Source organism: Mustela lutreola, chromosome 17 (genome assembly GCF_030435805.1).
Source record: "Mustela lutreola isolate mMusLut2 chromosome 17, mMusLut2.pri, whole genome shotgun sequence".
In the NCBI taxonomy this organism is placed as follows: Eukaryota; Metazoa; Chordata; class Mammalia; order Carnivora; family Mustelidae; genus Mustela; species Mustela lutreola.
Window position 1 is genome coordinate 26,913,184 of NC_081306.1, and position 69,829 is coordinate 26,983,012.

Below are 69,829 nucleotides of genomic sequence, written 5' to 3' on the forward strand. Positions count from 1 at the left end.
GTCCCTTAAGGCTCTTTCCACAGGCGCCACCGCGCTTCTCTCACAGGCAGAGGGGATGCCCAGGCCAAGAGGATTTCGCTCCATGCGGGTTTATCACACCGTGCTGTGGAGACTAGCTCCGGCAAGCAGCAGGCGGCCTCCCACAGACCCGACTCTGATTTCCTAAAGAATGCTGTGCTTTCCCAGAGGGGATGACTCGGTAAAGAGGCTTTCGCTCTATGCGGGTTTCTCCCATCGTGCTGGGAATACTAGGCTAAGGCAAGCAACAAAAGCAGACCACAGAACCGACTCTGTTTTCCCAGCGACTCCTATGCTCTCGCAGAGGTTTTCAGCTTGGCGCAAACCGCACTTCGCTGCTGCTTCCCCAGCAAGGCTTTGGTCATTGGCTCTGTAGCGGCACGGAAGAAGAGCTGGGGGAGGGCTGGTGCCTCTTAGGCCTTGCTTTCCCGGGCTCCAAGTCCGCGACCGGGTTCACCTTGCTAAGCCGAACTAAGAAGACACAGTCACAACCCTGCAGCAGCGTGCGTGGCCTAGCATGGCACTCTATGCCTATTACCATCGCCTGGCCTAGGTAAGGCTTTGTCTTTTGCTCAGGCGCTCAGGCAGATTCGAGGTCTAGGCCGGTGCCTTCACTACAGGAGAGAGGAGGCGCAGGATCTGTGCACACGGCCCGTGCACTGGGATGAGGAACTGTGGGGGACTGTCTCCACTCCTTCCCCGGCACACCCCTGCCACCCACAACGCTGCCGCATCTTGGTGGAAGACGTCATCTGACTGCCCGTTTCTCCATAGGGTTGTTTCTGCGAGTTCCAGGTATGGCACATGGGGGAAACCAGTCTGCCCTTGGGACAGGTGTCCAAGGTGATGCTCACTCCTTGGGACCAGAGGCACAGGACAGGCCGGCCTTCTGCCCAAACTCCTTCCTCAGAGTGGAGCACGCACGCCTGCCCTAGTCGTCCCCTCATGTCTCCTTAGCAGACAGGCTTCCATCTCTCCGCACAGGGAGCCGGTGACACTTGTCTTGCCACTGGCCTGCTGTTCGTGTACAGCAGTCTATCCTGCTTCCCGAGGTTTCCCGACCCCAAGGCCAAGGGCTCCTTCTCTTCCCCGGGGGCGGTGTGCCTCGCCTTCCCCACATTTGCTCCTGGGGAGCTTTGTGACAGACTAGTGCTACCACTCTTCTCGCCCAGGCAGAAGGGATGCTAGGACAAAGAGCATTTCGCTCCATGCGGGTATCTTCCACCGTGCTGCGGAGACTAGCTCAGGCAAGCAGCAGCAGCATCCCCAAAACCAACTCTGATTTCCCAAGGAAAGCTGTGCTTTCCCAGGGGAGATGCCCAGGCAAAGAGGCTTTCCCTGTATGCGGGTTTCTCCCACCGCGAGACTGGGCTCAGGCAAGCAGCAGCAGCCGCCAGAACACTTCTCAGCGAATGCTGTGCTTTCGCAGAGGCTTTGGCTTGGAGCGAACAGCACTTCGCCGCTGCTTCCTCGCACGGCTTCAGTCGCGTCAGGGAAGAAGAGCTGCGGGAGAGCTGGTGCCTCTTGGGCCTCACTTTCACGGGCTCCATGTTCGCGTCCTGAGTTCACCCTGCCGGTACGAACTAAGCAGACAAGCCACAACCGTGCAGTAGCGTGCGTAGCCTAGGATGGCACTCTATGCACACTACCATCGCCCGTGTAGGCATCGCTTGGCCTTTTATTCTGGCGCTCAGTAGGACTCGCAGACTAGGCCAGTGCTTTTCCCACAGGAAAGGAATGTGACAGGATCCCTGCACACTGCTCTTTGCACTGAATAGGGAGCTTTGGGTTACTATCCCCACTCTTTCACGTTAAACCCCGTGCCGCCAGCAAGCTTCGACATCCTGGTAGGAGACGGCATCTGATGGCCAGTTCTTTCTGGGAGTTGTTTCTCGAGTTCAGGGTAGGGCGTGGTGGCAAGCCCATGTCCCCACCACGGACAGGTGGACAAGGAGCTGCTGCTGTCTCCTTGAGCCCAAAGGCTTTTTGCCCAGACTCCTTCCTCAGAGTGGATCCCTTTCCCCTGCCCTAATTTTCCCGTCGTGTCTCCTTAGCAGCCAGGCTTCCGTCGCTCTGCAATGACAGACGTGTCCCTTAAGGCTCTTTCCACAGGCGCCACCGCGCTTCTCTCTCAGGCAGAGGGGATGCCCAGGCCAAGAGGATTTCGCTCCATGTGGGTTTATCACACCGTGCTGTGGATACTAGCTCCCGCAAGCAGCAGGCAGCATCCCACAGACCTGACTCTGATCCCAAAGAATGCTGTGCTTTCCCAGAGGGGATGCCCTGGCAAAGAGGCTATCGCTCTATGCGGGTTTCTCCCATCGTGCTGGGAATACTAGGCTAAGGCAAGCAACAATAGCAGCCCACAAAACCGACTCTGTTTTCCCAGCGACTCCTATGCTCTCGCAGAGGTTTTCAGCTTGGCGCAAACAGCACTTCGTTGCTGCTTCCTCAGCAAGGCTTTGGTCATTGGCTCTGTCTCGGCAGGGAAGAAAAGCCGCGAGAGAGCTGGTGCGTCTTGGGCCTTGCTTTCCCGGGCTTCAAGTTCGCGCCCGGGGTTCACCTTGCTAAGCCGAACTAAGCAGACACAGTCACAACCCTGCAGCAGCGTGCGCGGCCTAGCATGGCACTCTATGCCTATTACCTTCTCCTGGCCTAGGTAAGGCTTTGTCTTTTGCTCAGGCGCTCAGGCAGACTCGGCGTCTAAGCCAGTGACTTCAATACGGGAGGGAGGAGGCGACAGGATCTGTGCACAGGGCCCATGCACTGCGATCGGGAAATGTGGGGGAATGTCTCCACTCCTTCCCCGGCACACCCCCTGCCACCCACATAGCTGCCACATCTTGGTGGAAGACAGCATCTGACTGCCCGTTTCTCCATGGGGTTTTTTCTGCGAGTTCCGGGTATGGCACCTGGGGGCAAGCCCGTCGGCCTTTGGGACAGGTGGCCAAGGAGATGCTGTCTCCTTGGGACCAGAGGCACAGGACAGGCCTGCCTTCTGCCCAGACTCCTTCCTCAGAGTGGAGCACGCGCCTCTGCCCTAGTCGTCCCCTCATGTCTCCTTAGCAGACAGGCTTCCATCTCTCCGCACAGAGAGCAGGTGACACTTGTCTTGCCACTGGCCTGCTGTTCGTGCACAGCAGGCCATTCGGCTTCCCGAGCGTTTCCCGACCCCAAGACCAAGGGCTCCTTCTATTCCCTGGGGGTGGCGTGCTGTTCGTTCCCCACACTTGCTCCTGAGGAGCGCTGTGACAGACGACTGCTACCACTCTTCTCTCTCAGGCAGAAGGGATGCTAGGGCAAAGAGTATTTCGCTCCATGCGGGTATCTTCCACCGTGCTGCGGAGACTAGCTCAGGCAAGCAGCAGCAGCATCCCCAAACCCAACTGTGATTTCCCAATGAATGCTGTGCTTTCCCAGGGGAGATGCCGAGTCATAGAGGCTTTCGCTGTATGCGCGTTTCTCCCACGGCGAGACTGGGCTCAGGCAAGCAGCAGCAGCCCGCAAAACACTTCTCAGCAAATGCTGTGCTTTCGCAGAGGCTTTGGCTTGGCGCGAACAGCACTTCGCCGCTGCTTCCTCAGCAAGGCTTCAGTCGCGTCAGGGAAGAAGAGCTGCGGGAGAGCTGGTGCCTCTTGGGCCTTGCTTTCCCGGGCTCCATGTTCGCGTCCTGGGTTCACCCTGCCAGGCCGAACTAAGCAGACACAGCCACCACCGTGCAGTAGCGTGCGTAGCCTAGATTGGCACTCTATGCACACTACCATCTCTCGGTGTCGGCATCGCTTGGCCTTTTACTCAGGCGCTCAGGAGGACTCGCGGACTAGGCCAGCGCTTTCCCCACTGGAAAGGAAGGTGACAGGATCCCTGCACACTGCCCTGTGCACTGAACAGGGAGCTTTGCGGGACTGTCCCCTCTCCTTCCCGTTAAACACCGTGCCTCCTCCAAGCTTCCACATCCTGGTGAAAGACGGCATCTGATGGCCAGTACTTTCTGGGAGTTGTTTCTCGAGTTCAGGGTAGGCGCGTGGTGGCTAGCCCATGTCTCCATCACGGACAGGTGGCCAAGGAGCTGCTGTCTCCTTGAGCCCAAAGGCTTTCTGCTCAGACTCATTCCTCAGAGTGGAGCCCTTTCCCCTGCCCTAATTTTCCCGTCGTGTCTCCTTAGCAGCCAGGCCACCGTCGCTCTGCAGTGACAGACGTGTCCCTTAAGGCTCTTTCCACAGGCGCCACCGCGCTTCACTCTCAGGCAGAGGGGATGCCCAGGCCAAGATTTCGCTCCATGCGGGTTTATCACACCGTGCTGTGGATACTAGCTCCCGCAAGCAGCAGGCAACATCCCACAGACCTGACTCTGATCCCAAAGAATGCTGTGCTTTCCCAGAGGGGATGCCCTGGCAAAGAGGCTATCGCTCTATGCGGGTTTCTCCCATCTTGCTGGGAATACTAGGCTAAGGCAAGCAACAATAGCAGCCCACAAAACCGACTCTGTTTTCCCAGCGAGTCCTACGCTCTCGCAGAGGTATTCAGACTGGCGCAAACAGCACTTCGCTGCTGCTTCCTCAGCAAGGCTTTGGTCATTGGCTCTGTCGCGGCAGGGAAGAAGAGCCGCGAGAGAGCTGGTGCCTCTTGGCCCTTGCTTTCCCGGGCTTCAAGTTCGCGCCCGGGGTTCACCTTGCTAAGCCGAACTAAGCAGACACAGTCACAACCCTGCAGTAGCGTGCGCGGCCTAGCATGGCACTCTATGCCTATTACCTTCTCCTGGCCTAGGTAAGGCTTTGCCTTTTGCTCAGGCGCTCAGGCAGACTCGGCGTCTAAGCCAGTGACTTCACTACGGGAGGGAGGAGGCGACATGATCTGTGCACAGGGCCCATGCACTGCGATCGGGAAATGTGGGGGAATGTCTCCACTCCTTCCCCGGCACACCCCCTGCCACCCACATAGCTGCCACATCTTGGTGGAAGACAGCATCTGACTGCCCGTTTCTCCATGGGGTTTTTTCTGCGAGTTCCGAGTATGGCACCTGGGGGCAAGCCCGTCGGCCCTTGGGACAGGTGGCCAAGGAGATGCTGTCTCCTTGGGACCAGAGGCACAGGACAGGCCTGCCTTCTGCCCAGACTCCTTCCTCAGAGTGGAGCACGCGCCTCTGCCCTAGTCGTCCCCTCATGTCTCCTTAGCAGACAGGCTTCCATCTCTCCGCACAGAGAGCAGGTGACACTTGTCTTGCCACTGGCCTGCTGTTCGTGCACAGCAGGCCATTCGGCTTCCCGAGCGTTTCCCGACCCCAAGACCAAGGGCTCCTTCTATTCCCTGGGGGTGGCGTGCTGTTCGTTCCCCACACTTGCTCCTGAGGAGCGCTGTGACAGACGAGTGCTACCACTCTTCTCTCTCAGGCAGAAGGGATGCTAGGGCAAAGAGTATTTCGCTCCATGCGGGTATCTTCCACCGTGCTGCGGAGACTAGCTCAGGAAAGCAGCAGCAGCATCCCCAAACCCAACTCTGATTTCCCAAGGAAAGCTGTGCTTTCCCAGGGGAGATGCCGAGTCAAAGAGGCTTTCGCTGTATGCGCGTTTCTCCCACGGCGAGACTGGGCTCAGGCAAGCAGCAGCAGCCCGCAAAACACTTCTCAGCAAATGCTGTGCTTTCGCAGAGGCTTTGGCTTGGCGCGAACAGCACTTCGCCGCTGCTTCCTCAGCAAGGCTTCAGTCGCGTCAGGGAAGAAGAGCTGCGGGAGAGCTGGTGCCTCTTGGGCCTTGCTTTCCCGGGCTCCATGTTCGCGTCCTGGGTTCACCCTGCCAGGCCGAACTAAGCAGACACAGCCACCACCGTGCAGTAGCGTGCGTAGCCTAGATTGGCACTCTATGCACACTACCATCTCTCGGTGTAGGCATCGCTTGGCCTTTTACTCAGGCGCTCAGGAGGACTCGCGGACTAGGCCAGCGCTTTCCCCACTGGAAAGGAAGGTGACAGGATCCCTGCACACTGCTCTTTGCACTGAATAGGGAGCTTTGGGTTACTATCCCCACTCTTTCACGTTAAACCCCGTGCCGCCAGCAAGCTTCGACATCCTGGTAGGAGACGGCATCTGATGGCCAGTTCTTTCTGGGAGTTGTTTCTCGAGTTCAGGGTAGGTTCCTGGTGGCCGGCCCATGTCTCCACCACGGACAGGTGGCCAAGGAGCTGCTGTCTCCTTGAGCCCAAAGGCTTTCTGCCCAGACTCCTTCCTCAGAGTGGATCCCTTTCCCCTGCCCTAATTTTCCCATCGTGTCTCCTTAGCAGCCAGGCTTCCGTCGCTCTGCAGTGACAGACGTGTCCCTTTAGGCTCTTTCCACAGGCGCCACCGCGCTTCTCTCTCAGGCAGAGGGGATGCCCAGGCCAAGAGGATTTCGCTCCATGTGGGTTTATCACACCGTGCTGTGGATACTAGCTCCCTCAAGCAGCAGGCAGCATCCCACAGACCTGACTCTGATCCCAAAGAATGCTGTGCTTTCCCAGAGGGGATGCCCTGGCAAAGAGGCTATCGCTCTATGCGGGTTTCTCCCATCGTGCTGGGAATACTAGGCTAAGGCAAGCAACAAAAGCAGACCACAGAACCGACTCTGTTTTCCCAGCGACTCCTATGCTCTCGCAGAGGTTTTCAGCTTGGCGCAAACAGCACTTCGTTGCTGCTTCCTCAGCAAGGCTTTGGTCATTGGCTCTGTAGCGGCACGGAAGAAGAGCCGCGGGAGGGCTGGTGCCTCTTAGGCCTTGCTTTCCCGGGCTACAAGTCCGCGACCGGGTTCACCTTGCTAAGCCGAACTAAGAAGACACAGTCACAACCCTGCAGCAGCGTGCGTGGCCTAGCATGGCACTGTATGCCTATTACCATCTCCTGGCCTAGGTAAGGCTTTGTCTTTTGCTCAGGCGCTCAGGCAGATTCGGGGTCTAGGCCGGTGCCTTCACTACAGGAGAGAGGAGGCACAGGATCTGTGCACACGGCCCGTGCACTGGGATGGGGAACTGTGGGGGACTGTCTCCACTCCTTCCCCGGCACACCCCTGCCACCCACAACGCTGCCACATCTTGGTTGAAGACGTCATCTGACTGCCCGTTTCTCCATGGGGTTTTTTCTGCGAGTTCCGGGTATGGCACCTGGGGGCAAGCCCGTCGGCCCTTGGGACAGGTGGCCAAGGAGATGCTGTCTCCTTGGGACCAGAGGCACAGGACAGGCCTGCCTTCTGCCCAGACTCCTTCCTCAGAGTGGAGCACGCGCCCCTGCCCTAGTCATCCACTCATGTCTCCTTAGCAGACAGGCTTCCATCTCTCCGCACAGGGAGCCGGTGACACTTGTCTTGCCACTGGCCTGCTGTTCGTGTACAGCAGTCTATCCTGCTTCCCGAGGTTTCCCGACCCCAAGGCCAAGGGCTCCTTCTCTTCCCCGGGGGCGGCGTGCTGCGCCTTCCCCACTTTTGCTCCTGGGGAGCTTTGTGACAGACTAGTGCTACCACTCTTCTCGCCCAGGCAGAAGGAATGCTAGGACAAAGAGCATTTCGCTCCATGCGGGTATCTTCCACCGTGCTGCGGAGACTAGCTCAGGCAAGCAGCAGCAGCATCCCCAAACCCAACTCTGATTTCCCAAGGAAAGCTGTGCTTTCCCAGGGGAGATGCCCAGGCAAAGAGGCTTTCGCTGTATGCGGGTTTCTCCCACCGCGAGACTGGGCTCAGGCAAGCAGCAGCAGCCGCCAGAACACTTCTCAGCGAATGCTGTGCTTTCGCAGAGGCTTTGGCTTGGAGCGAACAGCACTTCGCCGCTGCTTCCTCGCACGGCTTCAGTCGCGTCAGGGAAGAAGAGCTGCGGGAGAGCTGGTGCCACTTGGGCCTCACTTTCTCGGGCTCCATGTTCGCGTCCTGAGTTCACCCTGCCGGTACGAACTAAGCAGACAAGCCACAACCGTGCAGTAGCGTGCGTAGCCTAGGATGGCACTCTATGCACACTACCATCGCCCGTGTAGGCATCGCGTGGCCTTTTATTCTGGCGCTCAGTAGGACTCGCAGACTAGGCCAGTGCTTTTCCCACAGGAAAGGAATGTGACAGGATCCCTGCACACTGCTCTTTGCACTGAATAGGGAGCTTTGGGTTACTATCCCCACTCTTTCATGATAAACCCCGTGCCGCCAGCAAGCTTCGACATCCTGGTAGGAGACGGCATCTGATGGCCAGTTCTTTCTGGGAGTTGTTTCTCGAGTTCAGGGTAGGGCGTGGAGGCAAGCCCATGTCCCCACCACGGACAGGTGGACAAGGAGCTGCTGCTGTCTCCTTGAGCCCAAAGTCTTTTTGCCCAGACTCCTTCCTCAGAGTGGATCCCTTTCCCCTGCCCTAATTTTCCCGTCGTGTCTCCTTAGCAGCCAGGCTTCCGTCGCTCTGCAGTGACAGACGTGTCCCTTAAGGCTCTTTCCACAGGCGCCATCGCGCTTCTCTCTCAGGCAGAGGGGATGCCCAGGCCAAGAGGATTTCGCTCCATGTGGGTTTATCACACCGTGCTGTGGATACTAGCTCCCGCAAGCAGCAGGCAGCATCCCACAGACCTGACTCTGATCCCAAAGAATGCTGTGCTTTCCCAGAGGGGATGCCCTGGCAAAGAGGCTATCGCTCTATGCGGGTTTCTCCCATCGTGCTGGGAATACTAGGCTAAGGCAAGCAACAATAGCAGCCCACAAAACCGACTCTGTTTTCCCAGCGACTCCTATGCTCTCGCAGAGGTTTTCAGCTTGGCGCAAACAGCACTTCGTTGCTGCTTCCTCAGCAAGGCTTTGGTCATTGGCTCTGTCTCGGCAGGGAAGAAGAGCCGCGAGAGAGCTGGTGCCTCTTGGGCCTTGCTTTCCCGGGCTTCAAGTTCGCGCCCGGGGTTCACCTTGCTAAGCCGAACTAAGCAGACACAGTCACAACCCTGCAGCAGCGTGCGCGGCCTAGCATGGCACTCTATGCCTATTACCTTCTCCTGGCCTAGGTAAGGCTTTGTCTTTTGCTCAGGCGCTCAGGCAGACTCGGCGTCTAAGCCAGTGACTTCAATCCGGGAGGGAGGAGGCGACAGGATCTGTGCACAGGGCCCATGCACTGCGATCGGGAAATGTGGGGGAATGTCTCCACTCCTTCCCCGGCACACCCCCTGCCACCCACATAGCTGCCACATCTTGGTGGAAGACAGCATCTGACTGCCCGTTTCTCCATGGGGTTTTTTCTGCGAGTTCCAAGTATGGCACCTGGGGGCAAGCCCGTCGGCCCTTGGGACAGGTGGCCAAGGAGATGCTGTCTCCTTGGGACCAGAGGCACAGGACAGGCCTGCCTTCTGCCCAGACTCCTTCCTCAGAGTGGAGCACGCGCCTCTGCCCTAGTCGTCCCCTCATGTCTCCTTAGCAGACAGGCTTCCATCTCTCCGCACAGAGAGCAGGTGACACTTGTCTTGCCACTGGCCTGCTGTTCGTGCACAGCAGGCCATTCGGCTTCCCGAGCGTTTCCCGACCCCAAGACCAAGGGCTCCTTCTATTCCCTGGGGGTGGCGTGCTGTTCGTTCCCCACACTTGCTCCTGAGGAGCGCTGTGACAGACGAGTGCTACCACTCTTCTCTCTCAGGCAGAAGGGATGCTAGGGCAAAGAGTATTTCGCTCCATGCGGGTATCTTCCACCGTGCTGCGGAGACTAGCTCAGGCAAGCAGCAGCAGCATCCCCAAACCCAACTGTGATTTCCCAACGAATGCTGTGCTTTCCCAGGGGAGATGCCGAGTCAAAGAGGCTTTCGCTGTATGCGCGTTTCTCCCACGGCGAGACTGGGCTCAGGCAAGCAGCAGCAGCCCGCAAAACACTTCTCAGCAAATGCTGTGCTTTCGCAGAGGCTTTGGCTTGGCGCGAACAGCACTTCGCCGCTGCTTCCTCAGCAAGGCTTCAGTCGCGTCACGGAAGAAGAGCTGCGGGAGAGCTGGTGCCTCTTGGGCCTTGTTTTCCCGGGCTCCATGTTCGCGTCCTGGGTTCACCCTGCCAGGCCGAACTAAGCAGTCACAGCCACCACCGTGCAGTAGCGTGCGTAGCCTAGATTGGCACTCTATGCACACTACCATCTCTCGGTGTAGGCATCGCTTGGCCTTTTACTCAGGCGCTCAGGAGGACTCGCGGACTAGGCCAGCGCTTTCCCCACTGGAAAGGAAGGTGACAGGATCCCTGCACACTGCCCTGTGCACTGAACAGGGAGCTTTGCGGGACTGTCCCCTCTCCTTCCCCTTAAACCCCGTGCCTCCGCCAAGCTTCCACATCCTGGTGAAAGACGGCATCTGATGGCCAGTTCTTTCTGGGAGTTGTTTCTCGAGTTCAGGGTAGGTTCCTGGTGGCCGGCGCATGTCTCCACCACGGACAGGTGGCCAAGGAGCTGCTGTCACCTTGAGCCCAAAGGCTTTCTGTTCAGACTCATTCATCAGAGTGGAGCCCATTCCCCTGCCCTAATCTTCCCCTCGTGTCTCCTTAGCAGCCAGGCTTCCGACGCTCTGCAGTGAGAGACGTGTCCCTTAAGGCTCTTTCCACAGGCGCCACCGCGCTTCTCTCTCAGGCAGAGGGGATGCCCAGGCCAAGAGGATTTCGCTCCATGCGGGTTTATCACACCGTGCTGTGGAGACTAGCTCCGGCAAGCAGCAGGCGGCCTCCCACAGACCCGACTCTGATTTCCTAAAGAATGGTGTGCTTTCCCAGAGGGGATGACTCGGTAAAGAGGCTTTCGCTCTATGCGGGTTTCTCCCATCGTGCTGGGAATACTAGGCTAAGGCAAGCAACAAAAGCAGACCACAGAACCGACTCTGTTTTCCCAGCGACTCCTATGCTCTCGCAGAGGTTTTCAGCTTGGCGCAAACCGCACTTCGCTGCTGCTTCCCCAGCAAGGCTTTGGTCATTGGCTCTGTAGCGGCACGGAAGAAGAGCTGGGGGAGGGCTGTTGCCTCTTAGGCCTTGCTTTCCCGGGCTCCAAGTCCGCGACCGGGTTCACCTTGCTAAGCCGAACTAAGAAGACACAGTCACAACCCTGCAGCAGCGTGCGTGGCCTAGCATGGCACTCTATGCCTATTACCATCGCCTGGCCTAGGTAAGGCTTTGTCTTTTGCTCAGGCGCTCAGGCAGATTCGAGGTCTAGGCCGGTGCCTTCACTACAGGAGAGAAGAGGCGCAGGATCTGTGCACACGGCCCGTGCACTGGGATGAGGAACTGTGGGGGACTGTCTCCACTCCTTCCCCGGCACACCCCTGCCACCCACAACGCTGCCGCATCTTGGTGGAAGACGTCATCTGACTGCCCGTTTCTCCATAGGGTTGTTTCTGCGAGTTCCAGGTGTGGCACATGGGGGAAACAAGTCTGCCCTTGGGACAGGTGTCCAAGGTGATGCTCACTCCTTGGGACCAGAGGCACAGGACAGGCCGGCCTTCTGCCCAAACTCCTTCCTCAGAGTGGAGCACGCACGCCTGCCCTAGTCGTCCCCTCATGTCTCCTTAGCAGACAGGCTTCCATCTCTCCGCACAGGGAGCCGGTGACACTTGTCTTGCCACTGGCCTGCTGTTCGTGTACAGCAGTCTATCCTGCTTCCCGAGGTTTCCCGACCCCAAGGCCAAGGGCTCCTTCTCTTCCCCGGGGGCGGTGTGCCTCGCCTTCCCCACATTTGCTCCTGGGGAGCTTTGTGACAGACTAGTGCTACCACTCTTCTCGCCCAGGCAGAAGGGATGCTAGGACAAAGAGCATTTCGCTCCATGCGGGTATCTTCCACCGTGCTGCGGAGACTAGCTCAGGCAAGCAGCAGCAGCATCCCCAAAACCAACTCTGATTTCCCAAGGAAAGCTGTGCTTTCCCAGGGGAGATGCCCAGGCAAAGAGGCTTTCCCTGTATGCGGGTTTCTCCCACCGCGAGACTGGGCTCAGGCAAGCAGCAGCAGCCGCCAGAACACTTCTCAGCGAATGCTGTGCTTTCGCAGAGGCTTTGGCTTGGAGCGAACAGCACTTCGCCGCTGCTTCCTCGCACGGCTTCAGTCGCGTCAGGGAAGAAGAGCTGCGGGAGAGCTGGTGCCTCTTGGGCCTCACTTTCACAGGCTCCATGTTCGCGTCCTGAGTTCACCCTGCCGGTACGAACTAAGCAGACAAGCCACAACCGTGCAGTAGCGTGCGTAGCCTAGGATGGCACTCTATGCACACTACCATCGCCCGTGTAGGCATCGCTTGGCCTTTTATTCTGGCGCTCAGTAGGACTCGCAGACTAGGCCAGTGCTTTTCCCACAGGAAAGGAATGTGACAGGATCCCTGCACACTGCTCTTTGCACTGAATAGGGAGCTTTGGGTTACTATCCCCACTCTTTCACGTTAAACCCCGTGCCGCCAGCAAGCTTCGACATCCTGGTAGGAGACGGCATCTGATGGCCAGTTCTTTCTGGGAGTTGTTTCTCGAGTTCAGGGTAGGGCGTGGTGGCAAGCCCATGTCCCCACCACGGACAGGTGGACAAGGAGCTGCTGCTGTCTCCTTGAGCCCAAAGGCTTTTTGCCCAGACTCCTTCCTCAGAGTGGATCCCTTTCCCCTGCCCTAATTTTCCCGTCGTGTCTCCTTAGCAGCCAGGCTTCCGTCGCTCTGAAATGAAAGACGTGTCCCTTAAGGCTCTTTCCACAGGCGCCACCGCGCTTCTCTCTCAGGCAGAGGGGATGCCCAGGCCAAGAGGATTTCGCTCCATGTGGGTTTATCACACCGTGCTGTGGATACTAGCTCCCGCAAGCAGCAGGCAGCATCCCACAGACCTGACTCTGATCCCAAAGAATGCTGTGCTTTCCCAGAGGGGATGCCCTGGCAAAGAGGCTATCGCTCTATGCGGGTTTCTCCCATCGTGCTGGGAATACTAGGCTAAGGCAAGCAACAATAGCAGCCCACAAAACCGACTCTGTTTTCCCAGCGACTCCTATGCTCTCGCAGAGGTTTTCAGCTTGGCGCAAACAGCACTTCGTTGCTGCTTCCTCAGCAAGGCTTTGGTCATTGGCTCTGTCTCGGCAGGGAAGAAGAGCCGCGAGAGAGCTGGTGCCTCTTGGGCCTTGCTTTCCCGGGCTTCAAGTTCGCGCCCGGGGTTCACCTTGCTAAGCCGAACTAAGCAGACACAGTCACAACCCTGCAGCAGCATGCGCGGCCTAGCATGGCACTCTATGCCTATTACCTTCTCCTGGCCTAGGTAAGGCTTTGTCTTTTGCTCAGGCGCTCAGGCAGACTCGGCGTCTAAGCCAGTGACTTCAATACGGGAGGGAGGAGGCGACAGGATCTGTGCCCAGGGCCCATGCACTGCGATCGGGAAATGTGGGGGAATGTCTCCACTCCTTCCCCGGCACACCCCCTGCCACCCACATAGCTGCCACATCTTGGTGGAAGACAGCATCTGACTGCCCGTTTCTCCATGGGGTTTTTTCTGCGAGTTCCGGGTATGGCACCTGGGGGCAAGCCCGTCGGCCCTTGGGACAGGTGGCCAAGGAGATGCTGTCTCCTTGGGACCAGAGGCACAGGACAGGCCTGCCTTCTGCCCAGACTCCTTCCTCAGAGTGGAGCACGCGCCTCTGCCCTAGTCGTCCCCTCATGTCTCCTTAGCAGACAGGCTTCCATCTCTCCGCACAGAGAGCAGGTGACACTTGTCTTGCCACTGGCCTGCTGTTCGTGCACAGCAGGCCATTCGGCTTCCCGAGCGTTTCCCGACCCCAAGACCAAGGGCTCCTTCTATTCCCTAGGGGTGGCGTGCTGTTCGTTCCCCACACTTGCTCCTGAGGAGCGCTGTGACAGACGAGTGCTACCACTCTTCTCTCTCAGGCAGAAGGGATGCTAGGGCAAAGAGTATTTCGCTCCATGCGGGTATCTTCCACCGTGCTGCGGAGACTAGCTCAGGCAAGCAGCAGCAGCATCCCCAAACCCAACTGTGATTTCACAACGAATGCTGTGCTTTCCCAGGGGAGATGCCGAGTCAAAGAGGCTTTCGCTGTATGCGCGTTTCTCCCACGGCGAGACTGGGCTCAGGCAAGCAGCAGCAGCCCGCAAAACACTTCTCAGCAAATGCTGTGCTTTCGCAGAGGCTTTGGCTTGGCGCGAACAGCACTTCGCCGCTGCTTCCTCAGCAAGGCTTCAGTCGCGTCAGGGAAGAAGAGCTGCCGGAGAGCTGGTGCCTCTTGGGCCTTGCTTTCCCGGGCTCCATGTTCGCGTCCTGGGTTCACCCTGCCAGGCCGAACTAAACAGACACAGCCACCACCGTGCAGTAGCGTGCGTAGCCTAGATTGGCACTCTATGCACACTACCATCTCTCGGTGTAGGCATCGCTTGGCCTTTTACTCAGGCGCTCAGGAGGACTCGCGGACTAGGCCAGTGCTTTTCCCACAGGAAAGGAATGTGACAGGATCCCTGCACACTGCTCTTTGCACTGAATAGGGAGCTTTGGGTTACTATCCCCACTCTTTCACGTTAAACCCCGTGCCGCCAGCAAGCTTCGACATCCTGGTAGGAGACGGCATCTGATGGCCAGTTCTTTCTGGGAGTTGTTTCTCGAGTTCAGGGTAGGGCGTGGTGGCAAGACCATGTCTCCACCACGGACAGGTGGCCAAGGAGCTGCTGTCACCTTGAGCCCAAAGGCTTTCTGTTCAGACTCATTCATCAGAGTGGAGCCCATTCCCCTGCCCTAATCTTCCCCTCGTGTCTCCATAGCAGCCAGGCTTCCGTCGCTCTGCAGTGACAGACGTGTCCCTTAAGGCTCTTTCCACAGGCGCCACCGCGCTTCTCTCTCAGGCAGAGGGGATGCCCAGGCCAAGAGGATTTCGCAACATGCGGGTTTATCAAAACGTGCTGTGGAGACTAGCTCCGGCAAGCAGCAGGCGCCCTCCCACAGACCCGACGCTGATTTCCCAAAGAATGCTGTGCTTTCCCAGAGGGGATGACTAGGTAAAGAGGCTTTCGCTCTATGCGGGTTTCTCCCATCGTGCTGGGAATACTAGGCTAAGGCAAGCAACAAAAGCAGACCACAGAACAGACTCTGTTTTCCAAGCGACTCCGATGCTCTCGCAGAGGTTTTCAGCTTAGCGCAAACCGCACTTCGCTGCTGCTTCCTCAGCAAGGCTTTGGTCATTGGCTCTTTAGCGGCACGGAAGAAGAGCCGCGGGAGGGCTGGTGCCTCTTAGGCCTTGCTTTCCGGGGCTATAAGTCCTCGACCGGGTTCACCTTGCTAAGCCGAACTAAGCAGACACAGTCACAACCCTGCAGCAGCGTGCGTGGCCTAGCATGGCACTCTATGCCTATTACCATCTCCTGGCCTAGGTAAGGCTTTGTCTTTTGCTCAAGCGCTCAGGCAGATTCGGGGTCTAGGCCGGTGCCTTCACTACAGGAGAGAGGAGGCGCAGGATCTGTGCACACGGCCCGTGCACTGGGATGGGGAACTGTGGGGGACTGTCTCCACTCCTTCCCCGGCACACCCCTGCCACCCACAACGCTGCCACATATTGGTGGTAGACGTCATCTGACTGCCCGTTTCTCCATGGGGTTGTTTCTGCGAGTTCCGGGTATGGCACCTGGGGGCAAGACCGTCTGCCCTTGGGACAGGTGGCCAATGAGATAATATCCCCTTGGGACCAGAGGCACCGGACAGGCCTGCCTTCGGCCCAGACTCCTTCATCAGAGTGGAGCACGCGCCCCTGCACTAGTCATCCCCTCATGTCTCCTTAGCAGACAGGCTTCCATCTCTCCGCACAGGGAGCCGGTGACACTTGTCTTGCCACTGGCCTGCTGTTCGTGTACAGCAGTCTATCCTGCTTCCGGAGGTTTCCCGACCCCAAGGCCAAGGGCTCCTTCTCTTCCCCGGGGGCGGCGTGCTGCGCCTTCCCCACATTTGCTCCTGGGGAGCTTTGTGACAGACTAGTGCTACCACTCTTCTCTCCCAGGCAGAAGGGATGCTAGGACAAAGAGTATTTCGCTCCATGCGGGTATCTTCCACCGTGCTGCGGAGACTAGCTCAGGCAAGCAGCAGCAGCATCCCCAAACCCAACTCTGATTTCCCAAGGAAAGCTGTGCTTTCCCGAGGAGATGCCCAGGCAAAGAGGCTTTCGCTGTATGCGGGTTTCTCCCACCGCGAGACTGGGCTCAGGCAAGCAGCAGCAGCCGCCAGAACACTTCTCAGCGAATGCTGTGCTTTCGCAGAGGCTTTGGCTTGGCGCGAACAGCACTTCGCCGCTGCCCCCTCAGCAAGGCTTTGGTCATTGGCTCTGTCTCGGCAGGGAAGAAGAGCCGCGAGAGAGCTGGTGCCTCTTGGGCCTTGCTTTCCCAGGCTTCAAGTTCGCGCCCGGGGTTCACCTTGCTAAGCCGAACTAAGCAGACACAGTCACAACCCTGCAGCAGCGTGCGCGGCCTAGCATGGCACTCTATGCCTATTACCTTCTCCTGGCCTAGGTAAGGCTTTGTCTTTTGCTCAGGCGCTCAGGCAGACTCGGCGTCTAAGCCAGTGACTTCAATACGGGAGGGAGGAGGCGACAGGATCTGTGCACAGGGCCCATGCACTGCGATCGGGAAATGTGGGGGAATGTCTCCACTCCTTCCCCGGCACTCCCCCTGCCACCCACATAGCTGCCACATCTTGGTGGAAGACAGCATCTGACTGCCCGTTTCTCCATGGGGTTTTTTCTGCGAGTTCCGGGTATGGCACCTGGGGGCAAGCCCCTCGGCCCTTGGGACAGGTGGCCAAGGAGATGCTGTCTCCTTGGGACCAGAGGCACAGGACAGGCCTGCCTTCTGCCCAGACTCCTTCCTCAGAGTGGAGCACGCGCCTCTGCCCTAGTCGTCCCCTCATGTCTCCTTAGCAGACAGGCTTCCATCTCTCCGCACAGAGAGCAGGTGACACTTGTCTTGCCACTGGCCTGCTGTTCATGCACAGCAGGCCATTCGGCTTCCCGAGCGTTTCCCGACCCCAAGACCAAGGGCTCCTTCTATTCCCTGGGGGTGGCGTGCTGTTCGTTCCCCACACTTGCTCCTGAGGAGCGCTGTGACAGACGAGTGCTACCACTCTTCTCTCTCAGGCAGAAGGGATGCTAGGGCAAAGAGTATTTCGCTCCATGCGGGTATCTTCCACCGTGCTGCGGAGACTAGCTCAGGCAAGCAGCAGCAGCATCCCCAAACCCAACTGTGATTTCACAACGAATGCTGTGCTTTCCCAGGGGAGATGCCGAGGCAAAGAGGCTTTCGCTGTATGCGCGTTTCTCCCACGGCGAGACTGGGCTCAGGCAAGCAGCAGCAGCCCGCAAAACACTTCTCAGCAAATGCTGTGCTTTCGCAGAGGCTTTAGCTTGGCGCGAACAGCACACTACCATCTCTCGGTGTAGGCATCGCTTGGCCTTTTACTCAGGCGCTCAGGAGGACTCGCAGACTAGGCCAGCGCTTTCCCCACTGGAAAGGAAGGTGACAGGATCCCTGCACACTGCCCTGTGCACTGAACAGGGAGCTTTGCGGGACTGTCCCCTCTCCTTCCCGTTAAACCCCGTGCCTCCGCCAAGCTTCCACATGCTGGTGAAAGACGGCATCTGATGGCCAGTTCTTTCTGTGAGTTGTTTCTCTAGTTCAGGGTAGGTTCCTGGTGGCAGGCCCATGTCTCCACCACGGACAGGTGGCCAAGGAGCTGCTGTCACCTTGAGCCCAAAGGCTTTCTGTTCAGACTCATTCCTCAGAGTGGAGCCCATTCCCCTGCCCTAATCTTCCCCTCGTGTCTCCTTAGCAGCCAGGCTTCCGTCGCTCTGCAGTGACAGACGTGTCCCTTAAGGCTCTTTCCACAGGCGCCACCGCGCTTCTCTCTCAGGCAGAGGGGATGCCCAGGCCAAGAGGATTTCGCTCCATGCGGGTTTATCAAAACGTGCTGTGGAGACTAGCTCCGGCAAGCAGCAGGCGGCCTCCCACAGACCCGACTCTGATTTCCCAAAGAATGCTGTGCTTTCCCAGAGGGGATGACTCGGTAAAGAGGCTTTCGCTCTATGCGGGTTTCTCCCATCGTGCTGGGAATGCTAGGCTAAGGCAAGCAACAAAAGCAGACCACAGAACCGACTCTGTTTTCCCAGCGACTCCTATGCTCTCGCAGAGGTTTTCAGCTTGGCGCAAACCGCACTTCGCTGCTGCTTCCTCAGCAAGGCTTTGGTCATTGGCTCTGTAGCGGCACGGAAGAAGAGCCGCGGGAGGGCTGGTGCCTCTTAGGCCTTGCTTTCCCGGGCTCCAAGTCCGCGACCGGGTTCACCTTGCTAAGCCGAACTAAGAAGACACAGTCACAACCCTGCAGCAGCGTGCGTGGCCTAGCATGGCACTCTATGCCTATTACCATCTCCTGGCCTCGGTAAGGCTTTGTCTTTTGCTCAGGCGCTCAGGCAGATTCGGGGTCTAGGCCGGTGCCTTCACTACAGGAGAGAGGAGGCGCAGGATCTGTGCACACGGCCCGTGCACTGGGATGGGGAACTGTGGGGGACGGTCTCCACTCCTTCCCCGGCACACCCCTGCCACCCACAACGCTGCCACATCTTGGTGGAAGACGTCATCTGACTGCCCGTTTCTCCATGGGGTTGTTTCTGTGAGTTCCAGGTATGGCACATGGGGGAAACCAGTCTGCCCTTGGGACAGGTGTCCAAGGTGATGCTCTCTCCTTGGGACCAGAGGCACAGGACCGGCCGGCCTTCTGCCCAAACTCCTTCCACAGAGTTGAGCACGCACACCTGCCCTAGTCGTCCCCTCATGTCTCCTTAGCAGACAGGCTTCCATCTCTCCGCACAGGGAGCCGGTGACACTTGTCTTGCCACTGGCCTGCTGTTCGTGTACAGCATTCTATCCTGCTTCCCGAGGTTTCCCGACCCCAAGGCCAAGGGCTCCTTCTCTTCCCCGGGGGCGGCGTGCTGCGCCTTCCCCACATTTGCTCCTGGGGAGCTTTGTGACAGACTAGTGCTACCACTCTTCTGTCCCAGGCAGAAGGGATGCTAGGGCAAAGAGTATTTCGCTCCATGTGGGTATCTTCCACCGTGCTGCGGAGACTATCTCAGGCAAGCAGCAGCAGCATCCCCAAACCCAACTCTGATTTCCCAAGGAAAGCTGTGCTTTCCCAGGGGAGATGCCCAGGCAAAGAGGCTTTCGCTGTATGCGGGTTTCTCCCACCGCGAGACTGGGCTCAGGCAAGCAGCAGCAGCCGCCAGAACACTTCTCAGCGAATGCTGTGCTTTCGCAGAGGCTTTGGCTTGGAGCGAACAGCACTTCGCCGCTGCTTCCTCGCACGGCTTCAGTCGCGTCAGGGAAGAAGTGCTGCGGGAGAGCTGGTGCCTCTTGGGCCTCACTTTCACGGGCTCCATGTTCGCGTCCTGAGTTCACCCTGCCGGTACGAACTAAGCAGACAAGCCACAACCGTGCAGTAGCGTGCGTAGCCTAGGATGGCACTCTATGCACACTACCATCGCCCGTGTAGGCATCGCGTGGCCTTTTATTCTGGCGCTCAGTAGGACTCGCAGACTAGGCCAGTGCTTTTCCCACAGGAAAGGAATGTGACAGGATCCCTGCACACTGCTCTTTGCACTGAATAGGGAGCTTTGGGTTACTATCCCCACTCTTTCACGATAAACCCCGTGCCGCCAGCAAGCTTCGACATCCTGGTAGGAGACGGCATCTGATGGCCAGTTCTTTCTGGGAGTTGTTTCTCGAGTTCAGGGTAGGGCGTGGTGGCAAGCCCATGTCCCCACCACGGACAGGTGGACAAGGAGCTGCTGCTGTCTCCTTGAGCCCAAAGGCTTTTTGCCCAGACTCCTTCCTCAGAGTGGAGCACGCGCCTCTGCCCTAGTCGTCCCCTCATGTCTCCTTAGCAGACAGGCTTCCATCTCTCCGCACAGAGAGCAGGTGACACTTGTCTTGCCACTGGCCTGCTGTTCGTGCACAGCAGGCCATTCGGCTTCCCGAGCGTTTCCCGACCCCAAGACCAAGGGCTCCTTCTATTCCCTGGGGGTGGCGTGCTGTTCGTTCCCCACACTTGCTCCTGAGGAGCGCTGTGACAGACGAGTGCTACCACTCTTCTCTCTCAGGTAGAAGGGATGCTAGGGCAAAGAGTATTTCGCTCCATGCGGGTATCTTCCACCGTGCTGCGGAGACTAGCTCAGGCAAGCAGCAGCAGCATCCCCAAACCCAACTGTGATTTCACAACGAATGCTGTGCTTTCCCAGGGGAGATGCCGAGTCAAAGAGGCTTTCGCTGTATGCGCGTTTCTCCCACGGCGAGACTGGGCTCAGGCAAGCAGCAGCAGCCCGCAAAACACTTCTCAGCAAATGCTGTGCTTTCGCAGAGGCTTTGGCTTGGCGTGAACAGCACTTCGCCGCTGCTTCCTCAGCAAGGCTTCAGTCGCGTCAGGGAAGAAGAGCTGCCGGAGAGCTGGTGCCTCTTGGGCCTTGCTTTCCCGGGCTCCATGTTCGCGTCCTGGGTTCACCCTGCCAGGCCGAACTAAGCAGACACAGCCACCACCGTGCAGTAGCGTGCGTAGCCTAGATTGGCACTCTATGCACACTACCATCTCTCGGTGTAGGCATCGCTTGGCCTTTTACTCAGGCGCTCAGGAGGACTCGCGGACTAGGCCAGCGCTTTCCCCACTGGAAAGGAAGGTGATAGGATCCCTGCACACTGCCCTGTGCACTGAACAGGGAGCTTTGCGGGACTGTCCCTTCTCCTTCCCCTTAAACCCCGTGCCTCCACCAAGCTTCCACATCCTGGTGAAAGACGGCATCTGATGGCCAGTTCTTTCTGGGAGTTGTTTCTCTAGTTCAGGGTAGGTTCCTGGTGGCAGGCCCATGTCTCCACCACGGACAGGTGGCCAAGGAGCTGCTGTCACCTTGAGCCCAAAGGCTTTCTGTTCAGACTCATTCATCAGAGTGGAGCCCATTCCCCTGCCCTAATCTTCCCCTCGTGTCTCCATAGCAGCCAGGCTTCCGTCGCTCTGCAGTGACAGACGTGTCCCTTAAGGCTCTTTCCACAGGCGCCACCGCGCTTCTCTCTCAGGCAGAGGGGATGCCCAGGCCAAGAGGATTTCGCTCCATGCGGGTTTATCAGAACGTGCTGTGGAGACTAGCTCCGGCAAGCAGCAGGCGCCCTCCCACAGACCCGACGCTGATTTCCCAAAGAATGCTGTGCTTTCCCAGAGGAGATGACTAGGTAAAGAGGCTTTCGCTCTATGCGGGTTTCTCCCATCGTGCTGGGAATACTAGGCTAAGGCAAGCAACAAAAGCAGACCACAGAACCGACTCTGTTTTCCCAGCGACTCCGATGCTCTCGCAGAGGTTTTCAGCTTAGCGCAAACCGCACTTCGCTGCTGCTTCCTCAGCAAGGCTTTGGTCATTGGCTCTTTAGCGGCACGGAAGAAGAGCCGCGGGAGGGCTGGTGCCTCTTAGGCCTTGCTTTCCGGGGCTATAAGTCCTCGACCGGGTTCACCTTGGTAAGCCGAACTAAGCAGACACAGTCACAACCCTGCAGCAGCGTCCGTGGCCTAGCATGGCACTCTATGCCTATTACCATCTCCTGGCCTAGGTAAGGCTTTGTCTTTTGCTCAGGCGCTCAGGCAGATTCGGGGTCTAGGCCGGTGCCTTCACTACAGGAGAGAGGAGGCACAGGATCTGTGCACACGGCCCGTGCACTGGGATGGGGAACTGTGGGGGACTGTCTCCACTCCTTCCCCGGCACACCCCTGCCACCCACAACGCTGCCACATATTGGTGGTAGACGTCATCTGACTGCCCGTTTCTCCATGGGGTTGTTTCTGCGAGTTCCGGGTATGGCACCTGGGGGCAAGACCGTCTGCCCTTGGGACAGGTGGCCAATGAGATAATATCCCCTTGGGACCAGAGGCACCGGACAGGCCTGCCTTCGGCCCAGACTCCTTCATCAGAGTGGAGCACGCGCCCCTGCACTAGTCATCCCCTCATGTCTCCTTAGCAGACAGGCTTCCATCTCTCCGCACAGGGAGCCGGTGACACTTGTCTTGCCACTGGCCTGCTGTTCGTGTACAGCAGTCTATCCTGCTTCCGGAGGTTTCCCGACCCCAAGGCCAAGGGCTCCTTCTCTTCCCCGGGGGCGGCGTGCTGCGCCTTCCCCACATTTGCTCCTGGGGAGCTTTGTGACAGACTAGTGCTACCACTCTTCTCTCCCAGGCAGAAGGGATGCTAGGACAAAGAGTATTTCGCTCCATGCGGGTATCTTCCACCGTGCTGCGGAGACTAGCTCAGGCAAGCAGCAGCAGCATCCCCAAACCCAACTCTGATTTCCCAAGGAAAGCTGTGCTTTCCCGGGGAGATGCCCAGGCAAAGAGGCTTTCGCTGTATGCGGGTTTCTCCCACCGCGAGACTGGGCTCAGGCAAGCAGCAGCAGCCGCCAGAACACTTCTCAGCGAATGCTGTGCTTTCGCAGAGGCTTTGGCTTGGAGCGAACAGCACTTCGCCGCTGCTTCCTCAGCAAGGCTTTGGTCATTGGCTCTGTCTCGGCAGGGAAGAAGAGCCGCGAGAGAGCTGGTGCCTCTTGGGCCTTGCTTTCCCAGGCTTCAAGTTCGCGCCCGGGGTTCACCTTGCTAAGCCGAACTAAGCAGACACAGTCACAACCCTGCAGCAGCGTGCGCGGCCTAGCATGGCACTCTATGCCTATTACCTTCTCCTGGCCTAGGTAAGGCTTTGTCTTTTGCTCAGGCGCTCAGGCAGACTCGGCGTCTAAGCCAGTGACTTCAATACGGGAGGGAGGAGGCGACAGGATCTGTGCACAGGGCCCATGCACTGCGATCGGGAAATGTGGGGGAATGTCTCCACTCCTTCCCCGGCACTCCCCCTGCCACCCACATAGCTGCCACATCTTGGTGGAAGACAGCATCTGACTGCCCGTTTCTCCATGGGGTTTTTTCTGCGAGTTCCGGGTATGGCACCTGGGGGCAAGCCCCTCGGCCCTTGGGACAGGTGGCCAAGGAGATGCTGTCTCCTTGGGACCAGAGGCACAGGACAGGCCTGCCTTCTGCCCAGACTCCTTCCTCAGAGTGGAGCACGCGCCTCTGCCCTAGTCGTCCCCTCATGTCTCCTTAGCAGACAGGCTTCCATCTCTCCGCACAGAGAGCAGGTGACACTTGTCTTGCCACTGGCCTGCTGTTCATGCACAGCAGGCCATTCGGCTTCCCGAGCGTTTCCCGACCCCAAGACCAAGGGCTCCTTCTATTCCCTGGGGGTGGCGTGCTGTTCGTTCCCCACACTTGCTCCTGAGGAGCGCTGTGACAGACGAGTGCTACCACTCTTCTCTCTCAGGCAGAAGGGATGCTAGGGCAAAGAGTATTTCGCTCCATGCGGGTATCTTCCACCGTGCTGCGGAGACTAGCTCAGGCAAGCAGCAGCAGCATCCCCAAACCCAACTGTGATTTCACAACGAATGCTGTGCTTTCCCAGGGGAGATGCCGAGGCAAAGAGGCTTTCGCTGTATGCGCGTTTCTCCCACGGCGAGACTGGGCTCAGGCAAGCAGCAGCAGCCCGCAAAACACTTCTCAGCAAATGCTGTGCTTTCGCAGAGGCTTTAGCTTGGCGCGAACAGCACACTACCATCTCTCGGTGTAGGCATCGCTTGGCCTTTTACTCAGGCGCTCAGGAGGACTCGCAGACTAGGCCAGCGCTTTCCCCACTGGAAAGGAAGGTGACAGGATCCCTGCACACTGCCCTGTGCACTGAACAGGGAGCTTTGCGGGACTGTCCCCTCTCCTTCCCCTTAAACCCCGTGCCTCCGCCAAGCTTCCACATGCTGGTGAAAGACGGCATCTGATGGCCAGTTCTTTCTGTGAGTTGTTTCTCTAGTTCAGGGTAGGTTCCTGGTGGCAGGCCCATGTCTCCACCACGGACAGGTGGCCAAGGAGCTGCTGTCACCTTGAGCCCAAAGGCTTTCTGTTCAGACTCATTCCTCAGAGTGGAGCCCATTCCCCTGCCCTAATCTTCCCCTCGTGTCTCCTTAGCAGCCAGGCTTCCGTCGCTCTGCAGTGACAGACGTGTCCCTTAAGGCTCTTTCCACAGGCGCCACCGCGCTTCTCTCTCAGGCAGAGGGGATGCCCAGGCCAAGAGGATTTCGCTCCATGCGGGTTTATCAAAACGTGCTGTGGAGACTAGCTCCGGCAAGCAGCAGGCGGCCTCCCACAGACCCGACTCTGATTTCCCAAAGAATGCTGTGCTTTCCCAGAGGGGATGACTCGGTAAAGAGGCTTTCGCTCTATGCGGGTTTCTCCCATCGTGCTGGGAATGCTAGGCTAAGGCAAGCAACAAAAGCAGACCACAGAACCGACTCTGTTTTCCCAGCGACTCCTATGCTCTCGCAGAGGTTTTCAGCTTGGCGCAAACCGCACTTCGCTGCTGCTTCCTCAGCAAGGCTTTGGTCATTGGCTCTGTAGCGGCACGGAAGAAGAGCCGCGGGAGGGCTGGTGCCTCTTAGGCCTTGCTTTCCCGGGCTCCAAGTCCGCGACCGGGTTCACCTTGCTAAGCCGAACTAAGAAGACACAGTCACAACCCTGCAGCAGCGTGCGTGGCCTAGCATGGCACTCTATGCCTATTACCATCTCCTGGCCTCGGTAAGGCTTTGTCTTTTGCTCAGGCGCTCAGGCAGATTCGGGGTCTAGGCCGGTGCCTTCACTACAGGAGAGAGGAGGCGCAGGATCTGTGCACACGGCCCGTGCACTGGGATGGGGAACTGTGGGGGACGGTCTCCACTCCTTCCCCGGCACACCCCTGCCACCCACAACGCTGCCACATCTTGGTGGAAGACGTCATCTGACTGCCCGTTTCTCCATGGGGTTGTTTCTGTGAGTTCCAGGTATGGCACATGGGGGAAACCAGTCTGCCCTTGGGACAGGTGTCCAAGGTGATGCTCTCTCCTTGGGACCAGAGGCACAGGACCGGCCGGCCTTCTGCCCAAACTCCTTCCACAGAGTTGAGCACGCACACCTGCCCTAGTCGTCCCCTCATGTCTCCTTAGCAGACAGGCTTCCATCTCTCCGCACAGGGAGCCGGTGACACTTGTCTTGCCACTGGCCTGCTGTTCGTGTACAGCATTCTATCCTGCTCCCGAGGTTTCCCGACCCCAAGGCCAAGGGCTCCTTCTCTTCCCCGGGGGCGGCGTGCTGCGCCTTCCCCACATTTGCTCCTGGGGAGCTTTGTGACAGACTAGTGCTACCACTCTTCTGTCCCAGGCAGAAGGGATGCTAGGGCAAAGAGTATTTCGCTCCATGTGGGTATCTTCCACCGTGCTGCGGAGACTATCTCAGGCAAGCAGCAGCAGCATCCCCAAACCCAACTCTGATTTCCCAAGGAAAGCTGTGCTTTCCCAGGGGAGATGCCCAGGCAAAGAGGCTTTCGCTGTATGCGGGTTTCTCCCACCGCGAGACTGGGCTCAGGCAAGCAGCAGCAGCCGCCAGAACACTTCTCAGCGAATGCTGTGCTTTCGCAGAGGCTTTGGCTTGGAGCGAACAGCACTTCGCCGCTGCTTCCTCGCACGGCTTCAGTCGCGTCAGGGAAGAAGTGCTGCGGGAGAGCTGGTGCCTCTTGGGCCTCACTTTCACGGGCTCCATGTTCGCGTCCTGAGTTCACCCTGCCGGTACGAACTAAGCAGACAAGCCACAACCGTGCAGTAGCGTGCGTAGCCTAGGATGGCACTCTATGCACACTACCATCGCCCGTGTAGGCATCGCGTGGCCTTTTATTCTGGCGCTCAGTAGGACTCGCAGACTAGGCCAGTGCTTTTCCCACAGGAAAGGAATGTGACAGGATCCCTGCACACTGCTCTTTGCACTGAATAGGGAGCTTTGGGTTACTATCCCCACTCTTTCACGATAAACCCCGTGCCGCCAGCAAGCTTCGACATCCTGGTAGGAGACGGCATCTGATGGCCAGTTCTTTCTGGGAGTTGTTTCTCGAGTTCAGGGTAGGGCGTGGTGGCAAGCCCATGTCCCCACCACGGACAGGTGGACAAGGAGCTGCTGCTGTCTCCTTGAGCCCAAAGGCTTTTTGCCCAGACTCCTTCCTCAGAGTGGAGCACGCGCCTCTGCCCTAGTCGTCCCCTCATGTCTCCTTAGCAGACAGGCTTCCATCTCTCCGCACAGAGAGCAGGTGACACTTGTCTTGCCACTGGCCTGCTGTTCGTGCACAGCAGGCCATTCGGCTTCCCGAGCGTTTCCCGACCCCAAGACCAAGGGCTCCTTCTATTCCCTGGGGGTGGCGTGCTGTTCGTTCCCCACACTTGCTCCTGAGGAGCGCTGTGACAGACGAGTGCTACCACTCTTCTCTCTCAGGCAGAAGGGATGCTAGGGCAAAGAGTATTTCGCTCCATGCGGGTATCTTCCACCGTGCTGCGGAGACTAGCTCAGGCAAGCAGCAGCAGCATCCCCAAACCCAACTGTGATTTCACAACGAATGCTGTGCTTTCCCAGGGGAGATGCCGAGTCAAAGAGGCTTTCGCTGTATGCGCGTTTCTCCCACGGCGAGACTGGGCTCAGGCAAGCAGCAGCAGCCCGCAAAACACTTCTCAGCAAATGCTGTGCTTTCGCAGAGGCTTTGGCTTGGCGTGAACAGCACTTCGCCGCTGCTTCCTCAGCAAGGCTTCAGTCGCGTCAGGGAAGAAGAGCTGCCGGAGAGCTGGTGCCTCTTGGGCCTTGCTTTCCCGGGCTCCATGTTCGCGTCCTGGGTTCACCCTGCCAGGCCGAACTAAGCAGACACAGCCACCACCGTGCAGTAGCGTGCGTAGCCTAGATTGGCACTCTATGCACACTACCATCTCTCGGTGTAGGCATCGCTTGGCCTTTTACTCAGGCGCTCAGGAGGACTCGCGGACTAGGCCAGCGCTTTCCCCACTGGAAAGGAAGGTGATAGGATCCCTGCACACTGCCCTGTGCACTGAACAGGGAGCTTTGCGGGACTGTCCCTTCTCCTTCCCCTTAAACCCCGTGCCTCCACCAAGCTTCCACATCCTGGTGAAAGACGGCATCTGATGGCCAGTTCTTTCTGGGAGTTGTTTCTCTAGTTCAGGGTAGGTTCCTGGTGGCAGGCCCATGTCTCCACCACGGACAGGTGGCCAAGGAGCTGCTGTCACCTTGAGCCCAAAGGCTTTCTGTTCAGACTCATTCATCAGAGTGGAGCCCATTCCCCTGCCCTAATCTTCCCCTCGTGTCTCCATAGCAGCCAGGCTTCCGTCGCTCTGCAGTGACAGACGTGTCCCTTAAGGCTCTTTCCACAGGCGCCACCGCGCTTCTCTCTCAGGCAGAGGGGATGCCCAGGCCAAGAGGATTTCGCTCCATGCGGGTTTATCAGAACGTGCTGTGGAGACTAGCTCCGGCAAGCAGCAGGCGCCCTCCCACAGACCCGACGCTGATTTCCCAAAGAATGCTGTGCTTTCCCAGAGGAGATGACTAGGTAAAGAGGCTTTCGCTCTATGCGGGTTTCTCCCATCGTGCTGGGAATACTAGGCTAAGGCAAGCAACAAAAGCAGACCACAGAACCGACTCTGTTTTCCCAGCGACTCCGATGCTCTCGCAGAGGTTTTCAGCTTAGCGCAAACCGCACTTCGCTGCTGCTTCCTCAGCAAGGCTTTGGTCATTGGCTCTTTAGCGACACGGAAGAAGAGCCGCGGGAGGGCTGGTGCCTCTTAGGCCTTGCTTTCCGGGGCTATAAGTCCTCGACCGGGTTCACCTTGGTAAGCCGAACTAAGCAGACACAGTCACAACCCTGCAGCAACGTGCGTGGCCTAGCATGGCACTCTATGCCTATTACCATCTCCTGGCCTAGGTAAGGCTTTGTCTTTTGCTCAGGCGCTCAGGCAGATTCGGGGTCTAGGCCGGTGCCTTCACTACAGGAGAGAGGAGGCACAGGATCTGTGCACACGGCCCGTGCACTGGGATGGGGAACTGTGGGGGACTGTCTCCACTCCTTCCCCGGCACACCCCTGCCACCCACAACGCTGCCACATATTGGTGGAAGACGTCATCTGACTGCCCGTTTCTCCATGGGGTTGTTTCTGCGAGTTCCGGGTATGGCACCTGGGGGCAAGACCGTCTGCCCTTGGGACAGGTGGCCAATGAGATAATATCCCCTTGGGACCAGAGGCACCGGACAGGCCTGCCTTCGGCCCAGACTCCTTCATCAGAGTGGAGCACGCGCCCCTGCCCTAGTCATCCCCTCATGTCTCCTTAGCAGACAGGCTTCCATCTCTCCGCACAGGGAGCCGGTGACCCTTGTCTTTCCACTGGCCTGCTGTTCGTGTACAGCAGTCTATCCTGCTTCCGGAGGTTTCCCGACCCCAAGGCCAAGGGCTCCTTCTCTTCCCCGGGGGCGGCGTGCTGCGCCTTCCCCACATTTGTTCCTGGGGAGCTTTGTGACAGACTAGTGCTACCACTCTTCTCTCCCAGGCAGAAGGGATGCTAGGACAAAGAGTATTTCGCTCCATGCGGGTATCTTCCACCGTGCTGCGGAGACTAGCTCAGGCAAGCAGCAGCAGCATCCCCAAACCCAACTCTGATTTCCCAAGGAAAGCTGTGCTTTCCCGGGGAGATGCCCAGGCAAAGAGGCTTTCGCTGTATGCGGGTTTCTCCCACCGCGAGACTGGGCTCAGGCAAGCAGCAGCAGCCGCCAGAACACTTCTCAGCGAATGCTGTGCTTTCGCAGAGGCTTTGGCTTGGAGCGAACAGCACTTCGCCGCTGCTTCCTCAGCAAGGCTTTGGTCATTGGCTCTGTCTCGGCAGGGAAGAAGAGCCGCGAGAGAGCTGGTGCCTCTTGGGCCTTGCTTTCCCAGGCTTCAAGTTCGCGCCCGGGGTTCACCTTGCTAAGCCGAACTAAGCAGACACAGTCACAACCCTGCAGCAGCGTGCGCGGCCTAGCATGGCACTCTATGCCTATTACCTTCTCCTGGCCTAGGTAAGGCTTTGTCTTTTGCTCAGGCGCTCAGGCAGACTCGGCGTCTAAGCCAGTGACTTCAATACGGGAGGGAGGAGGCGACAGGATCTGTGCACAGGGCCCATGCACTGCGATCGGGAAATGTGGGGGAATGTCTCCACTCCTTCCCCGGCACACCCCCTGCCACCCACATAGCTGCCACATCTTGGTGGAAGACAGCATCTGACTGCCCGTTTCTCCATGGGGTTTTTTCTGCGAGTTCCGGGTATGGCACCTGGGGGCAAGCCCGTCGGCCCTTGGGACAGGTAGCCAAGGAGATGCTGTCTCCTTGGGACCAGAGGCACAGGACAGGCCTGCCTTCTGCCCAGACTCCTTCCTCAGAGTGGAGCACACGCCTCTGCCCTAGTCGTCCCCTCATGTCTCCTTAGCAGACAGGCTTCCATCTCTCCGCACAGAGAGCAGGTGACACTTGTCTTGCCACTGGCCTGCTGTTCGTGCACAGCAGGCCATTCGGCTTCCCGAGCGTTTCCCGACCCCAAGACCAAGGGCTCCTTCTATTCCCTGGGGGTGGCGTGCTGTTCGTTCCCCACACTTGCTCCTGAGGAGCGCTGTGACAGACGAGTGCTACCACTCTTCTCTCTCAGGTAGAAGGGATGCTAGGGCAAAGAGTATTTCGCTCCATGCGGGTATCTTCCACCGTGCTGCGGAGACTAGCTCAGGCAAGCAGCAGCAGCATCCCCAAACCCAACTGTGATTTCCCAACGAATGCTGTGCTTTCCCAGGGGAGATGCCGAGGCAAAGAGGCTTTCGCTGTATGCGCGTTTCTTCCACGGCGAGACTGGGCTCAGGCAAGCAGCAGCAGCCCGCAAAACACTTCTCAGCAAATGCTGTGCTTTCGCAGAGGCTTTGGCTTGGCGCGAACAGCACTTCGCCGCTGCTTCCTCAGCAAGGCTTCAGTCGCGTCAGGGAAGAAGAGCTGCCGGAGAGCTGGTGCCTCTTGGGCCTTGCTTTCCCGGGCTCCATGTTCGCGTCCTGGGTTCACCCTGCCAGGCCGAACTAAGCAGACACAGCCACCACTGTGCAGTAGCGTGCGTAGCCTAGATTGGCACTCTATGCACACTACCATCTCTCGGTGTAGGCATCGCTTGGCCTTTTACTCAGGCGCTCAGGAGGACTCGCGGACTAGGCCAGCGCTTTCCCCACTGGAAAGGAAGGTGACAGGATCCCTGCACACTGCCCTGTGCACTGAACAGGGAGCTTTGCGGGACTGTCCCCTCTCCTTCCCGTTAAACCCCGTGTCTCCGCCAAGCTTCCACATGCTGGTGAAAAACGGCATCTGATGGCCAGTTCTTTCTGTGAGTTGTTTCTCTAGTTCAGGGTAGGTTCCTGGTGGCAGGCCCATGTCTCCACCACGGACAGGTGGCCAAGGAGCTGCTGTCACCTTGAGCCCAAAGGCTTTCTGTTCAGACTCATTCCTCAGAGTGGAGCCCATTCCCCTGCCCTAATCTTCCCCTCGTGTCTCCTTAGCAGCCAGGCTTTCGGCGCTCTGCAGTGACAGACGTGTCCCTTAAGGCTCTTTCCACAGGCGCCACCGCGCTTCTCTCTCAGGCAGAGGGGATGCCCAGGCCAAGAGGATTTCGCTCCATGCGGGTTTATCAAAACGTGCTGTGGAGACTAGCTCCGGCAAGCAGCAGGCGGCCTCCCACAGACCCGACACTGATTTCCCAAAGAATGCTGTGCTTTCCCAGAGGGGATGACTCGGTAAAGAGGCTTTCGCTCTATGCGGGTTTCTCCCATCGTGCTGGGAATGCTAGGCTAAGGCAAGCAACAAAAGCAGACCACAGAACCGACTCTGTTTTCCCAGCGACTCCTATGCTCTCGCAGAGATTTTCAGCTTAGCGCAAACCGCACTTCGCTGCTGCTTCCTCAGCAAGGCTTTGGTCATTGGCTCTTTAGCGACACGGAAGAAGAGCCGCGGGAGGGCTGGTGCCTCTTAGGCCTTGCTTTCCCGGGCTCCAAGTCCGCGACCGGGTTCACCTTGCTAAGCCGAACAAAGAAGACACAGTCACAACCCTGCAGCAGCGTGCGTGGCCTAGCATGGCACTCTATGCCTATTACCATCTCCTGGCCTAGGTAAGGCTTTGTCTTTTGCTCAGGCGCTCAGGCAGATTCGGGGTCTAGGCCAGTGCCTTCACTACAGGAGAGAGGAGGCGCAGGATCTGTGCACACGGCCCGTGCACTGGGATGGGGAACTGTGGGGGACTGTCTCCACTCCTTCCCCGGCACACCCCTGCCACCCACAACGCTCCCACATCTTGGTGGAAGACGTCATCTGACTGCCCGTTTCTCCATGGGGTTGTTTCTGCGAGTTCCAGGTATGGCACATGGGGGAAACCAGTCTGCCCTTGGGACAGGTGTCCAAGGTGATGCTCTCTCCTTGGGACCAGAGGCACAGGACCGGCCGGCCTTCTGCCCAAACTCCTTCCTCAGAGTGGAGCACGCACGCCTGCCCTAGTCGTCCCCTCATGTCTCCTTAGCAGACAGGCTTCCATCTCTCCGCACAGGGAGCCTGTGATACTTGTCTTGCCACTGGCCTGCTGTTCGTGTACAGCAGTCTATCCTGCTGCCCGAGGTTTCACGACCCCAAGGCCAAGGGCTCCTTCTCTTCCCTGGGGGCGGCGTGCTGCGCCTTCCCCACATTTGCTCCTGGGGAGCTTTGTGACAGACTAGTGCTACCACTCTTCTCTCCCAGGCAGAAGGGATGCTAGGGCAAAGAGTATTTCGCTCCATGTGGGTATCTTCCACCGTGCTGCGGAGACTATCTCAGGCAAGCAGCAGCAGCATCCCCAAACCCAACTCTGATTTCCCAAGGAAAGCTGTGCTTTCCCAGGGGAGATGCCCAGGCAAAGAGGCTTTCGCTGTATGCGGGTTTCTCCCACCGCGAGACTGGGCTCAGGCAAGCAGCAGCAGCCGCCAGAACACTTCTCAGCGAATGCTGTGCTTTCGCAGAGGCTTTGGCTTGGAGCGAACAGCACTTCGCCGCTGCTTCCTCGCACGGCTTCAGTCGCGTCAGGGAAGAAGAGCTGCGGGAGAGCTGGTGCCTCTTGGGCCTCACTTTCACGGGCTCCATGTTCGCGTCCTGAGTTCACCCTGCCGGTACGAACTAAGCAGACAAGCCACAACCGTGCAGTAGCGTGCGTAGCCTAGGATGGCACTCTATGCACACTACCATCGCCCGTGTAGGCATCGCTTGGCCTTTTATTCTGGCGCTCAGTAGGACTCGCAGACTAGGCCAGTGCTTTTCCCACAGGAAAGGAATGTGACAGGATCCCTGCACACTGCTCTTTGCACTGAATAGGGAGCTTTGGGTTACTATCCCCACTCTTTCACGTTAAACCCCGTGCCGCCAGCAAGCTTCGACATCCTGGTAGGAGACGGCATCTGATGGCCAGTTCTTTCTGGGAGTTGTTTCTCGAGTTCAGGGTAGGGCGTGGTGGCAAGCCCATGTCCCCACCACGGACAGGTGGCCAAGGAGCTGCTGTCGCCTTGAGCCCAAAGGCTTTTTGCCCAGACTCCTTCCTCAGAGTGGATCCCTTTCCCCTGCCCTAATTTTCCCCTCGTGTCTCCTTAGCAGCCAGGCTTCCGTCGCTCTGCAGTGACAGACGTGTCCCTTAAGGCTCTTTCCACAGGCGCCACCGCGCTTCCCTCTCAGGCAGAGGGGATGCCCAGGCCAAGAGGATTTCGCTCCATGCGGGTTTATCACACCGTGCTGTGGATACTAGCTCCCGCAAGCAGCAGGCAACATCCCACAGACCTGACTCTGATCCCAAAGAATGCTGTGCTTTCCCAGAGGGGATGCCCTGGCAAAGAGGCTATCGCTCTATGCGGGTTTCTCCCATCTTGCTGGGAATACTAGGCTAAGGCAAGCAACAATAGCAGCCCACAAAACCGACTCTGTTTTCCCAGCGACTCCTACGCTCTCGCAGAGGTTTTCAGCTAGGCGCAAACAGCACTTCGTTGCTGCTTCCTCAGCAAGGCTTTGGTCATTGGCTCTGTCGCAGCAGGGAAGAAGAGCCGCGAGAGAGCTGGTGCCTCTTGGGCCTTGCTTTCCCGGGCTTCAAGTTCGCGCCCGGGGTTCACCTTGCTAAGCCGAACTAAGCAGACACAGTCACAACCCTGCAGCAGCGTGCGCGGCCTAGCATGGCACTCTATGCCTATTACCTTCTCCTGGCCTAGGTAAGGCTTTGCCTTTTGCTCAGGCGCTCAGGCAGACTCGGCGTCTAAGCCAGTGACTTCACTACGGGAGGGAGGAGGCGACAGGATCTGTGCACAGGGCCCATGCACTGCGATCGGGAAATGTGGGGGAATGTCTCCACTCCTTCCCCGGCACACCCCCTGCCACCCACATAGCTGCCACATGTTGGTGGAAGACAGCATCTGACTGCCCGTTTCTCCATGGGTTTTTTTCTGCGAGTTCCGGGTATGGCACCTGGGGGCAAGCCCGTCGGCCCTTGGGACTGGTGGCCAAGGAGATGCTGTCTCGTTGGGACCAGAGGCACAGGACAGGCCTGCCTTCTGTCCAGACTCCTTCCTCAGAGTGGAGCACGCGCCTCTGCCCTAGTCGTCCCCTCATGTCTCCTTAGCAGACAGGCTTCCATCTCTCCGCACAGAGAGCAGGTGACACTTGTCTTGCCACTGGCCTGCTGTTCGTGCACAGCAGGCCATTCGGCTTCCCGAGCGTTTCCCGACCCCAAGACGAAGGGCTCCTTCTATTCCCTGGGGGTGGCGTGCTGTTCGTTCCCCACACTTGCTCCTGAGGAGCGCTGTGACAGACGAGTGCTACCACTCTTCTCTCTCAGGCAGAAGGGATGCTAGGGCAAAGAGTATTTCGCTCCATGCGGGTATCTTCCACCGTGCTGCGGAGACTAGCTCAGGCAAGCAGCAGCAGCATCCCCAAACCCAACTGTGATTTCCCAACGAATGCTGTGCTTTCCCAGGGGAGATGCCGAGTCAAAGAGGCTTTCGCTGTATGCGCGTTTCTCCCACGGCGAGACTGGGCTCAGGCAAGCAGCAGCAGCCCGCAAAACACTTCTCAGCAAATGCTGTGCTTTCGCAGAGGCTTTGGCTTGGCGCGAACAGCACTTCGCCGCTGCTTCCTCAGCAAGGCTTCAGTCGCGTCAGGGAAGAAGAGCTGCGGGAGAGCTGGTGCCTCTTGCGCCTTGCTTTCCCGGGCTCCATGTTCGCGTCCTGGGTTCACCCTGCCAGGCCGAACTAAGCAGACACAGCCACCACCGTGCAGTAGCGTGCGTAGCCTAGATTGGCACTCTATGCACACTACCATCTCTCGGTGTAGGCATCGCTTGGCCTTTTACTCAGGCGCTCAGGAGGACTCGCGGACTAGGCCAGCGCTTTCCCCACTGGAAAGGAAGGTGACAGGATCCCTGCACACTGCCCTGTGCACTGAACAGGGAGCTTTGCGGGACTGTCCCCTCTCCTTCCCCTTAAACCCCGTGCCTCCTCCAAGCTTCCACATCCTGGTGAAAGACGGCAACTGATGGCCAGTTCTTTCTGGGAGTTGTTTCTCGAGTTCAGGGTAGGTTCCTGGTGGCAGGCCCATGTCTCCACCACGGACAGGTGGCCAAGGAGCTGCTGTCTCCTTGAGCCCAAAGGCTTTCTGCTCAGACTCATTCCACAGAGTGGAGCCCTTTCCCCTGCCCTAATCTTCCCCTCGTGTCTCCTTAGCAGCCAGGCTTCCGTCGCTCTGCAGTGACAGCCGTGTCCCTTAAGGCTCTTTCCACAGGCGCCACCGCGCTTCTCTCTCAGGCAGAGGGGATGCCCAGGCCAAGAGGATTTCGCTCCATGCGGGTTTATCAGAACGTGCTGTGGAGACTAGCTCCGGCAAGCAGCAGGCGGCCTCCCACAGACCCGACTCTGATTTCCCAAAGAATGCTGTGCTTTCCCAGAGGGGATGACCCGGTAAAGAGGCTTTCGCTCTATGCGGGTTTCTCCCATCGTGCTGGGAATACTAGGCTAAGGCAAGCAACAAAAGCACCACAGAACCGACTCTGTTTTCCCAGCGACACCTATGCTCTCGCAGAGGTTTTCCGCTTGGCGCAAACCGCACTTCGCTGCTGCTTCCTCAGCAAGGCTTTGGTCATTGGCTCTGTAGCGGCACGGAAGAAGAGCCGCGGGAGGGCTGGTGCCTCTTAGGCCTTGCTTTCCCGGGCTCCAAGTCCGCGACCGGGTTCACCTTGCTAAGCTGAACTAAGAAGACACAGTCACAACCCTGCAGGAGCGTGCGTGGCCTAGCATGGCACTCTATGCCTATTACCATCTCCTGGCCTAGGTAAGGCTTTGTCATTTGCTCACGCGCTCAGGCAGATTCGGGGTCTAGGCCGGTGCCTTCACTACAGGAGAGAGGAGGCGCAGGATCTGTGCACACGGCCCGTGCACTGGGATGGGGAACTGTGGGGAACTGTCTCCACTCCTTCCCCGGCACACCCCTGCCACCCACAACGCTGCCACATCTTGGTGGAAGACGTCATCTGACTGCCCGTTTCTCCATGGGGTTGTTTCTGCGAGTTCCAGGTATGGCACATGGGGGAAACCAGTCTGCCCTTGGGACAGGTGTCCAAGGTGATGCTCTCTCCTTGGGACCAGAGGCACAGGACCGGCCGGCCTTCTGCCAAAACTCCTTCCTCAGAGTTGAGCACGCACACCTGCCCTAGTCGTCCCCTCATGTCTCCTTAGCAGACAGGCTTCCATCTCTCCGCACAGGGAGCCGGTGACACTTGTCTTGCCACTGGCCTGCTGTTCGTGTACAGCATTCTATCCTGCTTCCCGAGGTTTCCCGACCCCAAGGCCAAGGGCTCCTTCTCTTCCCCGGGGGCGGCGTGCTGCGCCTTCCCCACATTTGCTCCTGGGGAGCTTTGTGACAGACTAGTGCTACCACTCTTCTCTCCCAGGCAGAAGGGATGCTAGGGCAAAGAGTATTTCGCTCCATGTGGGTATCTTCCACCGTGCAGCGGAGACTATCTCAGGCAAGCGGCAGCAGCATCCCCAAACCCAACTCTGATTTCCCAAGGAAAGCTGTGCTTTCCAAGGGGAGATGCCCAGGCAAAGAGGCTTTCGCTGTATGCGGGTTTCTCCCACCGCGAGACTGGGCTCAGGCAAGCAGCAGCAGCCGCCATAACACTTCTCAGCGAATGCTGTGCTTTCGCATAGGCTTTGGCTTGGAGCGAACAGCACTTCGCCGCTGCTTCCTCGCACGGCTTCAGTCGCGTCAGGGAAGAAGAGCTGCGGGAGAGCTGGTGCCTCTTGGGCCTCACTTTCACGGGCTCCATGTTCGCGTCCTGAGTTCACCCTACCGGTACGAACTAAGCAGACAAGCCACAACGTGCAGTAGCGTGCGTAGCTTAGGATGGCACTCTATGCACACTACCATCGCCCGTGTAGGCATCGCTTGGCCTTTTATTCTGGCGCTCAGTAGGACTCGCAGACTAGGCCAGTGCTTTTCCCACAGGAAAGGAATGTGACAGGATCCCTGCACACTGCTCTTTGCACTGAATAGGGAGCTTTGGGTTACTATCCCCACTCTTTCACGATAAACCCCGTGCCGCCAGCAAGCTTCGACATCCTGGTAGGAGACGGCATCTGATGGCCAGTTCTTTCTGGGAGTTGTTTCTCGAGTTCAGGGTAGGGCGTGGTGGCAAGCCCATGTCCCCACCACGGACAGGTGGACAAGGAGCTGCTGCTGTCTCCTTGAGCCCAAAGGCTTTTTGCCCATACTCCTTCCTCAGAGTGGATCCCTTTCCCCTGCCCTAATCTTCCCCTCGTGTCTCCTTAGCAGCCAGGCTTACGTCGCTCTGCAGTGACAGACGTGTCCCTTAAGGCTCTTTCCACAGGCGTCACCGCGCTTCCCTCTCAGGCAGAGGGGATGCCCAGGCCAAGAGGATTTCGCTCCATGCGGGTTTATCACACCGTGCTGTGGAGACTAGCTCCCGCAAGCAGCAGGCAGCATCCCACAGACCTGACACTGATCCCAAAGAATGCAGTGCTTTCCCAGAGGGGATGTCCTGGCAAAGAGGCTAATGCTCTATGCGGGTTTCTCCCATCGTGCTGGGAATACTAGGCTAAGGCAAGCAACAATAGCAGCCCACAAAACCGACTCTGTTTTCGAACCGACTCCTACGCTCTCCCAGAGGTTTTCAGCTTGGCGCAAACAGCACTTCGCTGCTGCTTCCTCAGCAAGGCTTTGGTCATTGGCTCTGTCGCGGCAGGGAAGAAGAGCCGCGAGAGAGCTGGTGCCTCTTGGGCCTTGCTTTCCCGGGCTTCAAGTTCGCGCCCGTGGTTCACCTTGCTAAGCCGAACTAAGCAGACACAGTCACAACCCTGCAGCAGCGTGCGCGGCCTAGCATGGCACTCTATGCCTATTACCTTCTCCTGGCCTAGGTAAGGCTTTGCCTTTTGTTCAGGCGCTCAGGCAGACTCGGCGTCTAAGTCAGTGACTTCACTACGGGAGGGAGGAGGCGACAGGATCTGTGCACAGGGCCCATGCACTGCGATCGGGAAATGTGGGGGAATGTCTCCACTCCTTCCCCGGCACACCCCCTGCCACCCACATAGCTGCCACATCTTGGTGGAAGACAGCATCTGACTGCCCGTTTCTCCATGGGGTTTTTTCTGCGAGTTCCGGGTATGGCACCTGGGGGCAAGCCCGTCGGCCCTTGGGACAGGTGGCCAAGGAGATGCTGTCTCGTTGGGACCAGAGGCACAGGACAGGCCTGCCTTCTGCCCAGACTCCTTCCTCAGAGTGGAGCTCGCGCCTCTGCCCTAGTCGTCCCCTCATGTCTCCTTAGCAGACAGGCTTCCATCTCTCCACACAGAGAGCAGGTGACACTTGTCTTGCCACTGGCCTGCTGTTCGTGCACAGCAGGCCATTCGGCTTCCCGAGCGTTTCCCGACCCCAAGACCAAGGGCTCCTTCTATTCCCTGGGGGTGGCGTGCTGTTCGTTCCCCACACTTGCTCCTGAGGAGCGCTGTGACAGACGAGTGCTACCACTCTTCTCTCTCAGGCAGAAGGGATGCTAGGGTAAAGAGTATTTCGCTCCATGCGGGTATCTTCCACCGTGCTGCGGAGACTAGCTCAGGTAAGCAGCAGCAGCATCCCCAAACCCAACTCTGATTTCCCAACGAATGCTGTGCTTTCCCAGGGGAGATGCCGAGGCAAAGAGGCTTTCGCTGTATGCGCGTTTCTCCCACGGCGAGACTGGGCTCAGGCAAGCAGCAGCAGCCCGCAAAACACTTCTCAGCAAATGCTGTGCTTTCGCAGAGGCTTTGGCTTGGCGCGAACAGCACTTTGCCGCTGCTTCCTCAGCAAGGCTTCAGTCGCGTCAGGGAAGAAGAGCTGCGGGAGAGCTGGTGCCTCTTGGGCCTTGCTTTCCCGGGCTCCATGTTCGCGTCCTGGGTTCACCCTGCCAGGCCGAACTAAGCAGACACAGCCACCTCCGTGCAGTAGCGTGCGTAGCCTAGGTTGGCACTCTATGCACACTACCATCTCTCGGTGTAGGCATCGCTTGGCCTTTTACTCAGGCGCTCAGGAGGACTCGCGGACTAGGCCAGCGCTTTCCCCACTGGAAAGGAAGGTGACAGGATCCCTGCACACTGCCCTGTGCACTGAACAGGGAGCTTTGCGGGACTGTCCCCTCTCCTTCCCCTTAAACCCCGTGCCTCCTCCAAGCTTCCACATCCTGGTGAAAGACGGCAACTGATGGCCAGTTCTTTCTGGGACTTGTTTCTCGAGTTCAGGGTAGGTTCCTGGTGGCAAGCCCATGTCTCCACCACGGACAGGTGGCCAAGGAGCTGCTGTCTCTTTGAGCCCAAAGGCTTTCTGCTCAGACTCATTCCTCAGAGTGGAGCCCTTTCCCCTGCCCTAATCTTCCCCTCGTGTCTCCTTAGCAGCCAGGCTTCCGTCGCTCTGCAGTGACAGACGTGTCCCTTAAGGCTCTTTCCACAGGCGCCACCGCGCTTCTCTCTCAGGCAGAGGGGATGCCCAGGCCAAGAGGATTTCGCTCCATGCGGGTTTATCAAAACGTGCTGTGGAGACTAGCTCCGGCAAGCAGAAGGCGGCCTCCCACAGACCCGACTCTGATTTCCCAAAGAATGCTGTGCTTTCCCAGAGGGGATGACCCGGTAAAGAGGCTTTCGCTCTATGCGGGTTTCTCCCATCGTGCTGGGAATACTAGGCTAAGGCAAGCAACAAAAGCAGACCACAGAACCGACTCTGTTTTCCCAGCGACTCCTATGCTCTCGCAGAGGTTTTCAGCTTGGCGCAAACCGCACTTCGCTGCTGCTTCCTCAGCAAGGCTTTGGTCATGGGCTCTTTAGCGGCACGGAAGAAGAGCCGCGGGAGGGCTGGTGCCTCTTAGGCCTTGCTTTCCCGGGCTCCAAGTCCGCGACCGGGTTCACCTTGCTAAGCCGAACTAAGAAGACACAGTCACAACCCTGCAGCAGCGTGCGTGGCCTAGCATGGCACTCTATGCCTATTACCATCTCCTGGCCTAGGTAAGGCTTTGTCTTTTGCTCAGGCGCTCAGGCAGATTCGGGGTCTAGGCCGGTGCCTTCCCTACAGGAGAGAGGAGGCGCAGGATCTGTGCACACGGCCCGTAAACTGGCATGGGGAACTGTGGGGGACTGTCTCCACTCCTTCCCCGGCACACCCCTGCCACCCACAACGCTGCCACATCTTGGTGGAAGACGTCATCTGACTGCCCGTTTCTCCATGGGGTTGTTTCTGCGAGTTCCAGGTATGGCACATGGGGGAAACCAGTCTGCCCTTGGGACAGGTGTCCAAGGTGATGCTCTCTCCTTGGGACCAGAGGCACAGGACCGGCCGGCCTTCTGCCCAAACTCCTTCCTCAGAGTGGAGCACGCACGCCTGCCCTAGTCGTCCCCTCATGTCTCCTTAGCAGACAGGCTTCCATCTCTCCGCACAGGGAGCCGGTGACACTTGTCTTGCCACTGGCCTGCTGTTCGTGTACAGCAGTCTATCCTGCTTCCCGAGGTTTCCCGACCCCAAGGCCAAGGGCTCCTTTTCTTCCCCGGGGGTGGCGTGCTGCGCCTTCCCCACATTTGCTCCTGGGGAGCTTTGTGACAGACTAGTGCTACCACTCTTCACTCCCAGGCAGAAGGGATGCTAGGACAAAGAGTATTTCGCTCCATGTGGGTATCTTCCAACGTGCTGCGGAGACTATCTCAGGAAAGCGGCAGCAGCATCCCCAAACCCAACTCTGATTTCCCAAGGAAAGCTGTGCTTTCCCAGGGGGAGATGCCCAGGCAAAGAGGCTTTCGCTGTATGCGGGTTTCTCCCACCGCGAGACTGGGCTCAGGCAAGCATCAGCAGCCGCCAGAACACTTCTCAGCGAATGCTGTGCTTTCGCAGAGGCTTTGGCTTGGAGCAAACAGCACTTCGCCGCTGCTTCCTCGCACGGCTTCAGTCGCGTCAGGGAAGAAGAGCTGCGGGAGAGCTGGTGCCTCTTGGGCCTCACTTTCACGGGCTCCATGTTCGCGTCCTGAGTTCACCCTGCCGGTACGAACTAAGCAGACAAGCCACAACCGTGCAGTAGCGTGCGTAGCCTAGGATGGCACTCTATGCACACTACCATCGCCCGTGTAGGCATCGCTTGGCCTTTTATTCTCGCGCTCAGTAGGACTCGCAGACTAGGCCAGTGCATTTCCCAAAGGAAAGGAATGTGACAGGATCCCGGCACACTGCTCTTTGCACTGAATAGGGAGCTTTGGGTTACTATCCCCACTCTTTCACGATAAACCCCGTGCCGCCAGCAAGCTTCGACATCCTGGTAGGAGACGGCATCTGATGGCCAGTTCTTTCTGGGAGTTGTTTCTCGAGTTCAGGGTAGGGCGTGGTGGCAAGCCCAGGTCCCCACCACGGACAGGTGGACAAGGAGCTGCTGCTGTCTCCTTGAGCCCAAAGGCTTTTTGCCCAGACTCCTTCCTCAGAGTGGATCCCTTTCCCCTGCCCTAATTTTCCCGTCGTGTCTCCTTAGCAGCCAGGCTTCCGTCGCTCTGCAGTGACAGACGTGTCCCTTAAGGCTCTTTCCACAGGCGCCACCGCGCATCTCTCTCAGGCAGAGGGGATGCCCAGGCCAAGAGGATTTCGCTCCATGCGGGTTTATCAAAACGTGCTGTGGAGACTAGCTCCGGCAAGCAGCAGGCGGCCTCCCACAGACCAGACTCTGATTTCCCAAAGAATGCTGTGCTTTCCCAGAGGGGATGACCCGGTAACGAGGCTTTCACTCTATGCGGGTTTCTCCCATCGTGCTGGGAATACTAGGCTAAGGCAAGCAACAATAGCAGCCCACAAAACCGACTCTGTTTTCCCAGCGACTCCTATGCTCTCGCAGAGGTTTTCAGCTTGGCGCAAACAGCACTTCGTTGCTGCTTCCTCAGCAAGGCTTTGGTCATTGGCTCTTTCTCGGCAGGGAAGAAGAGCCGCGAGAGAGCTGGTGCCTCTTGGGCCTTGCTTTCCCGGGCTTCAAGTTCGCGCCCGGGGTTCACCTTGCTAAGCCGAACTAAGCAGACACAGTCACAACCCTGCAGCAGCGTGCGCGGCCTAGCATGGCACTCTATGCCTATTACCTTCTCCTGGCCTAGGTAAGGCTTTGTCTTTTGCTCAGGTGCTCAGGCAGACTCGGCGTCTAAGCCAGTGAGTTCAATATAGGAGGGAGGAGGCGACAGGATCTGTGCACAGGGCCCATGCACTGCGATCGGGAAATGTGGGGGAATGTCTCCACTCCTTCCCCGGCACACCCCCTGCCACCCACATAGCTGCCACATCTTGGTGGAAGACGTCATCTGACTGCCCGTTTCTCCATGGGGTTTTTTCTGCGAGTTCCGGGTTTGGCACCTGGGGGCAAGCCCGTCGGCCCTTGGGACAGGTGGCCAAGGAGATGCTGTCTCCTTGGGACCAGAGGCACAGGACAGGCCTGCCTTCTGCCCAGACTCCTTCCTCAGAGTGGAGCACGCGTCTCTGCCCTAGTCGTCCCCTCATGTCTCCTTAGCAGACAGGCTTCCATCTCTCCGCACAGAGAGCAGGTGACACTTGTCTTGCCACTGGCCTGCTGTTCGTGCACAGCAGGCCATTCGGCTTCCCGAGCGTTTCCCGACCCCAAGACCAAGGGCTCCTTCTATTCCCTGGGGGTGGCGTGCTGTTCGTTCCCCACACTTGCTCCTGAGGAGCGCTGTGACAGACGAGTGCTACCACTCTTCTCTCTCAGGCAGAAGCGATGCTAGGGCAAAGAGTATTTCGCTCCATGCAGGTATCTTCCACCGTGCTGCGGAGACTAGCTCAGGCAAGCAGCAGCAGCATCCCCAAACCCAACTGTGATTTCCCAACGAATGCTGTGCTTTCCCAGGGGAGATGCCGAGTCAAAGAGACTTTCGCTGTTTGCGCGTTTCTCCCACGGCGAGACTGGGCTCAGGCAAGCAGCAGCAGCCTGCAAAACACTTCTCAGCAAATGCTGTGCTTTCGCAGAGGCTTTGGCTTGGCGCGAACAGCACTTCGCCGCTGCTTCCTCAGCAAGGCTTCAGTCGCGTCAGGGAAGAAGAGCTGCGGGAGAGCTGGTGCCTCTTGGGCCTTGCTTTCCCGGGCTCCATGTTCGCGTCCTGGGTTCACCCTGCCAGGCCGAACTAAGCAGACACAGCCACCACCGTGCAGTAGCGTGCGTAGCCTAGATTGGCACTCTATGCACACTACCATCTCTCGGTGTAGGCATCGCTTGGCCTTTTACTCAGGCGCTCAGGAGGACTCGCGGACTAGGCCAGCGCTTTCCCCACTGGAAAGGAAGGTGACAGGATCCCTGCACACTGCCCTGTGCACTGAACAGGGAGCTTTGCGGGACTGTCCCCTCTCCTTCCCCTTAAACCCCGTGCCTCCTCCAAGCTTCCACAACCTGGTGAAAGACCACAACTGATGGCCAGTTCTTTCTGGGAGTTTTTTCTCGAGTTCAGGGTAGGTTCCTGGTGGCAAGCCCATGTCTCCACCACGGACAGGTGGCCAAGGAGCTGCTGTCTCCTTGAGCCCAAAGGCTTTCTGCTCAGACTCATTCCTCAGAGTGGAGCCCTTTCCCCTGCCCTAATCTTCCCCTCGTGTCTCCTTAGCAGCCAGGCTTCCGTCGCTCTGCAGTGAGAGACGTGTCCCTTAAGGCTCTTTCCACAGGCGCCACCGCGCTTCTCTCTCAGGCAGAGGGGATGCCCAGGCCAAGAGGATTTCGCTCCATGCGGGTTTATCAAAACGTGCTGTGGAGACTAGCTCCGGCAAGCAGCAGGCAGCCTCCCACAGACCTGACTCTGATTTCCCAAAAATGCTGTGCTTTCCCAGAGGGGATGACCCGGTAAAGAGGCTTTCGCTCTATGCGGGTTTCTCCCATCGTGCTGGGAATACTAGGCTAAGGCAAGCAACAAAAGCAGACCACAGAACCGACTCTGTTTTCCCAGCGACTCCTATGCTCTCGCAGAGGTTTTCAGCTTGGCGCAAACCGCACTTCGCTGCTGCTTCCTCAGCAAGGCTTTGGTCATTGGCTCTGTAGCGGCACGGAAGAAGAGCCGCGGGAGGGCTGGTGCCTCTTAGGCCTTGCTTTCCCGTGCTCCAAGTCCGCGACCGGGTTCACCTTGCTAAGCCGAACTAAGAAGACACAGTCACAACCCTGCAGCAGCGTGCGTGGCCTAGCATGGCACTCTATGCCTATTACCATCTCCTGGCCTAGGTAAGGCTTTGTCTTTTGCTCAGGCGCTCAGGCAGATTCGGGGTCTAGGCCGGTGCCTTCACTACAGGAGAGAGGAGGCGCAGGATCTGTGCACACGGCCCGTGCACTGGGATGGGGAACTGTGGGGGACTGTCTCCACTCCTTCCCCGGCACACCCCTGCCACCCACAACGCTGCCACATCTTGGTGGAAGACGTCATCTGACTGCCCGTTTCTCCATGGGGTTGTTTCTGCGAGTTCCAGGTATGGCACATGGGGGAAACCAGTCTGCCCTTGGGACAGGTGTCCAAGGTGATGCTCTCTCCTTGGGACCAGAGGTACAGGACCGGCCGGCCTTCTGCCAAAACTCCTTCCTCATAGTGGAGCACGCACGCCTGCCCTAGTCGTCCCCTCATGTCTCCTTAGCAGACAGGCTTCCATCTCTCCGCACAGGGAGCCGGTGACACTTGTCTTGCCACTGGCCTGCTGTTCGTGTACAGCAGTCTATCCTGCTTCCCGAGGTTTCCCGACCCCAAGGCCAAGGGCTCCTTCTCTTCCCCGGGGACGGCGTGCTGCGCCTTCCCCACATTTGCTCCTGGGGAGCTTTGTGACAGACTAGTGCTACCACTCTTCTCTCCCAGGCAGAAGGGATGCTAGGGCAAAGAGTATTTCGCTCCATGTGGGTATCTTCCACCGTGCTGCGGAGACTATCTCAGGAAAGCGGCAGCAGCATCCCCAAACCCAACTCTGATTTCCCAAGGAAAGCTGTGCTTTCCCAGGGGAGATGCCCAGGCAAAGAGGCTTTCGCTGTATGTGGGTTTCTCCCACCGCGAGACTGGGCTCAGGCAAGCAGCAGCAGCCGCCACAACACTTCTCAGCGAATGCTGTGCTTTCGCAGAGGCTTTGGCTTGGATCGAACAGCACTTCGCCGCTGCTTCCTCGCACGGCTTCAGTCGCGTCAGGGAAGAAGAGGTGCGGGAGAGCTGGTGCCTCTTGGGCCTCACTTTCACGGGCTCCATGTTCGCGTCCTGAGTTCACCCTGCCGGTACGAACTAAGCAGACAAGCCACAACCGTGCAGTAGCGTGCGTAGCCTAGGATGGCACTCTATGCACACTACCATCGCCCGTGTAGGCATCGCTTGGCCTTTTATTCTGGCGCTCAGTAGGACTCGCAGACTAGGCCAGTGCTTTTCCCAAAGGAAAGGAATGTGACAGGATCCCGGCACACTGCTCTTTGCACTGAATAGGGAGCTTTGGGTTACTATCCCCACTCTTTCACGATAAACCCCGTGCCGCCAGCAAGCTTCGACATCCTGGTAGGAGACGGCATCTGATGGCCAGTTCTTTCTGGGAGTTGTTTCTCGAGTTCAGGGTAGGGCGTGGTGGCAAGCCCAGGTCCCCACCACGGACAGGTGGACAAGGAGCTGCTGCTGTCTCCTTGAGCCCAAAGGCTTTTTGCCCAGACTCCTTCCTCAGAGTGGATCCCTTTCCCCTGCCCTAATTTTCCCGTCGTGTCTCCTTAGCAGCCAGGCTTCCGTCGCTCTGCAGTGACAGACGTGTCCCTTAAGGCTCTTTCCACAGGCGCCACCGCGCTTCTCTCTCAGGCAGAGGGGATGCCCAGGCCAAGAGGATTTCGCTCCATGCGGGTTTATCAAAACGTGCTGTGGAGACTAGCTCCGGCAAGCAGCAGGCGGCCTCCCACAGACCAGACTCTGATTTCCCAAAGAATGCTGTGCTTTCCCAGAGGGGATGACCCGGTAACGAGGCTTTCACTCTATGCGGGTTTCTCCCATCGTGCTGGGAATACTAGGCTAAGGCAAGCAACAATAGCAGCCCACAAAACCGACTCTGTTTTCCCAGCGACTCCTATGCTCTCGCAGAGGTTTTCAGCTTGGCGCAAACAGCACTTCGTTGCTGCTTCCTCAGCAAGGCTTTGGTCATTGGCTCTTTCTCGGCAGGGAAGAAGAGCCGCGAGAGAGCTGGTGCCTCTTGGGCCTTGCTTTCCCGGGCTTCAAGTTCGCGCCCGGGGTTCACCTTGCTAAGCCGAACTAAGCAGACACAGTCACAACCCTGCAGCAGCGTGCGCGGCCTAGCATGGCACTCTATGCCTATTACCTTCTCCTGGCCTAGGTAAGGCTTTGTCTTTTGCTCAGGTGCTCAGGCAGACTCGGCGTCTAAGCCAGTGAGTTCAATATAGGAGGGAGGAGGCGACAGGATCTGTGCACAGGGCCCATGCACTGCGATCGGGAAATGTGGGGGAATGTCTCCACTCCTTCCCCGGCACACCCCCTGCCACCCACATAGCTGCCACATCTTGGTGGAAGACAGCATCTGACTGCCCGTTTCTCCATGGGGTTTTTTCTGCGAGTTCCGGGTATGGCACCTGGGGGCAAGCCCGTCGGCCCTTGGGACAGGTGGCCAAGGAGATGCTGTCTCCTTGGGACCAGAGGCACAGGACAGGCCTGCCTTCTGCCCAGACTCCTTCCTCAGAGTGGAGCACGCGCCTCTGCCCTAGTCGTCCCCTCATGTCTCCTTAGCAGACAGGCTTCCATCTCTCCGCACAGAGAGCAGGTGACACTTGTCTTGCCACTGGCCTGCTGTTCGTGCACAGCAGGCCATTCGGCTTCCCGAGCGTTTCCCGACCCCAAGACCAAGGGCTCCTTCTATTCCCTGGGGGTGGCGTGCTGTTCGTTCCCCACACTTGCTCCTGAGGAGCGCTGTGACAGACGACTGCTACCACTCTTCTCTCTCAGGCAGAAGGGATGCTAGGGCAAAGAGTATTTCGCTCCATGCGGGTATCTTCCACCGTGCTGCGGAGACTAGCTCAGGCAAGCAGCAGCAGCATCCCCAAACCCAACTGTGATTTCCCAACGAATGCTGTGCTTTCCCAGGGGAGATGCCGAGGCAAAGAGGCTTTCGCTGTATGCGCGTTTCTCCCACGGCGAGACTGGGCTCAGGCAAGCAGCAGCAGCCCGCAAAACACTTCTCAGCAAATGCTGTGCTTTCGCAGAGGCTTTGGCTTGGCGCGAACAGCACTTCGCCGCTGCTTCCTCAGCAAGGCTTCAGTCGCGTCACGGAAGAAGAGCTGCGGGATAGCTGGTGCCTCTTGGGCCTTGCTTTCCCGGGCTCCATGTTCGCGTCCTGGGTTCACCCTGCCAGGCCGAACTAAGCAGACACAGCCACCACCGTGCAGTAGCGTGCGTAGCCTAGATTGGCACTCTATGCACACTACCATCTCTCGGTGTAGGCTTCGCTTGGCCTTTTACTCAGGCGCTCAGGAGGACTCGCGGACTAGGCCAGCGCTTTCCCCACTGGAAAGGAAGGTGACAGGATCCCTGCACACTGCCCTGTGCACTGAACAGGGAGCTTTGCGGGACTGTCCCCTCTCCTTCTCCTTAAACACCGTGCCTCCGCCAAGCTTCCACATCCTGGTGAAAGACGGCATCTGATGGCCAGTTCTTTCTGGGAGTTGTTTCTCGAGTTCAGGGTAGGTTCCTGGTGGCCGGCCCATGTCTCCACCACGGACAGGTGGCCAAGGAGCTGCTGTCTCCTTGAGCGCAAAGGCTTTCTGCTCAGACTCATTCCTCAGAGTGGAGCCCTTTCCCCTGCCCTAACATTCCCCTCGTGTCTCCTTAGCAGCCAGGCTTCCGTCGCTCTGCAGTGACAGACGTGTCCGTTAAGGCTCTTTCCACAGGCGCCACCGCGCTTCTTTCTCAGGCAGAGGGGATGCCCAGGCCAAGAGGATTTCGCTCCATGCGGGTTTATCAAAACGTGCTGTGGAGACTAGCTCCGGCAAGCAGCAGTCGGCCTCCCACAGACCCGACTCTGATTTCCTAAAGAATGCTGTGCTTTCCCAGAGGGCATGACCCGGTAAAGAGGCTTTCGCTCTATGCGGTTTCTCCCATCGTGCTGGGAATACTAGGCTAAGGCAAGCAACAAAAGCAGCCCACAAAACCGACTCTGTTTTCCCAGCGACTCCTATGCTCTCGCAGAGGTTTTCAGCTTAGCGCAAACCGCACTTCGCTGCTGCTTCCTCAGCAAGGCTTTGGTCATTGGCTCTGTAGCGGCACGGAAGAAGAGCCGCGGGAGGGCTGGTGCCTCTTAGGCCTTGCTTTCCCGGGCTCCAAGTCCGCGACCGGGTTCACCTTGCTAAGCCGAACTAAGAAGACACAGTCACAACCCTGCAGCAGCGTGCGTGGCCTAGCATGGCACTCTATGCCTATTACCATCTCCTGGCCTAGGTAAGGCTTTGTCTTTTGCTCAGGCGCTCAGGCAGATTCGGGGTCTAGGCCGGTGCCTTCACTACAGGAGAGAGGAGGCGCAGGATCTGTGCACACGGCCCGTGCACTGGGATGGGGAACTGTGGGGGACTGTCTCCACTCCTTCCCCGGCACACCCCTGCCACCCACAACGCTGCCACATCTTGGTGGAAGACGTCATCTGACTGCCCGTTTCTCCATGGGGTTGTTTCTGCGAGTTCCAGGTATGGCACCTGGGGGCAAGCCCGTCTGCCCTTGGGACAGGTGTCCAAGGTGATGCTCACTCCTTGGGACCAGAGGCACAGGACCGGCCGGCCTTCTGCCCAAACTCCTTCCTCAGAGTGGAGCACGCACGCCTGCCCTAGTCATCCACTCATGTCTCCTTAGCAGACAGGCTTCCATCTCTCCGCACAGGGAGACGGTGACACTTGTCTTGCCACTGGCCTGCTGTTCGTGTACAGTAGTCTATCCTGCTTCCCGAGGTTTCCCGACCCCAAGGCCAAGGGCTCCTTCTCTTCCCCGGGGGCGGCGTGCTCTGCCTTCCCCACATTTGCTCCTGGGGAGCTTTGTGACAGACTAGTGCTACCACTCTTCTCTCTCAGGCAGAAGGGATGCTAGGACAAAGAGCATTTCGCTCCATGCGGGTATCTTCCACTGTGCTGCGGAGACTAGCTCAGGCAAGCAGCAGCAGCATCCCCAAACCCAACTCTGATTTCCCAAGGAAAGCTGTGCTTTCCCAGGGGAGATGCCCAGGCAAAGAGGCTTTCGCTGTATGCGGGTTTCTCCCACCGCGAGACTGGGCTCAGGCAAGCAGCAGCAGCCGCCAGAACACTTCTCAGCGAATGCTGTGCTTTCGCAGAGGCTTTTGCTTGGAGCGAACAGCACTTCGCCGCTGCTTCCTCGCACGGCTTCAGTCGCGTCAGGGAAGAAGAGCTGCGGGAGAGCTGGTGCCTCTTGGGCCCCACTTTCACGGGCTCCATGTTCGCGTCCTGAGTTCACCCTGCCGGTACGAACTAAACAGACAAGCCACAACCTTGCAGTAGCGTGCGTAGCCTAGGATGGCACTCTATGCACACTACCATCGGCCGTGTAGGCATCGCTTGGCCTTTTATTCTGGCGCTCAGTAGGACTCGCAGACTAGGCCAGTGCTTTTCCCACAGGAAAGGAATGTGACAGGATCCCTGCACACTGCTCTTTGCACTGAATAGGGAGCTTTGGGTTACTATCCCCACTCTTTCACATTAAACCCCGTGCCGCCAGCAAGCTTCGACATCCTGGTAGGAGACGGCATCTGATGGCCAGTTCTTTCTGGGAGTTGTTTCTCGAGTTCAGGGTAGGGCGTGGTGGCAAGCCCATGTCCCAACCACGGACAGGTGGACAAGGAGCTGCTGCTGTCTCCTTGAGCCCAAAGGCTTTTTGCCCAGACTCCTTCCTCAGAGTGGATCCCTTTCCCCTGCCCTAATTTTCCCGTCGTGTCTCCTTAGCAGCCAGGCTTCCGTCGCTCTGCAGTGACAGACGTGTCCCTTAAGGCTCTTTCCACAGGCGCCACCGCGCTTCTCTCTCAGGCAGAGGGGATGCCCAGGCCAAGAGGATTTCGCTCCATGTGGGTTTATCACACCGTGCTGTGGATTCTAGCTCCCGCAAGCAGCAGACAGCATCCCACAGACGTGACTCTGATCCCAAAGAATGCTGTGCTTTCCCAGAGGGGATGCCCTGGCAAAGAGGCTATCGCTCTATGCGGGTTTCTCCCATCGTGCTGGGAATACTAGGCTAAGGCAAGCAACAATAGCAGCCCACAAAACCGACTCTGTTTTCCCAGCGACTCCTATGCTCTCGCAGAGGTTTTCAACTTGGCGCAAACAGCACTTCGTTGCTGCTTCCTGAGCAAGGCTTTGGTCATTGGCTCTGTCTCGGCAGGGAAGAAGAGCCGCGAGAGGGCTGGTGCCTCTTGGGCCTTGCTTTCCCGGGCTTCAAGTTCGCGCCCGGGGTTCACCTTGCTAAGCCGAACTAAGCAGACACAGTCACAACCCTGCAGCAGCGTGCGCAGCCTAGCATGGCACTCTATGCCTATTACCTTCTCCTGGCCTAGGTAAGGCTTTGTCTTTTGCTCAGGCGCTCAGGCAGACTCGGCGTCTAAGCCAGTGACTTCAATACGGGAGGGAGGAGGCGACAGGATCTGTGCACAGGTCCCATGCACTGCGATCGGGAAATGTGGGGGAATGTCTCCACTCCTTCCCCGGCACACCCCCTGCCACCCACATAGCTGCCACATCTTGGTGGAAGACAGCATCTGACTGCCCGTTTCTCCATGGGGTTTTTTCTGCGAGTTCCGGGTATGGCACCTGGGGGCAAGCCCGTCGGCCCTTGGGACAGGTGGCCAAGGAGATGCTGTCTCCTTGGGACCAGAGGCACAGGACAGGCCTGCCTTCTGCCCAGACACCTTCCTCAGAGTGGAGCACGCGCCTCTGCCCTAGTCGTCCCCTCATGTCTCCTTAGCAGACAGGCTTCCATCTCTCCGCACAGAGAGCAGGTGACACTTGTCTTGCCACTGGCCTGCTGTTCGTGCACAGCAGGCCATTCGGCTTCCCGAGCGTTTCCCGACCCCAAGACCAAGGGCTCCTTCTATTCCCTGGGGGTGGCGTGCTGTTCGTTCCCCACACTTGCTCCTGAGGCGCGCTGTGACAGACGAGTGCTACCACTCTTCTCTCTCAGGCTGAAGGGATGCTAGGGCAAAGAGTATTTCGCTCCACGCGGGTATCTTCCACCGTGCTGCGGAGACTAGCTCAGGCAAGCAGCAGCAGCATCCCCAAACCCAACTCTGATTTCCCAAGGAAAGCTGTGCTTTCCCAGGGGAGATGCCCAGTCAAAGAGGCTTTCGCTGTATGCGCGTTTCTCCCACGGCGAGACTGGGCTCAGGCAAGCAGCAGCAGCCCGCAAAACACTTCTCAGCAAATGCTGTGCTTTCGCAGAGGCTTTGGCTTGGCGTGAACAGCACTTCGCCGCTGCTTCCTCAGCAAGGCTTCAGTCGCGTCAGGGAAGAAGAGCTGCGGGAGGGCTGGTGCCTCTTGGGCCTTGCTTTCCCGGGCTTCAAGTTCGCGCCCGGGGTTCACCTTGCTAAGCCGAACTAAGCAGACACAGTCACAACCCTGCAGCAGCGTGCGTAGCCTAGCATGGCACTCTATGCCTATTACCTTCTCCTGGCCTAGGTAAGGCTTTGTCTTTTGCTCAGGCGCTCAGGCAGACTCGGCGTCTAAGCCAGTGACTTCACTACCGGAGGGAGGAGGTGACAGGAACTGTGCACAGGGCCCATGCACTGCGATCGGGAGCTGTGGGGGACTGTCTCCACTCCTTCCCCGGCACACCCCCTGCCACCCACATAGCTGCCACATCTTGGTGGAAGACAGCATCTGACTGCCCGTTTCTCCATGGGGTTTTTTCTGCGAGTTCCGGGTATGGCACCTGGGGGCAAGCCCGTCGGCCCTTGGGACAGGTGGCCAAGGAGATGCTGTCTCCTTGGGACCAGAGGCACAGGTCAGGCCTGCCTTCTGCCCAGACTCCTTCCTCAGAGTGGAGCACGCGCCTCTGCCCTAGTCGTCCCCTCATGTCTCCTTAGCAGACAGGCTTCCATCTCTCCGCACAGAGAGCAGGTGACACTTGTCTTGCCACTGGCCTGCTGTTCGTGCACAGCAGGCCATTCGGCTTCCCGAGCGTTTCCCGACCCCAAGACCAAGGGCTCCTTCTATTCCCTGGGGGTGGCGTGCTGTTCGTTCCCCACACTTGCTCCTGAGGAGCGCTGTGACAGACGAGTGCTACCACTCTTCTCTCTCAGGCAGAAGGGATTCTAGGGCAAAGAGTATTTCGCTCCATGCGGGTATCTTCCACCGTGCTGCGGAGACTAGCTCAGGCAAGCAGCGGCAGCATCCCCAAACCCAACTGTGATATCCCAACGAATGCTGTGCTTTCCCATGGGAGATGCCGAGTCAAAGAGGCTTTCGCTGTATGCGCGTTTCTCCCACGGCGAGACTGGGCTCAGGCAAGCAGCAGCAGCCCGCAAAACACTTCTCAGCAAATGCTGTGCTTTCGCAGAGGCTTTGGCTTGGCGCGAACAGCACTTCGCCGCTGCTTCCTCAGCAAGGCTTCAGTCGCGTCAGGGAAGAAGAGCTGCGGGAGGGCTGGTGCCTCTTGGGCCTTGCTTTCCCGGGCTCCATGTTCGCGTCCTGGGTTCACCCTGCCAGGCCGAACTAAGCAGACACAGCCACCACCGTGCAGTAGCGTGCGTAGCCTAGATTGGCACTCTATGCACACTACCATCTCTCGGTGTATGCATCGCTTGGCCTTTTACTCAGGCGCTCAGGAGGACTCGCGGACTAGGCCTGCGCTTTCCCCACTGGAAAGGAAGGTGACAGGATCCCTGCACACTGCCCTGTGCACTGAACAGGGAGCTTTGCGGGACTGTCCCCTCTCCTTCCCCTTAAACCCCGTGCCTCCGCCAAGCTTCCACATCCTGGTGAAAGACGGCATCTGATGGCCAGTTCTTTCTGGGAGTTGTTTCTCGAGTTCAGGGTAGGCGCGTGGTGGCTAGCCCATGTCTCCATCACGGACAGGTGGACAAGGAGCTGCTCTCTCCTTGAGCCCAAAGGCTTTCTGCATTGACTCCTTCCTCAGAGTGGAGCCCTTTCCCCTGCCCTAATTTTCCCGTCGTGTCTCCTTAGCAGCCAGGCTTCCGTCGCTCTGCAGTGACAGACGTGTCCCTTAAGGCTCTTTCCACAGGCGCCACCGCGCTTCTCTCTCAGGCAGAGGGGATGCCCAGGCCAAGAGGATTTCGCTCCATGTGGGTTTATCACACCGTGCTGTGGATACTAGCTCCCGCAAGCAGCAGGCAGCATCCCACAGACCTGACTCTGATCCCAAAGAATGCTGTGCTTTCCCAGAGGGGATGCCCTGGCAAAGAGGCTATCGCTCTATGCGGGTTTCTCCCATCGTGCTGGGAATACAGGGCTAAGGCAAGCAACAATAGCAGCCCACAAAACCGACTCTGTTTTCCCAGCGACTCCTATGCTCTCGCAGAGGTTTTCAGCTTGGCGCAAACAGCACTTCGTTGCTGCTTCCTGAGCAAGGCTTTGGTCATTGGCTCTGTCTCGGCAGGGAAGAAGAGCCGCGAGAGAGCTGGTGCCTCTTGGGCCTTGCTTTCCCAGGCTTCAAGTTCGCGCCCGGGGTTCACCTTGCTAAGCCGAACTAAGCAGACACAGTCACAACCCTGCAGCAGCGTGCGCAGCCTAGCATGGCACTCTATGCCTATTACCTTCTCCTGGCCTAGGTAAGGCTTTGCCTTTTGCTCAGGCGCTCAGGCAGACTCGGCGTCTAAGCCAGTGACTTCACTACCGGAGGGAGGAGGTGACAGGATCATTGCACAGGGCCCATGCACTGCGATCGGGAAATGTGGGTGAATGTCTCCACTCCTTCCCCGGCACACCCCCTGCCACCCACATAGCTGCCACATCTTGGTGGAAGACAGCATCTGACTGCCCGTTTCTCCATGGGGTTTTTTCTGCGAGTTCCGGGTATGGCACCTGGGGGCAAGCCCGTCGGCCCTTGGGACAGGTGGCCAAGGAGATGCTGTCTCCTTGGGACCAGAGGCACAGGACAGGCCTGCCTTCTGCCCAGACTCCTTCCTCAGAGTGGAGCACGCGCCTCTGCCCTAGTCGTCCCCTCATGTCTCCTTAGCAGACAGGCTTCCATCTCTCCGCACAGAGAGCAGGTGACACTTGTCTTGCCACTGGCCTGCTGTTCGTGCACAGCAGGCCATTCGGCTTCCCGAGCGTTTCCCGACCCCAAGACCAAGGGCTCCTTCTATTCCCTGGGGGTGGCGTGCTGTTCGTTCCCCACACTTGCTCCTGAGGAGCGCTGTGACAGACGAGTGCTACCACTCTTCTCTCTCAGGCTGAAGGGATGCTAGGGCAAAGAGTATTTCACTCCATGCGGGTATCTTCCACCGTGCTGCGGAGACTAGCTCAGGCAAGCAGCAGCAGCATCCCCAAACCCAACTGTGATTTCCCAACGAATGCTGTGCTTTCCCATGGGAGATGCCGAGTCAAAGAGGCTTTCGCTGTATGCGCGTTTCTCCCACGGCGAGACTGGGCTCAGGCAAGCAGCAGCAGCCCGCAAAACACTTCTCAGCAAATGCTGTGCTTTCGCAGAGGCTTTGGCTTGGCGCGAACAGCACTTCGCCGCTGCTTCCTCAGCAAGGCTTCAGTCGCGTCAGGGAATAAGAGCTGCGGGAGGGCTGGTGCCTCTTGGGCCTTGCTTTCCCGGGCTCCATGTTCGCGTCCTGTGTTCACCCTGCCAGGCCGAACTAAGCAGACACAGCCACCACCGTGCAGTAGCGTGCGTAGCCTAGATTGGCACTCTATGCACACTACCATCTCTCTGTGTAGGCATCGCTTGGCCTTTTACTCAGGCGCTCAGGAGGACTCGCGGACTAGGCCAGCGCTTTCCCCACTGGAAAGGAAGGTGACCGGATCCCTGCACACTGCCCTGTGCACTGAACAGGGAGCTTTGCGGGACTGTCCCCTCTCCTTCCCCTTAAACCCCGTGCCTCCGCCAAGCTTCCACATCCTGGTGAAAGACGGCATCTGATGGCCAGTTCTTTCTGGGAGTTGTTTCTCGAGTTCAGGGTAGGCGCGTGGTGGCTAGCCCATGTCTCCATCACGGACAGGTGGCCAAGGAGCTGCTCTCTCCTTGAGCCCAAAGGCTTTCTGCATTGACTCCTTCCTCAGAGTGGAGCCCTTTCCCCTGCCCTAATTTTCCCGTCGTGTCTCCTTAGCAGCCAGGCTTCCGTCGCTCTGCAGTGACAGACGTGTCCCTTAAGGCTCTTTCCACAGGCGCCACCGCGCTTCTCTCTCAGGCAGAGGGGATGCCCAGGCCAAGAGGATTTCGCTCCATGTGGGTTTATCACACCGTGCTGTGGATACTAGCTCCCGCAAGCAGCAGGCAGCATCCCACAGACCTGACTCTGATCCCAAAGAATGCTGTGCTTTCCCAGAGGGGATGCCCTGGCAAAGAGGCTATCGCTCTATGCGGGTTTCTCCCATCGTGCTGGGAATACTAGGCTAAGGCAAGCAACAATAGCAGCCCACAAAACCGACTCTGTTTTCCCAGCGACTCCTATGCTCTCGCAGAGGTTTTCAGCTTGGCGCAAACAGCACTTCGTTGCTGCTTCCTGAGCAAGGCTTTGGTCATTGGCTCTGTCGCGGCAGGGAAGAAGAGCCGCGAGAGAGCTGGTGCCTCTTGGGCCTTGCTTTCCCGGGCTTCAAGTTCGCCCCCGGGGTTCACCTTGCTAAGCCGAACTAAGCAGACACAGTCACAACCCTGCAGCAGCGTGCGCGGCCTAGCATGGCACTCTATGCCTATTACCTTCTCCTGGCCTAGGTAAGGCTTTGTCTTTTGCTCAGGCGCTCAGGCAGACTCGGCGTTTAAGCCAGTGACTTCAATACGGGAGGGAGGAGGCGACAGGATCTGTGCACAGGGCCCATGCACTGCGATCGGGAAATGTGGGGGAATGTCTCCACTCCTTCCCCGGCACACCCCCTGCCACCCACATAGCTGCCACATCTTGGTGGAAGACAGCATCTGACTGCCCGTTTCTCCATGGGGTTTTTTCTGCGAGTTCCATGTATGGCACCTGGGGGCAAGCCCGTCGGCCCTTGGGACAGGTGGCCAAGGAGATGCTGTCTCCTTGGGACCAGAGGCACAGGACAGGCCTGCCTTCTGCCCAGACACCTTCCTCAGAGTGGAGCACGCCCCTCTGCCCTAGTCGTCCCCTCATGTCTCCTTAGCAGACAGGCTTCCATCTCTCCGCACAGAGAGCAGGTGACACTTGTCTTGCCACTGGCCTGCTGTTCGTGCACAGCAGGCCATTCGGCTTCCCGAGCGTTTCCCGACCCCAAGACCAAGGGCTCCTTCTATTCCCTGGGGGTGGCGTGCTGTTCGTTCCCCACACTTGCTCCTGAGGAGCGCTGTGACAGACGAGTGCTACCACTCTTCTCTCTCAGGCAGAAGGGATGCTAGGGCAAAGAGTATTTCGCTCCACGCGGGTATCTTCCACCGTGCTGCGGAGACTAGCTCAGGCAAGCAGCAGCAGCATCCCCAAACCCAACTCTGATTTCCCAAGGAAAGCTTTGCTTTCCCAGGGGAGATGCCGAGTCAAAGAGGCTTTCGCTGTATGCGCGTTTCTCCCACGGCGAGACTGGGCTCAGGCAAGCAGCAGCAGCCCGCAAAACACTTCTCAGCAAATGCTGTGCTTTCGCAGAGGCTTTGGCTTGGCGCGAACAGCACTTCGCCGCTGCTTCCTCAGCAAGGCTTCAGTCGCGTCAGGGAAGAAGAGCTGCGGGAGAGCTGGTGCCTCTTGGGCCTTGCTTTCCCGGGCTCCATGTTCGCGTCCTGGGTTCACCCTGCCAGGCCGAACTAAGCAGACACAGCCACCACCGTGCAGTAGCGTGCGTAGCCTAGATTGGCACTCTATGCACACTACCATCTCTCGGTGTAGGCATCGCTTGGCCTTTTACTCAGGCGCTCAGGAGGACTCGCGGACAAGGCCAGCGCTTTCCCCACTGGAAAGGAAGGTGACAGGATCCCTGCACACTGCCCTGTGCACTGAACAGGGAGCTTTGCGGGACTGTCCCCTCTCCTTCCCCTTAAACCCCGTGCCTCCGCCAAGCTTCCACATCCTGGTGAACGACGGCATCTGATGGCCAGTTCTTTCTGGGAGTTGTTTCTCGAGTTCAGGGTAGGTTCCTGGTGGCAAGCCCATGTCTCCACCACGGACAGGTGGCCAAGGAGCTGCTGTCTCCTTGAGCCCAAAGGCTTTCTGCTCAGACTCATTCCTCAGAGTGGAGCCCTTTCCCCTGCCCTAATCTTCCCCTCGTGTCTCCTTAGCAGCCAGGCTTCCGTCGCTCTGCAGTGACAGACGTGTCCCTTAAGGCTCTTTCCACAGGCGCCACCGCGCTTCTCTCTCAGGCAGAGGGGATGCCCAGGCCAAGAGGATTTCGCTCCATGCGGGTTTATCAAAACGTGCTGTGGAGACTAGCTCCGGCAAGCAGCAGGCGGCCTCCCACAGACCCGACTCTGATTTCCCAAAAAATGCTGTGCTTTCCCAGAGGGGATGACCCGGTAAAGAGGCTTTCGCTCTATGCGGGTTTCTCCCATCGTGCTGGGAATACTAGGCTAAGGCAAGCAACAAAAGCAGCCCACAGAACCGACTCTGTTTTCCCAGCGACTCCTATGCTCTCGCAGAGGTTTTCAGCTTGGCGCAAACCGCACTTCGCTGCTGCTTCCTCAGCAAGGCTTTGGTCATTGGCTCTGTAGCGGCACGGAAGAAGAGCCGCGGGAGGGCTGGTGCCTCTTAGGCCTTGCTTTCCCGGTCTCCAAGTCCGCGACCGGGTTCACCTTGCTAAGCCGAACTAAGAAGACACAGTCACAACCTTGCAGCAGCGTGCGTGGCCTAGCATGGCACTCTATGCCTATTACCATCTCCTGGCCTAGGTAAGGCTTTGTCTTTTGCTCAGGCGCTCAGGCAGATTCGGGGTCTAGGCCGGTGCCTTCACTACAGGAGAGAGGAGGCGCAGGATCTGTGCACACGGCTCGTGCACTGGGATGGTGAACTGTGGGGGACTGTCTCCACTCCTTCCCCGGCACACCCCTGCCACCCACAACACTCCCACATCTTGGTGGAAGACGTCATCTGACTGCCCGTTTCTCCATGGGGTTGTTTCTGCGAGTTCCGGGTATGGCACCTGGGGGCAAGCCCGTCTGCCCTTGGGACAGGTGGCCAATGAGATAATGTCCCCTTGGGACCAGAGGCACCGGACAGGCCTGCCTTCTGCCCAGACTCCTTCATCAGAGTGGAGCACACGCCCCTGCCCTAGTCATCCCCTCATGTCTCCTTAGCAGACAGGCTTCCATCTCTCCGCACAGGGAGACGGTGACACTTGTCTTGCCACTGGCCTGCTGTTCGTGTACAGCAGTCTATCCTGCTTCCCGAGGTTTCCCGACCCCAAGGCCAAGGGCTCCTTCTCTTCCCCGGGGGCGGCGTGCTGCGCCTTCCCCACATTTGCTCCTGGGGAGCTTTGTGACAGACTAGTGCTACCACTCTTCTCTCCCAGGCAGAAGGGATGCTAGGGCAAAGAGTATTTCGCTCCATGTGGGTATCTTGCACCGTGCTGCGGAGACTATCTCAGGAAAGCGGCAGCAGCATCCCCAAACCCAACTCTGATTTCCCAAGGAAAGCTGGGCTTTCCCAGGGGAGATGCCCCGGCAAAGAGGCTTTCGCTGTATGCGGGTTCCTCCCACCGCGAGACTGGGCTCAGGCAAGCAGTAGCAGCCGCCAGAACACTTCTCAGCGAATGCTGTGCTTTCGCAGAGGCTTTGGCTTGGAGCGAACAGCACTTCGCCGCTGCTTCCTCGCACGGCTTCAGTCGCGTCAGGGAAGAAGAGCTGCGGGAGAGCTGGTGCCTCTTGGGCCTCACTTTCACGGGCTCCATGTTCACGTCCTGAGTTCACCCTGCCGGTACGAACTAAGCAGACAAGCCACAACCGTGCAGTAGCGTGTGTAGCCTAGAATGGCACTCTATGCACATTACCATCGCCCGTGTAGGCATCGCTTGGCCTTTTATTCTGGCGCTCAGTAGGACTCGCAGAGTAGGCCAGTGCTTTTCCCACAGGAAAGGAATGTGACAGGATCCCTGCACACTGCTCTTTGCACTGAATAGGGAGCTTTGGGTTACTATCCCCACTCTTTCACGTTAAACCCCGTGCCGCCAGCAAGCTTCGACATCCTGGTAGGAGACGGCATCTGATGGCCAGTTCTTTCTGGGAGTTGTTTCTCGAGTTCAGGGTAGGGCGTGGTGGCAAGACCATGTCCCCACCACGGACAGGTGGACAAGGAGCTGCTGTCTCCTTGAGCCCAAAGGCTTTTTGCCCAGACTCCTTCCTCAGAGTGGATCCCTTTCCCCTGCCCTAATTTTCCCCTCGTGTCTCCTAAGCAGCCAGGCTTCCGTCGCTCTGCAGTGACAGACGTGTCCCTTAAGGCTCTTTCCACAGGCGCCACCGCGCTTCTCTCTCAGGCAGAGGGGATGCCCAGGCCAAGAGGATTTCGCTCCATGCGGGTTTATCACACCGTGCTGTGGATACTAGCTCCCGCAAGCAGCAGGCAACATCCCACAGACCTGACTCTGATCCCAAAGAATGCTGTGCTTTCCCAGAGGGGATGCCCTGGCAAAGAGGCTATCGCTCTATGCGGGTTTCTCCCATCGTGCTGGGAATACTAGGCTAAGGCAAGCAACAATAGCAGCCCACAAAACCGACTCTGTTTTCCCAGCGACTCCTACGCTCTCGCAGAGGTATTCAGCTTGGCGCAAACAGCACTTCGCTGCTGCTTCCTCAGCAAGGCTTTGGTCAATGGCTCTGTCGCGGCAGGGAAGAAGAGCCGCGAGAGAGCTGGTGCCTCTTGGGCCTTGCTTTCCCGGGCTTCAAGTTCGCGCCCGGGGTTCACCTTGCTAAGCCGAACTAAGCAGACACAGTCACAACCCTGCAGCAGCGTTCGCGGCCTAGCATGGCACTCTATGCCTATTACCTTCTCCTGGCCTAGGTAAGGCTTTGCCTTTTGCTCAGGCGCTCAGGCAGACTCGAAGTCTAAGCCAGTGACTTCACTACGGGAGGGAGGAGGCGACAGGATCTGTGCACAGGGCCCATGCACTGCGATCGGGAAATGTGGGGGAATGTCTCCACTCCTTCCCCGGCACTCCCCCTGCCACCCACATAGCTGCCACATCTTGGTGGAGGACAGCATCTGACTGCCCGTTTCTCCATGGGGTTTTTTCTGCGAGTTCCGTGTATGGCACCTGGGGGCAAGCCCGTCGGCCCTTGGGACAGGTGACCAAGGAGATGCTGTCTCCTTGGGACCAGAGGCACAGGACAGGCCTGCCTTCTGCCCAGACTCCTTCCTCAGAGTGGAGCACGCGCCTCTGCCCTAGTCGTCCCCTCATGTCTCCTTAGCAGACAGGCTTCCATCTCTCCGCACAGAGAGCAGGTGACACTTGTCTTGCCACTGGCCTGCTGTTGGTGCACAGCAAGCCATTCGGCTTCCCGAGCGTTTCCCGACCCCAAGACCAAGGGCTCCTTCTATTCCCTGGGGGTGGCGTGCTGTTCGTTCCCCTCACTTGCTCCTGAGGAGCGCTGTGACAGACGAGTGCTACCACCCTTCTCTCTCAGGCAGAAGGGATGCTAGGGCAAAGAGTATTTCGCTCCATGCGGGTATCTTCCACCGTGCTGCGGAGACTAGCTCAGGCAAGCAGCAGCATCCCCAAACCCAACTGTGATTTCCCAAAGAATGCTGTGCTTTCCCAGTGGAGATGACGAGTAAAAGAGGCTTAAGCTGTATGTGCGTTTCTCCCACGGCGAGACTGGGCTCAGGCAAGCAGCAGCAGCCCACAAAACACTTCTCAGCAAATGCTGTGCTTTCGCAGAGGCTTTGGCATGGCTCGAACAGCACTTCGCCGCTGCTTCCTCAGCAAGGCTTCAGTCGCGTCAGGGAAGAAGAGCTGCGGGAGAGCTGGTGCCTCTTGGGCCTTGCTTTCCCGGGCTCCATGTTCGCGTCCTGGGTTCACCCTGCCAGGCCGAACTAAGCAGACACAGCCACCACCGTGCAGTAGCGTGCGTAGCCTAGATTGGCACTCCATGCACACTACCATCTCTCGGTGTAGGCATCGCTTGGCCTTTTACTCAGGCGCTCAGGAGGACTCGCGGACTAGGCCAGCGCTTTCCCCACTGGAAAGGAAGGTGACAGGATCCCTGCACACTGCCCTGTGCACTGAACAGGGAGCTTTGCGGGACTGTCCCCTCTCCTTCCCCTTAAACCCCGTGCCTCCTCCAAGCTTCCACATCCTGGTGAAAGACGGCAACTGATGGCCAGTTCTTTCTGGGAGTTGTTTCTCGAGTTCAGGGTAGGTTCCTGGTCGCAAGCCCATGTCTCCACCACAGACAGGTGGCCAAGGAGCTGCTGTCTCCTTGAGCCCAAAGGCTTTCTGCTCAGACTCATTCCTCAGAGTGGAGCCCATTCCCCTGCCCTAATCTTCCCCTCGTGTCTCCTTAGCAGCCAGGCTTCCGTCGCTCTGCAGTGACAGACGTGTCCCTTAAGGCTCTTTCCACAGGCGCCACCGCGCTTCTCTCTCAGGCAGAGGGGATGCCCAGGCCAAGAGGATTTCGCTCCATGCGGGTTTATCAGAACGTGCTGTGGAGACTAGCTCCGGCAAGCAGCAGGCGGCCTCCCACAGACCCGACTCTGATTTCCCAAAGAATGCTGTGCTTTCCCAGAGGGGATGACCCGGTAAAGAGGCTTTCGCTCTATGCGGGTTTCTCCCATCGTGCTGGGAATACTAGGCTAAGGCAAGCAACAAAAGCAGACCACAGAACCGACTCTGTTTTCCCAGCGACTCCTATGCTCTCGCAGAGGTTTTCAGCTTGGCGCAAACCGCACTTCGCTGCTGCTTCCTCAGCAAGGCTTTGGTCATTGGCTCTGTAGCGGCACGGAAGAAGAGCCGCGGGAGGGCTGGTGCCTCTTAGGCCTTGCTTTCCCGGGCTCCAAGTCCGCGACCGGGTTCACCTTGCTAAGCCGAACTAAGAAGACACAGTCACAACCCTGCAGCAGCGTGCATGGCCTAGCATGGCACTCTATGCCTATTACCATCTCCTGGCCTAGGTAAGGCTTTGTCTTTTGCTCAGGCGCTCAGGCAGATTCGGGGTCTAGGCCAGTGCCTTCACTACAGGAGAGAGGAGGCGCAGGATCTGTGCACACGGCCCGTGCACTGGGATGGGGAACTGTGGGGGACTGTCTCCACTCCTTCCCCGGCACACCCCTGCCACCCACAACACTCCCACATCTTGGTGGAAGACGTCATCTGACTGCCCGTTTCTCCATGGGGTTGTTTCTGCGAGTTCCGGGTATGGCACCTGGGGGCAAGCCCGTCTGCCCTTGGGACAGGTGGCCAATGAGATAATGTCCCCTTGGGACCAGAGGCACCGGACAGGCCTGCCTTCTGCCCAGACTCCTTCATCAGAGTGGAGCACGCGCCCCTGCCCTAGTCATCCCCTCATGTCTCCTTAGCAGACAGGCTTCCATCTCTCCGCACAGGGAGACGGTGACACTTGTCTTGCCACTGGCCTGCTGTTCGTGTACAGCAGTCTATCCTGCTTCCCGAGGTTTCCCGACCCCAAGGCCAAGGGCTCCTTCTCTTCCCCGGGGGCGGCTTGCTGCGCCTTCCCCACATTTGCTCCTGGGGAGCTTTGTGACAGACTAGTGCTACCACTCTTCTCTCCCAGGCAGAAGGGATGCTAGGGCAAAGAGTATTTCGCTCCATGTGGGTATCTTGCACCGTGCTGCGGAGACTATCTCAGGAAAGCGGCAGCAGCATCCCCAAACCCAACTCTGATTTCCCAAGGAAAGCTGGGCTTTCCCAGGGGAGATGCCCCGGCAAAGAGGCTTTCGCTGTATGCGGGTTCCTCCCACCGCGAGACTGGGCTCAGGCAAGCAGTAGCAGCCGCCAGAACACTTCTCAGCGAATGCTGTGCTTTCGCAGAGGCTTTGGCTTGGAGCGAACAGCACTTCGCCGCTGCTTCCTCGCACAGCTTCAGTCGCGTCAGGGAAGAAGAGCTGCGGGAGAGCTGGTGCCTCTTGGGCCTCACTTTCACGGGCTCCATGTTCACGTCCTGAGTTCACCCTGCCGGTACGAACTAAGCAGACAAGCCACAACCGTGCAGTAGCGTGTGTAGCCTAGAATGGCACTCTATGCACATTACCATCGCCCGTGTAGGCATCGCTTGGCCTTTTATTCTGGCGCTCAGTAGGACTCGCAGAGTAGGCCAGTGCTTTTCCCACAGGAAAGGAATGTGACAGGATCCCTGCACACTGCTCTTTGCACTGAATAGGGAGCTTTGGGTTACTATCCCCACTCTTTCACGTTAAACCCCGTGCCGCCAGCAAGCTTCGACATCCTGGTAGGAGACGGCATCTGATGGCCAGTTCTTTCTGGGAGTTGTTTCTCGAGTTCAGGGTAGGGCGTGGTGGCAAGACCATGTCCCCACCACGGACAGGTGGACAAGGAGCTGCTGTCTCCTTGAGCCCAAAGGCTTTTTGCCCAGACTCCTTCCTCAGAGTGGATCCCTTTCCCCTGCCCTAATTTTCCCCTCGTGTCTCCTAAGCAGCCAGGCTTACGTCGCTCTGCAGTGACAGACGTGTCCCTTAAGGCTCTTTCCACAGGCGCCACCGCGCTTCTCTCTCAGGCAGAGGGGATGCCCAGGCCAAGAGGATTTCGCTCCATGCGGGTTTATCACACCGTGCTGTGGATACTAGCTCCCGCAAGCAGCAGGCAACATCCCACAGACCTGACTCTGATCCCAAAGAATGCTGTGCTTTCCCAGAGGGGATGCCCTGGCAAAGAGGCTATCGCTCTATGCGGGTTTCTCCCATCGTGCTGGGAATACTAGGCTAAGGCAAGCAACAATAGCAGCCCACAAAACCGACTCTGTTTTCCCAGCGACTCCTACGCTCTCGCAGAGGTATTCAGCTTGGCGCAAACAGCACTTCGCTGCTGCTTCCTCAGCAAGGCTTTGGTCAATGGCTCTGTCGCGGCAGGGAAGAAGAGCCGCGAGAGAGCTGGTGCCTCTTGGGCCTTGCTTTCCCGGGCTTCAAGTTCGCCCCCGGGGTTCACCTTGCTAAGCCGAACTAAGCAGACACAGTCACAACCCTGCAGCAGCGTTCGCGGCCTAGCATGGCACTCTATGCCTATTACCTTCTCCTGGCCTAGGTAAGGCTTTGCCTTTTGCTCAGGCGCTCAGGCAGACTCGAAGTCTAAGCCAGTGACTTCACTACGGGAGGGAGGAGGCGACAGGATCTGTGCACAGGGCCCATGCACTGCGATCGGGAAATGTGGGGGAATGTCTCCACTCCTTCCCCGGCACTCCCCCTGCCACCCACATAGCTGCCACATCTTGGTGGAGGACAGCATCTGACTGCCCGTTTCTCCATGGGGTTTTTTCTGCGAGTTCCGTGTATGGCACCTGGGGGCAAGCCCGTCGGCCCTTGGGACAGGTGACCAAGGAGATGCTGTCTCCTTGGGACCAGAGGCACAGGACAGGCCTGCCTTCTGCCCAGACTCCTTCCTCAGAGTGGAGCACGCGCCTCTGCCCTAGTCGTCCCCTCATGTCTCCTTAGCAGACAGGCTTCCATCTCTCCGCACAGAGAGCAGGTGACACTTGTCTTGCCACTGGCCTGCTGTTGGTGCACAGCAAGCCATTCGGCTTCCCGAGCGTTTCCCGACCCCAAGACCAAGGGCTCCTTCTATTCCCTGGGGGTGGCGTGCTGTTCGTTCCCCTCACTTGCTCCTGAGGAGCGCTGTGACAGACGAGTGCTACCACCCTTCTCTCTCAGGCAGAAGGGATGCTAGGGCAAAGAGTATTTCGCTCCATGCGGGTATCTTCCACCGTGCTGCGGAGACTAGCTCAGGCAAGCAGCAGCATCCCCAAACCCAACTGTGATTTCCCAAAGAATGCTGTGCTTTCCCAGTGGAGATGACGAGTAAAAGAGGCTTAAGCTGTATGTGCGTTTCTCCCACGGCGAGACTGGGCTCAGGCAAGCAGCAGCAGCCCACAAAACACTTCTCAGCAAATGCTGTGCTTTCGCAGAGGCTTTGGCATGGCTCGAACAGCACTTCGCCGCTGCTTCCTCAGCAAGGCTTCAGTCGCGTCAGGGAAGAAGAGCTGCGGGAGAGCTGGTGCCTCTTGGGCCTTGCTTTCCCGGGCTCCATGTTCGCGTCCTGGGTTCACCCTGCCAGGCCGAACTAAGCAGACACAGCCACCACCGTGCAGTAGCGTGCGTAGCCTAGATTGGCACTCCATGCACACTACCATCTCTCGGTGTAGGCATCGCTTGGCCTTTTACTCAGGCGCTCAGGAGGACTCGCGGACTAGGCCAGCGCTTTCCCCACTGGAAAGGAAGGTGACAGGATCCCTGCACACTGCCCTGTGCACTGAACAGGGAGCTTTGCGGGACTGTCCCCTCTCCTTCCCCTTAAACCCCGTGCCTCCTCCAAGCTTCCACATCCTGGTGAAAGACGGCAACTGATGGCCAGTTCTTTCTGGGAGTTGTTTCTCGAGTTCAGGGTAGGTTCCTGGTCGCAAGCCCATGTCTCCACCACAGACAGGTGGCCAAGGAGCTGCTGTCTCCTTGAGCCCAAAGGCTTTCTGCTCAGACTTATTCCTCAGAGTGGAGCCCATTCCCCTGCCCTAATCTTCCCCTCGTGTCTCCTTAGCAGCCAGGCTTCCGTCGCTCTGCAGTGACAGACGTGTCCCTTAAGGCTCTTTCCACAGGCGCCACCGCGCTTCTCTCTCAGGCAGAGGGGATGCCCAGGCCAAGAGGATTTCGCTCCATGCGGGTTTATCAGAACGTGCTGTGGAGACTAGCTCCGGCAAGCAGCAGGCGGCCTCCCACAGACCCGACTCTGATTTCCCAAAGAATGCTGTGCTTTCCCAGAGGGGATGACCCGGTAAAGAGGCTTTCGCTCTATGCGGGTTTCTCCCATCGTGCTGGGAATACTAGGCTAAGGCAAGCAACAAAAGCAGACCACAGAACCGACTCTGTTTTCCCAGCGACTCCTATGCTCTCGCAGAGGTTTTCAGCTTGGCGCAAACCGCACTTCGCTGCTGCTTCCTCAGCAAGGCTTTGGTCATTGGCTCTGTAGCGGCACGGAAGAAGAGCCGCGGGAGGGCTGGTGCCTCTTAGGCCTTGCTTTCCCGGGCTCCAAGTCCGCGACCGGGTTCACCTTGCTAAGCCGAACTAAGAAGACACAGTCACAACCCTGCAGCAGCGTGCGTGGCCTAGCATGGCACTCTATGCCTATTACCATCTCCTGGCCTAGGTAAGGCTTTGTCTTTTGCTCAGGCGCTCAGGCAGATTCGGGGTCTAGGCCAGTGCCTTCACTACAGGAGAGAGGAGGCGCAGGATCTGTGCACACGGCCCGTGCACTGGGATGGGGAACTGTGGGGGACTGTCTCCACTCCTTCCCCGGCACACCCCTGCCACCCACAACACTCCCACATCTTGGTGGAAGACGTCATCTGACTGCCCGTTTCTCCATGGGGTTGTTTCTGCGAGTTCCGGGTATGGCACCTGGGGGCAAGCCCGTCTGCCCTTGGGACAGGTGGCCAATGAGATAATGTCCCCTTGGGACCAGAGGCACCGGACAGGCCTGCCTTCTGCCCAGACTCCTTCATCAGAGTGGAGCACGCGCCCCTGCCCTAGTCATCCCCTCATGTCTCCTTAGCAGACAGGCTTCCATCTCTCCGCACAGGGAGACGGTGACACTTGTCTTGCCACTGGCCTGCTGTTCGTGTACAGCAGTCTATCCTGCTTCCCGAGGTTTCCCGACCCCAAGGCCAAGGGCTCCTTCTCTTCCCCGGGGGCGGCTTGCTGCGCCTTCCCCACATTTGCTCCTGGGGAGCTTTGTGACAGACTAGTGCTACCACTCTTCTCTCCCAGGCAGAAGGGATGCTAGGGCAAAGAGTATTTCGCTCCATGTGGGTATCTTGCACCGTGCTGCGGAGACTATCTCAGGAAAGCGGCAGCAGCATCCCCAAACCCAACTCTGATTTCCCAAGGAAAGCTGGGCTTTCCCAGGGGAGATGCCCCGGCAAAGAGGCTTTCGCTGTATGCGGGTTCCTCCCACCGCGAGACTGGGCTCAGGCAAGCAGTAGCAGCCGCCAGAACACTTCTCAGCGAATGCTGTGCTTTCGCAGAGGCTTTGGCTTGGAGCGAACAGCACTTCGCCGCTGCTTCCTCGCACGGCTTCAGTCGCGTCAGGGAAGAAGAGCTGCGGGAGAGCTGGTGCCTCTTGGGCCTCACTTTCACGGGCTCCATGTTCACGTCCTGAGTTCACCCTGCCGGTACGAACTAAGCAGACAAGCCACAACCGTGCAGTAGCGTGTGTAGCCTAGAATGGCACTCTATGCACATTACCATCGCCCGTGTAGGCATCGCTTGGCCTTTTATTCTGGCGCTCAGTAGGACTCGCAGAGTAGGCCAGTGCTTTTCCCACAGGAAAGGAATGTGACAGGATCCCTGCACACTGCTCTTTGCACTGAATAGGGAGCTTTGGGTTACTATCCCCACTCTTTCACGTTAAACCCCGTGCCGCCAGCAAGCTTCGACATCCTGGTAGGAGACGGCATCTGATGGCCAGTTCTTTCTGGGAGTTGTTTCTCGAGTTCAGGGTAGGGCGTGGTGGCAAGACCATATCCCCACCACGGACAGGTGGACAAGGAGCTGCTGTCTCTTTGAGCCCAAAGGCTTTTTGCCCAGACTCCTTCCTCAGAGTGGATCCCTTTCCCCTGCCCTAATTTTCCCCTCGTGTCTCCTAAGCAGCCAGGCTTACGTCGCTCTGCAGTGACAGACGTGTCCCTTAAGGCTCTTTCCACAGGCGCCACCGCGCTTCTCTCTCAGGCAGAGGGGATGCCCAGGCCAAGAGGATTTCGCTCCATGCGGGTTTATCACACCGTGCTGTGGATACTAGCTCCCGCAAGCAGCAGGCAACATCCCACAGACCTGACTCTGATCCCAAAGAATGCTGTGCTTTCCCAGAGGGGATGCCCTGGCAAAGAGGCTATCGCTCTATGCGGGTTTCTCCCATCGTGCTGGGAATACTAGGCTAAGGCAAGCAACAATAGCAGCCCACAAAACCGACTCTGTTTTCCCAGCGACTCCTACGCTCTCGCAGAGGTATTCAGCTTGGCGCAAACAGCACTTCGCTGCTGCTTCCTCAGCAAGGCTTTGGTCAATGGCTCTGTCGCGGCAGGGAAGAAGAGCCGCGAGAGAGCTGGTGCCTCTTGGGCCTTGCTTTCCCGGGCTTCAAGTTCGCGCCCGGGGTTCACCTTGCTAAGCCGAACTAAGCAGACACAGTCACAACCCTGCAGCAGCGTTCGCGGCCTAGCATGGCACTCTATGCCTATTACCTTCTCCTGGCCTAGGTAAGGCTTTGCCTTTTGCTCAGGCGCTCAGGCAGACTCGAAGTCTAAGCCAGTGACTTCACTACGGGAGGGAGGAGGCGACAGGATCTGCGCACAGGGCCCATGCACTGCGATCGGGAAATGTGGGGGAATGTCTCCACTCCTTCCCCGGCACTCCCCCTGCCACCCACATAGCTGCCACATCTTGGTGGAGGACAGCATCTGACTGCCCGTTTCTCCATGGGGTTTTTTCTGCGAGTTCCGTGTATGGCACCTGGGGGCAAGCCCGTCGGCCCTTGGGACAGGTGACCAAGGAGATGCTGTCTCCTTGGGACCAGAGGCACAGGACAGGCCTGCCTTCTGCCCAGACTCCTTCCTCAGAGTGGAGCACGCGCCTCTGCCCTAGTCGTCCCCTCATGTCTCCTTAGCAGACAGGCTTCCATCTCTCCGCACAGAGAGCAGGTGACACTTGTCTTGCCACTGGCCTGCTGTTGGTGCACAGCAAGCCATTCGGCTTCCCGAGCGTTTCCCGACCCCAAGACCAAGGGCTCCTTCTATTCCCTGGGGGTGGCGTGCTGTTCGTTCCCCTCACTTGCTCCTGAGGAGCGCTGTGACAGACGAGTGCTACCACCCTTCTCTCTCAGGCAGAAGGGATGCTAGGGCAAAGAGTATTTCGCTCCATGCGGGTATCTTCCACCGTGCTGCGGAGACTAGCTCAGGCAAGCAGCAGCATCCCCAAACCCAACTGTGATTTCCCAAAGAATGCTGTGCTTTCCCAGTGGAGATGACGAGTAAAAGAGGCTTAAGCTGTATGTGCGTTTCTCCCACGGCGAGACTGGGCTCAGGCAAGCAGCAGCAGCCCACAAAACACTTCTCAGCAAATGCTGTGCTTTCGCAGAGGCTTTGGCATGGCTCGAACAGCACTTCGCCGCTGCTTCCTCAGCAAGGCTTCAGTCGCGTCAGGGAAGAAGAGCTGCGGGAGATCTGGTGCCTCTTGGGCCTTGCTTTCCCGGGCTCCATGTTCGCGTCCTGGGTTCACCCTGCCAGGCCGAACTAAGCAGACACAGCCACCACCGTGCAGTAGCGTGCGTAGCCTAGATTGGCACTCCATGCACACTACCATCTCTCGGTGTAGGCATCGCTTGGCCTTTTACTCAGGCGCTCAGGAGGACTCGCGGACTAGGCCAGCGCTTTCCCCACTGGAAAGGAAGGTGACAGGATCCCTGCACACTGCCCTGTGCACTGAACAGGGAGCTTTGCGGGACTGTCCCCTCTCCTTCCCCTTAAACCCCGTGCCTCCTCCAAGCTTCCACATCCTGGTGAAAGACGGCAACTGATGGCCAGTTCTTTCTGGGAGTTGTTTCTCGAGTTCAGGGTAGGTTCCTGGTCGCAAGCCCATGTCTCCACCACAGACAGGTGGCCAAGGAGCTGCTGTCTCCTTGAGCCCAAAGGCTTTCTGCTCAGACTCATTCCTCAGAGTGGAGCCCATTCCCCTGCCCTAATCTTCCCCTCGTGTCTCCTTAGCAGCCAGGCTTCCGTCGCTCTGCAGTGACAGACGTGTCCCTTAAGGCTCTTTCCACAGGCGCCACCGCGCTTCTCTCTCAGGCAGAGGGGATGCCCAGGCCAAGAGGATTTCGCTCCATGCGGGTTTATCAGAACGTGCTGTGGAGACTAGCTCCGGCAAGCAGCAGGCGGCCTCCCACAGACCCGACTCTGATTTCCCAAAGAATGCTGTGCTTTCCCAGAGGGGATGACCCGGTAAAGAGGCTTTCGCTCTATGCGGGTTTCTCCCATCGTGCTGGGAATACTAGGCTAAGGCAAG